This window comes from Panicum virgatum, chromosome 5K (genome assembly GCF_016808335.1).
Source record: "Panicum virgatum strain AP13 chromosome 5K, P.virgatum_v5, whole genome shotgun sequence".
Taxonomy (NCBI): Eukaryota; Viridiplantae; Streptophyta; class Magnoliopsida; order Poales; family Poaceae; genus Panicum; species Panicum virgatum.
Window position 1 is genome coordinate 33,755,431 of NC_053140.1, and position 69,866 is coordinate 33,825,296.

The window sequence follows — 69,866 nt, forward strand, 5'->3', positions numbered from 1 at the left end:
GAAACCTAGCGACCATGGCTCCTGTAGCGCCGAAGACAGCCGCCTACAGGGGTTGAGCCCTCCCCTATTGCTGCCGCAGCAGCACCAGCCGCCTGTGGAGGGCGTGCCATCTCCCGCCGTCGCCACAGCAGCACCAGTCGCCTCCGCCAGCAGCGCCGAAGGCAGCCGCCAGCGGGGGTCCCGTCCTCTCCCGTGGAAGCCGCTGCAGAACTAGCCGCCGGCGGGGGTCGCGCCCTCTCCCGTCGCCGCCGCAGAGCTCCACCTCGTCGCGCGTCGCGAGTTGCGACTCGGCCGCGTCCGTCCTCTCCACTCTCCAGTACTCTGGAAGGAAGCCCACTAAATGAAACACAGCACACACACGGGGGCCTTTCTGCATATTTTGATTGGGTCCAATTTGGTCACAGCGAGTCAACTAGGCCAGCGTGGAATCCAGGCTGGACAAAACAGCTTGACAAATCTGGTTTTGGACCTAAATGAACCATTACACAAGTTCAAGGACCTGCTTAGCTGGTTTTCTAAGTACATGGACCTGGATGAGACCTCAGTACAAGTTCAAGGACCTACAGTGGATTTTAGTCTTGTGATAGTGTGTTTGTTGTTTTTGTCTGGCTGTCTCGGGCAGACCGGTCTGACCGGTTTGTGCGACCGGTCTGACCGGTTTGTGCAACCGGTCTGACCGGTAAGCACCAGACAGAGCCATTTTCTTTTCTTTGTGCTAAATTGATTTATCTTGTCATATGCATCACATGTAGAATTTTGTGTAGGTACACATACACTTTTGCACCCCACAGATGCTGAGATTTAGGGGGAGTTCCATTTTTCTTTGATTTGTGCAATATTGGCATGGGAGGCCAAATGTGTTGAATTTCATTCACTTTCACAAATTAAAGCGGAGCTCAGATTAAATCTGAGAATTCAAAAGCATTATTGAATATCATTTTGTAAGATTTAATCGGTTTGTCATCAATCACAAAAAAAGGGGAGATTGAAAGAGCATCTAGGCCCCTAGTGGGTTTTGGTGTATTGATTGACAACACGATTAAAGGACTAACTTGATTGCATGAGATTATGAGCAGGTATTTAAATTTGTGGATTGATATACATTGAGATAGCTCATGTATTGCAAGCAAATGTGTATGTCTCATTGGCAATCATTATATGTGACAAGCTAGAATGAGAAAGAAAAATGTAAGAGCAAGGTATTCATGTTCGATATGAAAGGCTCTAATATTTTGTTGAAGCTTGTTTATTTATGTGGGACTAAATGTGGCAAGTAAAGTTGTAAAAGAAAATTAAGAGCAAGTGTTCATGATTGACATGAAGGCTCTAATATCCATCAAGGCTTGTTCGACTTATGATGGAATTCATATGACAAGTAAAGGTTATGAGAATGAGACATGATATGTTATTGCATAGTCTCAAATTGGAAAGACTTGTCGTATGAGATGAATATTGTTGTACAAGGGAAGAAAGCAAGAGAAAAGTGAATGAGACATGAGTTGATGTGCATATGTTGTCTCCAAATTGGAAGGCTTGCATATGAAATTAAATGGTGAATCTATATTGATAAAGAAGATTTCATGCATGACACAAATCAATGTAAAGTTCAAAATGGACGGCTAGGATAAAGGTAGAGAGGACCGAGAGGCATGTTTCAAGAGGCTACGCAAGCGTCAGCTTGGGGAGAGCAAGGGAACCAATACGGGTCAAAATGCCCGAGATCCTAGAGTCATGGAGAGCTCAATGTTGAAGAGTGTCATTATTTAGAAAATGAAAGTGACTTGTGAATCAAAGATGGATTTCATTCTTATATGAAGGAAGATTCAAAGTCACTAGCTCAAGCAGGCATGCTCACTGAAATTAAGGATGTTGACAATCTCAAGATACTGATTGAAGAAGTTTGGCTTGATCAAGACATAAAAACTCAAGTGTTGTGTATGTCATTTTATGTGATCTTGAGTATAGGATGCAGTACTATCAAGGGGGATGCAACATCAGTGGTTGACATTACCAAAAGTGCTCATAGCTATCCCATGTGAGAAAAATCAGAGAGTAACACTTGGGAGCAGAAAACCTATTGTGACCGGTCGAACCAGTCCAGCCGACCGGTCTAACCGGTCGGGATCCAACGGCTAGTTTATTTGAACTGACTGGTCTGACCAGTCTGCGGGATCGCTCTGACCGGTCTAACTCTGACAAAGCAACGGCTAGTTATTGATAGAGGGGTATTTATACCCCACACCCTCACCCATTCGTGGGTGCTGATGCCATTACATTCCAGAGCCATCTCTGAGTTGTGAGAGCACTTGAGAAGTCCTCACCAACCTCTCTTTGTGAGATTTGTGTGAATCAAGAATAGATCCTTGAGTTGGGTTGAGTGAAACCTGTGCTAAGAGAGAAATTTGAGCAGTGAGAGCATAAGCCCTAGCTTGAGCACTTGCGGTTGTGTCGCCATCTTGTTGAAGCATTTGTTACTCTTGGAGGTGAAGCCTCCTAGACGGCTAGGCGTCGCCGGCTAGCTCCCAATCTTGTGGTCAGCAGCGGCAAGTTTGTTGCAGCAGTGATTATGTGCCACGAGGGCACATGGTCATATAGTGGAAAGGAGGAGATAGCTTGACCTTGTGGTCGCCATAAGCTTCCTCAACGGAGAGTAGGATTCACACATGGTAAACGTGGTGAATCCGAACTTCAGTAAAAACAAATCTCTGTGTCTCCTTTGCATCATCTTCATTTGGTTAGCCTCACACTTTTGTGCTCTAGCTCTATTTGTGCTTCCGCTTCGATCTACTTGGTTTTGTTGTTTCTGTGTGTGCAGGGTTAAGAAAAATTTTTGAAAGCACTTACAGAAGCACCGCATCAAGTTGCATTTGTGCTTGACTCCCCTTCCTCATCATTCTGTTGCCAACTAAGGAATCAAAATGTGGACACTCTTTATAGCCCCACTGTCAGAGCCAAATCTCATGTCAGATGAGTTTGTGTTAGCCTTTTTGGGCAACCAAATGCTCACTCCAATAGACAGACAGCTCAAGAGACCCTCTGGTTCTCTTACGAGCAATTACGGGGTACTTACAAACATGTCATTTTTGGCACGGTGATGTCAAGGTACGCCTAAATTTCCATGTCTTTGAAGACCTAAACTTTGATTTTCTGATAGGACATCCCATTAAGGCTCTCCCTAAGGATGTACCTAAGACAGGATAGACTCTCTCCATGTTCCAATAGATTGAGCAATAAACTGCTCGGTGGGAGATTCTCCTATTCTCGAGCCAATCGAGGAAGTAATGGCCACTTCCGTTTTTGAGTCTTATGACTCAGACCACGAGGAGGATGTCAAGGGAAACCCGGAAGAAATCATTGAGGGAGACGAAGATTCTAACGAACCTTTGAGCTTCCCGAGACTGAAAAGCCATCGCGACCCCCGATTGAGCTGAAGCCCTTACCTTTTGGGCTCAGATACAATTTTCTAAACAGTGATGTAGAGTCTCCCGTGATCATCAACGATAAGCTCTTAGAAGAGGAGACAACCAAACTCATCGCCGTCTAGGAAAAGCACCGATCAGTCTTAGGCTACAATCTACAGGATCTCAAAGGCATCAGCCCTGCTCTTTGCACCCACTGGATTCCTCTGGATCCCGAAATAGCACCTTCTAGGGAACCCCAACGAAGGTTAAACAATGCCATGAGGGAAGTGGTGAAGAAAGAGGTCCTCAAGCTCCTAGATGCCGGAATCATCTATCATGTTCCACATAGCGAGTGGGTGAGCCCTGTTCAAGTCATACCCAAGAAAGAAGGCATGATGGTAGTTGAAAATAGCAAGAACGAGCTAATTCCACAATGAACCATCACAGGATGGGGGATGTGTATCGATTACAGAAAACTCAACAAGGCCACAAAGAAGGATCACTTCCCACTGCCTTTCATCAATGAGATGCTAGAACGGCAGGCGAAGCACTCATACTTTGTTTCCTAGACGGTTATTCTCGCTATCATCAAATACCCATCCATCCTGAAGACCAGAGAAAGACTGCGTTCACATGCCCCTACTGAACGTATGCCTATCGACAAATTTCGTTTGGGCTATGCAATGCACCTGCATCGTTCCAAAGGTGCATGATGTCCATTTTCTCAGACATGATCGATCGAGGAAATTATGGAAGTCTTCATGGATGACTGCTCGGTCTATGGAACGACTTACGATCATTGTCTAGAAAATTTGGACAAGGTCTTGCAGAGATGCCAAGGAAAGAACCTGGTACTCAACTGGGAGAAATGCCATTTCATGGTCCGAGAAGGCATCGTCTTAGGACACTTGGTGTCCGAGAAAGGCATAGAGGTGGACAAGGCAAAAATTGAAGTTATTGAGTGACTTCCGCCTTCCACCAATGTGAAGGGAGTTCGAAGCTTCTTATGCCATGCAGGATTCTATCGACGGTTTATCGCAAACTTCTCCCATATCGCTAGACCTCTCACAAGCCTACTAGCCAAGGATGTGCCTTTCCAATTCAATGACGAGTGCCACAAAGCCTTTGGAACTCTCAAAAAGGCACTCGTCTCAGCTCCAGTCATACAATCCCCAGATTGAAAGCTCCTGTTCGAGATCATGTGTGATGCTAATGACTACGCGGTGGGGTCCGTACTCGGACAAACTAAGAATAAGAAGCATCACACGATCGCGTACGCTAGCAAGACACTCACAGGAGCCCAGCTCAATTCTGCCAACGGAAAAGGAGCTCCTAGCAGTTGTCTTTGCAATCAACAAGTTCAGATCCTATCTAGTGGGGACAAAGGTCATAGTCTACACAGACTATGCTACACTCAAGTACCTCCTCACTAAGAAGGATGCTAAACCAAGGCTGGTCAGATGGATTCTTTTACTCCAAGAATTTGACTTAGAAATTAAGGATAAGAAAGGAGTAGAGAATTCAGTGGTGGATCATTTATCGTGCATGCCTTTTACCAGCACTTAAGAACCGCCGATAAATGACTTCCTATGGGATGATATGCTCCTCAAGGTAACAATTTCGCACCCCTAATATGCGAATATCGTAAACTTTATGGTTTCAGGATATGTACTCCTAGGAGAGAGCAAAAAGAAGTTGAGCTACGAGAGCAGACGTCACTTATGGGATGCACCATATCTGTACCGAGTATGCGCAGATAGGTTGCTCAGACATTGTGTACCTACGGCAGAAGGACGCAAGATTATAGAAAGATGTCATGCAGCACCATATGGAGGTCACTATGGTGTGTTTCGCACTCAAGCGAAAATCTGGCAAAGCGGATTCTATTGGCCATCCATGTATGAAGATACCAAGGACTTCATCCGAAGGTGCCCAAATTGCCAGAAGCATGGTGGAATCACGGCTCGCAATGCGATGCCCCTAACCTACAACCTCTAAGTCGAATTCTTTATTGAGACCTTGAGTTAGTTACATTGCCGTGTAATGTTTGGACTCTGAATGCACCTATTTGCCAAGTTATTGCACTAAATTAAGCATTCTACAAATTGTTGGACCGATCTGCACCCACCTATTATGTTATTGCACTAAATTGAGCATTTTACAAGTTGCTGGATCAATTTACACCCACCTGATAAGTTGTTGTATGGTGGGTGCAATTTACTCTAAGATAATTAGCACAATGCCTATTGCTAGGCCTATTGGTGCATTTTCGTATGTGTTAGCCTAGAGTGAGGTGAGAAAAAGAATACTCTTTGTAACAACCCAAGATGTATGCGCTGTCTTGGTCACTAATGTTGTTGTAATTCTTTATGCTCCTTTGATTACAGTGCTTGTTGACAGGATTGACAGGAGAAGAGGCCCATGGTGCTTTGGCCGAAACCCTACCAGGTGAACACGTAGGACCATCATGGAGAGGCTGTCATAACTTGTGATGGTGTGAAGTATAAGCTATCCACGAAAATGACCGGACCAAAATCTTGAACTTGTGATGGGATAGGATCCAATAAGAACTTGTGAAAAGCACGAGCTTTCCGAGAACTCATATTATGCCAGAATTTTGCAATCTCTCTACACTGTTTTCATTCTGCGGTTTACCTTTCCTAGAATTGCCGTGTGTAGTTTTTAGTATTAGGTGCAAAACTTTGCGTGATAGAGATTAGCAGAAATGATTTAAAGCATATTTATATGAAAATTGTGAGAAGAAAGTGAGGCAAGGACGTAGTCGTACCAAGTACCAACAGCTTGCAAAGGATCTTTGTAGTGGCAGTTGAGGCCATTGATTTGCATGTTGGTAAAATCACGCGAAGCAGTATCCATCTCCAGCTGCCCTTGCTAATGCCGCGTGAGCGAGTGTCCATATCGAAGGTTTAGATGTTTTGATTTTTGTGAGAGTTTGTAGGCGAGAGGGTCATCTTGTTTCATTATATTAGATTGAATACTTTGTCTTTCAGCAATGGCACAAAAAATATTTTCTTGAGTTTTCAGTTTCTCAATATCACAACGGAAAAGGAAATACAAGACATATCATTCATCCCGTCGCATTGGACTCAAACCACACTCAGCTGTCATCAGCCCGATGAACTATACGATCTTCATCAGTACTTCACCCGATGAACTATACGATCTTCATCAGTACTTCACCCGTTCACCATTATACAACAGATTACACTATATTAATCGACCCTATAAGAATATATATATATATATTTGCAGCTACCAGCGGAACATGTAATTCAATAAGTAATGTACACATCTGAACAGAACTAGTCCTACTGTAATGTAAGCAGCGATGAGAACCAAATTCCTACGGCGACAACCCCTACAGTCACAACTGCTTGACTTAGTTCCAAGAACAAGTTTGGGCTTTCCACGGGCAACGCCTTCCAGTTTGTCCTCCTGCCATTAATTTGTAGGAACTATAAGTAAACTTTGCAATTGATAGTGGATTAGAAGCATGCATACAGAAAACCAAACTATCAATTAAGAGTTTTTCAAATTAGTACCCCAAGTCAGCTATGACTATGCTAATATTGTCTTGTGACCGTTCATCCTGCAATTAAGATAATACGAAAAATTAGAACGGTGTTTTGGATTCTGGAATGAACACCAAACTATACTCAAATTAGCTTTATGTGATATAATAGGAAGGACAGCAGAAAAATTGAATGTGGAAAGCATCACACCAGAGCTTTCTGACCAAGTGCCTCACAGGCCAACTGCACAAACCAAATGAGCAATAAGTAAAATTACAGAATCGCTTGCAAATGGGAACATAGTGACTATTGGGTTTTGAGCATGGATAAACTGAATACCTGGACATCACCATGCTGACGTAGTTGATCTCTGACAAATGCTACAGCTTCAGAGCTACAAAAGACAGTCAGTTTACATGTCAGAACATCAAAATTTGAATAGTAAATTACAATGTTTTGAAACTTTGGAAGACTACATAAAAATAAAAGATACTTGGATAGACCTTTTCATGTAATCCCAAAGACCGTCAGTTGCTAGTATAAGAAATTCCACATCCGGTCCAAGCTCTACCAGAGATACATCAGGTGACGAGATTAATATATCCTCTTTAAATTTTATTCTGCAGAGAAAGAGCTTCAATGACATTAGAAGCGTCAAATAACCTAAAAAGCTCATCTTTTACCAAGCGTACCAACAGTCTCATTGTCTAAAAGTTTTAAGTTGTACAATTAGAGTTTTTTTTTTCCATCCTCTCTTTCGCCTAGAAATCTGACCGGTATCACCGAAAATACCAACACCCAAAAGACACAAATATATGTCGGATAAACAGTTTACTTGATACCAAACAGATACTAAATGAGAAAATATTCTGTGGTTCAGAGCCATATCAGCCCTCTACCCTGAAGAACAGAAGGTATTCATCACCTGATGATGAATTTACGATGAGCATGAAGGAATGACTCTGGTCGCCATAGTTTCGAGAAATGAACAAGAGTTGCAAATAAATTACTTTTCAGATAGCTTCAAGTAACTTGTGTTTCACGAAAAAGAACTTTCTCAAACTAGCAAACTTTTGGGATGCTACAAACATAGAGTTACAGTAATTTTCTAGTGCAAGTGATTATTTTATTGGTCACGTGCAATGGTACACTTGCTAATACACGGTTTTATAAAAGTAACCGTGAACATTGGTTATTCAATAACCTTCAAACACGCATTTGAACTAAGTCATTGCATGCTGGAGATGCATCTGACCCTATGAATTTCTAAATAAAAGATGGGCATTTTACAAATATTTATCGAGTAAAAGCTTCAAGCGCTTTACCGTGAGATGAACTTTTCAGTCCACCTTCCTTCTTTAACTCCTTTCACCAGCATCCTGTATAAAAACATAACAGAATGTCAAAAACTAAAGAGTTATTATTGAGAAATAACATGGTAAAAGGAGTACATATGCATGTATAAAGAGCTAAGAGTACAAGGGACGAACTCATCCTTTCGTGTCTTAAATCTTATGTCCCCAAAAGCACGAGATACAGAAATGTCTCCACATATGCGCCCATCAACAATCTACAGAAGAAAATTTCAACTTTGTAAAAACAAGAGTCAGCATAACAGTGAGCTCGACACAGTAACAGAAATACACCAGCAATTCAGCATACTGTTGACTCTAATGTCTAAAAACTGCTTAATTTTGCATCTACATATTTTTCCAAAACCATGTATGAATCCGGCCTTCAAAGCCGTAGTACAGTTATGGCAATGACCATGACATTCTTTAGTTTGCATGAAGAACACCAACGAATGAGTATTCAGTAGGATTTAACTAATGATTAGACTACAATGTGAGTGTAGAATGTACTGCTATCAATATAGAGTTATATCGCTTTAATAGATTAGCTATGTTGTTGATCACAATAGATGCAACAGAAATTACTTCAAACTTGTGACCTTTCCTGTTTGTTAGCATTGTGGCACAACCGTTATTGATGCAATTTCTTGCCAAAATTTTGCCATGTATCTTGTCAAACACAAAAGGCAAAAGGCGCGGCAACAAACCAAGCAGCCAAATGCTATTGATATGCTATAAATCTCGCATGATTTGTTATCTTCAATGTTAGACAATGGAAGAAAGCCACCTCCGCATCAATTTATTATCATTGTTCCCCCTATACATGGAAAATGAGTCAAAACCTGAGGGGAAACGAAAATGATCTTTTTTTTTGCATATGAGACAAGTAGCAAGGAGTAAAGGATAAGGTTTTGAAACCACACTAATAGTAACAGAGTCATGAAGTTTATGAATCTACCAAAACAGTAGTCTAGGGGCAATCTAGGAGATGCAGAGCAGAACTCTGGCAGAGAGAACACACCCATCCACCTGCTGCCCTTATCCGTTTGACCTCTTCAAGTGACGTTTTGTTGTTCCCATACGGTCGATGAGAGCTCGTCAAAGCTTCAGGTCTTCCACCGCGCGATATGACCTGCTAATCAAGATCCAAAACTTTGGCATAAGCAACAATTTCAGTCCTATTTTACTAGGCATAAACAACGAGGGGACACTAGACAGGCAAAGAGAAATGTCAGTACCAAGCAAGAGTCCCCAATGTGCGAAACAACAAGGACATCGTTCCTGAGAAACATGGCAGTAGCCGTGGCGCCAGAGTCGTCGTCCTTGTCCATTTGCTCAAGCCTGGAGGAAGGAAGCGTATAAAATAAGCACCATGCATAGAGTAAAAGGCTGAAGAAGGCAATACAAATTGGGAGGTCAAATCCTACAAACTACTGAGGCTGACCAGGTGGAGAGCTTCGCGTCGACTGCGGCGAAGGCGCGCTGGATGGAGGCCGTGATGGCCTCGAGATTCTTGGTGCTGAGCACCGTGCCGCCGTCCAGCGCGGCCGCGCACTCCTTGTACAGCTCGTCCCTGAACCGGCACGAACGTGAGCAAAGCAGCAGCCGGGAGTGAACTGCGTGTCCATTTTTTTATAGATATAAAAAAGAAAATTAATAACGCAGTGGGTTGGGAGCGTGCCTGAGGAACTGGACAGCGGAGAAGCCGGCGTGGCCGTCCAAGACGGCGGCGAAGGAGAAGCCGTCGAGGAGGGAGCCCGTGCGGAGCACGACCTCGTCCTCCATCTCGTCGCGGGCGCCCTGCAGCTTGGCGCTGCCCCACCGGATGGCCTCCAGCTCCGAGGACGGGGGCTGCCCCGCGGCCGCCACGCCGCCCGCCGCCGCCGCCTGGCACCGCGCGCCGCGGCCGCAGCACCGGGTCCCGCCGGCGGTGAAGGCGGAGGGCGGCAGCCGCGGCACGCGCGGGCTCAGCAGCGCCATTTTTTCGATTTGATCGTGCGCGGAGGCTCCGGGGAGGGATAAGAGGCGAGCGGCGCCGCACACGAAATCGTGCGTCTGAGGCGGAGGCTGCCCCCGTGGATCTGCCACGTCACGTCGCTCGCTGCTAGTCACTCGCTCTCTGCTTCGGCCAAAACACTCGTAGTCAGTCCACAAACCACAACCAGCGTCGGAACTGGAGACGAGTACACGGGCACCCGCTACGTTCCTTCAGTTCAGGCATCGCCGCATCGGCATCTCATTCTCATCTAGCAGTTTGCGAGAAATTAAAGGTTGTGATAGATCGAACCAGTACTCATGTACGTCGTATCATATGGTTTACCTTAGCAGTTTAGCTTTTTCATTGGGAAATATTTAATTTAATTGCGCAGGGGTCTAATCCAGCTGGTTATTCATGCAAGTAGGCTGTTTTACCGTCTAGGTTATTGGAGTCTACGATCGAGTAAGAGCTAGCATCTCCAGCTCTTGTATAAGGCGTGGGCTAGCTTAAAAAATGGAGACAAAAAGAGAAAAAACGTCATCCAACGGCTACTGCAACTGACTCGCCATCTATCATTGCTCTGTATTCTTCCGCCTCAGCTAGTCACCTTTGCCCAGCGTGCGGCGCTAGCCATCCCACTTCAGCACTCCCAGCCCCACCCACTTGCGCTCCTAGGCAAGGATGTCCCCTCCGCCGCCGGGCCTCCCATGCCGGCGCCCCGTCCATCCGCCGCCGGGACTCCCCCGCCAGTGCCGCATCTAACTTATGTTATGTTAGGTTGGTCATGTGAACATTAAATGAGTAATATCATGTATACTATAAGTATGATAGCATTCTATAAATTATGTGCTAAAATGATAGAGAGCCTTGATTGTAGGCTATAGAATCAACTCAAAGCATCCAAAAAAGGCCCCTTAGTGCATGAAAGGATCGGGTGCTCTAACCTAAGAGGGGGTGAATTAGGTACTAATAAAAAATTTGACCTATGCCTCCAACTAGTTTGCACAAAACTTAAACTAATTCAAGCTATCTAGATGTGCAACTAGGTTGTTCTAGTGTGAAACCCCTATCCCAAAATAGTTATGCACCATATAGGCTTTCCTAACAAGAAATTATTCTATGAAAGTAAATGCACAAATGTTGCAAGTATTAAATGCAGAAGTTTAAAGAGCGGGATAGGAGATAGCAAACTCTTGACGCGGGTGTTTATCCCGTGGTTCGGTTAGCCACAAAAGCACACCTACATCCACGTTGTTATAGCACTCAATAAGAGTATTGCTACTCGGCCACCAAGTCTTTTCCGTGAACACAATCACGGTCACCTTGGCCCCGGGTTCCACTAAGGAGCTTCTCGACAAAGGATGGGGGTCTCCACGTCCCCCGCACAAAGATGTCGTCGCCCCTCCACACCAAGTCGGAGGGTCGATGACGTTGCTGGCGAGCTTCGCAGCTCCAAGGAGGCCGGCGCACCAAGCTCTTGTTTGGTTCACTAGAGAACCACAGCACAAAGGCTCAAGGCCTTGCAATTTCACTCACTAAGAGCTATTCTAGCACTCACACTTTACAAGCTAGTGCTAAAAGCTAAGAATATGATCTTGATGCTCTTGTATGGCTTGGAGATGTTCTTTGGTGTGTGTGTGGGATGTTCAGCAACTCCAGCCAGCTTCAAATGGCCGGGGTGAGGCGTATATATAGGCCACCAAGTCTTATAGCCGTTGCTCCAACGGTCAGCAGAAAATATGTGTATCATCGGATGAACCGATGCCTCTAGCTGGGGTAGGATCGGTTCATCCGGTCACTCATAACCCGAAGTAGTCGTTGAACTCCTAACTGCTGACATCATTACACCGATGGCATGCACCGATGCTTCACCGGTTCAACCGGTGCTGAAGACTTGGCTCTTGCGCGACTTGCATCGTCTCTGGAATACAGTACGCCCAATGCACCGATGCCCCTTTTTGAACCATTGGTTCAACCGGTGCCTATAAGCTAACTTGGCTTTGATTTCCTTCTGCACCAAAATACCATGGCGTCGGTTCTTCCGACAACCATCGGATGCACCGATGCTCATGCGTCGATTCTTCCGGTGCTACCTTCCGAAGAGCTTTCAGGGCGCTGCCCTGAGACTCGCGAGAACCCCCGTCCACTAACCGGGTAGCGGAACCCCCGTAGGGGCGGCCCTTCGGGCCTAACTTTGCCTATCTTCTCTTTGTCATCACTTGAACCTAAAAGCCTGAGAATGATCATCTTAACAATCATATTAGTCCAAGTGTTGTGTGTGTCATCAATCGCCAAAACAATATATTGGAATATGGCATGAGAGGCCATTTTCGCTACAGTGCACATCAGTTGTATACGAGGAGAGTATCTCTATAGACCTCTCAACCTATATCAAAAGGTTAGCAACCCCTATGCTCCTCCATAAGCTCCTATTTGCTATGAAGCAGGGTTGCAGTTTGCGCAATCAATTGAGATGGAGATGAGGCCCTAAGAGGAAAATATTTAGTGCTCTGCATTCTGGGAGGATGATAGGGGGCACCTCTCCTTCGTTTTGCCATCAATTCTTCCTCGTGTGCGTTCCGGAGGGCAAAATTGGAGTCGAATTTTCTTCTCGAGAAGCTTGAGAGAACTTCTATGAAGTTGAAGTTCACGCCGATTTAGGTTCGTTCGAGATACGTGGGTCAGCGGAAGGATGAGGTGGGGGTTCCAGGATCAAATTCTTCACCTGAAGTTGATGACGTGGGGTGGAAGGATCATGTGCCTCTAATGGTGGATCCCTACTATCGGTCAGGGTTTGGGAGAAATCTGATTACCGCGAGGATCAGGATACCTCATCCTTGCCTAATTCGGAAGAGTGTTTTGGGCATTGATCCATATTCCACAACACACAACAACATCGTGGATGGGGGTAAGTTTGGGGAGGGGCTGTGTCGGAATACGACCCGATGTTGACATCCATCCGAATCAGATGGGTGAAGGCAATCCCAATTCAACCGATTCCCCTTCCAATTTCAAGTACATTTCCAAGTTCGTAGGATACTTCCTCAAATCCTTTCACAACCCTAACCCTAACTCACCTCCAAATCATATGCCCAAGTTGTGAGGGAGATGGTGAATCCTACCTCAGAGCGGGGAGGAGGGGAATGTCGAGAAGGATTCGAAGCTGGGTGTAGGGGGGTGGCGCGGGCTGCACAAATGCCAGAAACAATATCTAGCAGCATGTTCAGGGCCGGCGAAGAGATGATGGATGACAGGATAAGGATGAAGAGAAATTCTACAATCAAAGAGGCCATCAAGCTGACTAAACAGGTGGTTGAGGTAATTAAGGGGGTTGAGATAATCCCCAGATGTGAGGATACTGGTGATGACCAGGATGGTGGTGCCTCGTCTACTTGGGATCGAGCTGCTCAACGTGAAGCCATGAAGGTCAATGCAAGTCACAAAAAAACGCCATGAAGGTCAATCAGCAGAGACAGTCCCAAGACAATGAACTCTATTGAAGAAGGTGGGGAACTTAGAAACCCTGAGAAGAAATATATGAAAGTAAACAAGGAAGCTGCCCACCATCAGTACCATGAGGTAAATCCCAACAAAAACTCTTCGCGGAAACCTGGGTGTAATTTTTGTGGGCTTAAGAATCATTCAACAAAGGAGTGTAAGAGGAAGGAATTATGTGAGCTGTGTGGTTTTGCTAATCATAGTACTTCAGACTGCAAGAGGGAGAGCCTTTTTGGAATATGGATCTGAATTATGTGTAGCTCAAGTGCTTGACCATAGTTTCTTTTCATATTGGTGAAACATATTGACACAAAGCCTCTCATGATAAGTCTAGTACTGCTAGCATTTTAGTAGTGAATGGTGAACTTTATTCGAAAACAGATTGAAGTTGAGTTAAAAAAATATCACTAGTAGTGAATTATGAAAATGATGGTCTGCAAAAGATATTTCATACAATAAGTTCTCTATGAGATCTCCTAATACCAAAATGGTTCAATACTACAACAATTTCAAACTCGGCAAGAAGGATGGTGATGCTCAGATGGTCATTGAATCCTAGAATTCTTCCATGGGCGAAAAAGGTCAGTTGCAGTAGGCCTAGTTCAAAGTAAGTGGAATACATGTTGATTATAGAGGCATTAGAACTATTGCTAAGGTTGGTGGTTTAGTGGGAAAAAATATATGCTATCGATGAAAAAACCAAATTCAGGCAAGAGTATGTCAGAGTCAAAATTGCTTGTAGGGATAGTAAATAGGTTTCTCGATTTGCTGAACGGAATCTAGGGATGTTCATATATGATTTATTTTTTTGAGACTTAGACATGAGAATAGCCATCCCAACCCAATATGAAACCCACCACCGAGGTGGGGAACCCTGAGGGGCAGCCTAGCCCTAAGAAAATAAGAACTAAATCCTAAAAAAAGACTCATAATGATGCTAACAAACAGTCTTCTGATAAAGGTTAAATCTTTCAGGGATGGTGTCAAAGGTTTTTATTAGGCTAAGGCTTGGCCTCCACTAAGACTTAGTGGACCTACTCTAGGAAAATTTAACTCTGCTAAAGAATCATTTTTTTACTAGACTACAATTGAACAAGAACTCTTTGAATCCCAATGATGGATCTGGTGAAAGGAAAGAGGTTCCTTTGGATGAAGAAGCTATTTGCACTGCTACTTATGAACCTAATAATGATCTTGATAAGGACTTTGGGTAGGAGAGTGGGAGTAGTGATGATTACATTGAACAGGTAAAAAAAGCTTGGTGATGAAAGTGGATCTAAAAACAAAGAATCTCAATGGATACCTGAGTGCTACTCAGCAGCGAGTTTAATGTTATAAATAGTAACTTGTTTGAGAATGCCAAGATAAGGTCCTCCATAACTAAGATATCTGAAATTTTGGATGGACGATGCTCAATTCGTATAAATTAAGCCTCACTGGATTTGATACCCAATTCACATGCCTTACAAAATTTGACAATAGAAACAAGAATTCTTTTGATTTAGTTGTTTCTCTCACTTATTCTCTTTTCCTCATAATTCCCTTTCAAGCCTATCTGAGAGGACAAATTTACCCCTAGCTACATTAACCCTTCGTCCTCCCAACTAGGTGCGTTGTCGCCCCCATCTCTCTTTTGCCACCACTTTCATAGCCGCTATCCACCGCCACACCCCCTCTTGGCCACCTTCTCTAATGCTCTTCTTCTCCATGGAAGCCACATCTATTTTTCATTGTCTCTCTACTGCCTTGCTTGGCCTAACAGCTCGAACCCTAGCTCCAGTCGTCGTTGGTGATGGTTGCGGTGGCATTGTAGCTTGGGACGAGGTGAGACACGTCTTCTCGGACCTTGAGGACACGAGCTCCACCACTGGGGCAGCATTTGGCTGGAAGATGAGGCAGTGGCGGATGCACTGTCTGACGGTTGAGGAGCTTGAGCCGCTTCTCACTGCCGTTGCTCTCTACAGATCAGCGTCGATGACCTCACCACTATCATTGTCGACCTCGTCTTCTTCCATGAGGTTGCAAGGGTGGTGGTGATGGAACTCTCAGCAGTGTTGGCTGCATTGCCTTCGTTTGCAGGTTTTAGGCAAGCAGACACAATAGTGGATGGTGGCGGAGCAACAATGTCCAGCCGAGCGAGATGGAAGAGATGGATGGATGGTTACATTGAGATAGATTAGAGAGACGGGCAAAACTAGCCAGTACTTGGGCTGGAAGAAAACAAAGGAAAAGGAAAATAAGGAAATTGAAGAAAAGATGAGGGAAACACCTAAATTGAAAAAAAATACATTCTGATGTCAAATTTAGAAAGACATGTGATTAAGTGTGAGATTTAGTGAGATATGTGAACTGAATGTCAAATATTGAATTCTCTCCATCCAAGAGATTATAACAATAAAAATGCAATCCTTATTGGTATTGAAGAGTTATTGATTTCAACGGCGGTAAATATGGAATTATTGCTTTACCGGTGGCATATAAGGTAATTTAGTTAGTTAATTAAAAAAATTTAAGAAAGGATCATTGAGGATAAACTATATCAGTTAATATAGAAAATTCTGGAAAGTAAAATAAAAAAAATACCCTTTTAAGCAAAACAAAATTCTTGCAAGGTCCAAGTTTCAACAAAAGAGCTTGAGAGAAGGAGTACATACCAAATGAGAACGTGTTCTGTATTATGATATTATTGTATTATTACATCTAAAAGTGTCTGAACATTTTTAACCAAAATATATATGAATAAAGGAATAAATCATCTATGTGCTTGCAATAATTGAGCTTAAACAAAAACTTTGGGCGGTGAGAAACATAAAAGAGAAACCAACAGTGTAAATAGTTGCAGGTGTAACTAACCCGCAACTATTCGGGTATGTGTGATTTCTCGTTCCAAAATTTTTATTCAAATTTAAATTTTATATGACCTTACATTGATAATTTTATTTGAGTTTGTTTTATATTATATATTTTTTAATAAAGATGTTATTGATAACACTATAAGCCCTACCGTGATAATAAAAAAAATCTTTTTTGCCTCTCTGAACTTTGGGCCGAGTTCGCTTTTCCTTCCTGAACTTTGAAACCGGACGACTAGCCACCCCGGGCTCTTGAAACTGGTTGCACGGCCTCCTTGAGCGGGTTTGAAGGTGGTTTTATTATTTTTCTTTTATGTTTATTCTAACTGAATCTTGGAAAAATCATAGTAAATCATAAAAAATCATAAAATAGAAAATTCAATTTTATTGGATTCTACATGAGTAGATATACACAATGAATATATTATATGGTATACTTTAGTATAAAGTTTTTGCTATATCTTTAGATATATACTTTTCTGTAATTAATTTATAGCTACAATTTTTGTCGTCCAATTATGGTAAAATTTTTATGGCGGAGGTAGTCCACCATAAAATTTTTTATGGAGCACTTGAGAGGTAGGGCTTGAGTGTGTAGATGCAATGATTGTAGATGATTGTATGAATCTTAAATACTACAAGATGGGGAAGAAAGATATAGGATTGCCCTACCGTGATAATAAAGCCCGCCAGCCCGGAGATGTTCTCTGGATCAAATACCCAACAGCAGCACAGAAAGCCCCCGTCGTGGCCCAACAATCCCCTTCTTGCCCACGTCCGCGCACACAGTTGTCGCCGGTTGGCTGAGATCGGCCGCGGCAAGGCAACCGGCGGTGAGGGGATCCGCAGCTCCAAGCTACCACTCCCATCGCCGCCGTAGCGGTGCATGCTGCAGGCGGCGCGACGATGGGGGAGCGAGACACGCTTCCGCCGTTGCCCCTCGCCCTCGGCCCGCCGCATCTGATCCCGCCGGCGCCCACCCACGACCCCCGCACCATCGCCTTCCTCCCCGACCTAGGTGGCCTCCCCTGGGTCGCCTACGCCGCGGGATCCTTCCTCGTAGTATCCCACCTCCCTTCCCCTTCACGGGACGACACCAGCGACGGCGCCGGGGATGACGGCTGCTCCCCGTTCTTCCGCCAGGTCATAGACCTCCACGCCCCAGTGTCCGCCGTTGCCTGGTGCGGTTGCGGGAGCGCAGAGGTCGCCGCCGCCGCAGGCAATTCCGTCTCCATCTTCCAGCCGGCGCCCGCTGCCTCTTCCCAAGGTCTGTGCTCTCTAGCTAGCCAGCTCTCAAATTTTCATCTCGTCGTTAGCTAGCTTACGCGGTTGCTCTGTGGCGCGGCTCTCAGTGTTTGGAGATTGGAACCTGCAGGTTCGTTTGGTTGGCTCCTGAGATGGTCTATCACCGAGACATTTGCTATCGCTGCTGTGGCATGGACGGGCGCGGGCGATGGCATTGTGGCAGTTGGTGCAGGTGTGTCCATGTGGGCCAGAGTGCAGTCCTCCTGGCAGCTCGCCTGGAGGTCTATTCAGAAGGTGCCACAATCCCTTGTCTCCTCTACCCAGTTCGTGCAGGGCCCTGTCGCGACTGTCGCAGCTGTTGCTCCGGCTGAGTGCAGTATGCCTGTTCTTGTGTTTCTGAATGATGCCAAAAGGGGACTGGAGCAAGCTGAGCTTGTGCATCCGCAGCCTGTTTGCATGATCCAGTGGCGACCCTGGTCGTTACATGTCAGTGATCGGTCCGAGATCAGGAGAGAGATCCTCATGACTTGCTGCTTAGATGGCACTGTCCGGCTTTGGAGTGAGGATGAGTTGGTCAAGTCGAAGAAGCGACATGGTTTGCAAATATCATTCAGCGTCATTGCAGTAATCGAGGTGAACAACACTCTGAATGGAGTCCTTGGAGTTGATATTACTATCAGATGGTCTGTGGAATCTGGCAGTGTTGTGTCGAGAGATGAAGAAGATAAATTTGAGTTGTTTTCAGGTGATTCGAGGGAGAGCCAAGTTGGCAACTGTGAGTGGCTTGTTAGTGTCGGCCCAGGGCCTTGTGTTAACTTTTGGGCTGTCCATTGTCTAGATGATGTATTTCCAGCACCAAGGTACCCACGGATTAGTTTATGGAAAAAGAACAAACTGCAGGGCTGGTGGGAGTCCTATGTTAAATTGGCTCCTCCAAAATCTCTGGAGCAGTCAATATTTGTTGATGCTATCATATCAAGAAGGCTATGTTCTGAACCACCTACAAAATGCTCTTTGCTGCATTTGCTGCCTGATGATTCGTTCGTGTGGTCAGCCTTATCCAACAGTTTGTTACTGGATTTTGGGACACATGTTTCAATTGAATCAACTAATAGTATATCATGTTGTTTGACAAAACCTGTCAAACAAGATGGGCATACGGGTAGCATCAGACAGGTCTCTGTCCATCCATATAGCTGTGAAATACAGATAGCTGTTTCAATGGATTCAAACAGAATGTTATTTTTCTGGTCACTGTCAACCTTTTCAACTCTCATACCAACATTGCATGCACCTACATATCCATTATGGAAGCTTTTGTGCAAATTTGATTTGCGTAACAGTTCTGAAGATGTGGAGTACTCATGCTTGTGTTGGGCACCTTCTGTTAGTCGTGATTATAGATTTTTTGTCCTTGGAGGCGAAAATGGAGCTGACTGTTTCATAGTCAGTATTAAGAAAGAGGTTCTTTCATGCCAGAGGATTTTCACAATCCCTTTCCTTGGAGAGAGAAATGCAGAAGGACCACCTGACAGCATTCATACCATACCATTGGCTTCTAAATGCAGCGGGTGTTTTGTTAACAACAGCTTCCTAGTAGTATGCATATGGAGGAATAGCTTCGAAGCTTTCTCATGGAAAGTAGTCTTGCATTCGGAAAGTCAACTTGACAGTGGAAAATGTTTGTGTGGTTTTGATGAGAGCTCTCTTTCTACCACAAACCAAGTGAGGCATGTAACTTGCTTTGACAGTGAAACTTTTTCAGCAGTTATTTATAAAGGTCCTTCAGTCTTTCCTTCTAGCCTGGAGGGAGAACATCCCACATGCATTTCTGTAGTGCCGCTCAACAATACAGTCTTGCCTTTACAACATGAACCTTACAGAACTGTTCCTAGTTATCATATTGCTACTGGGTGCTCTGATGGCACTGTGAAACTTTGGAAGATGTCTTGTGCAGATAACTCTTTGCAGACTGAGAAAGAGGGACACATCTGGGAACTAGTAGGCATGTATGGTGCTCACTGTGGACCAGTTAGTATGGTTGTACTATCAAATTGTGGTAGAGTTGTAACTGTTTGCAGAAATTTGAAGAAGAATAGCACCTCTATTCATATCTGGGAAGCAGTTAAACTCGTTGGGGATGGTAGTTTTCTGCTAGAAGATGCAATGATCTTGCAAGACTATATTGTTGGTATAGAGGGGCTATCCTTAGGTGATGGACGATTTCTACTTGCAGTTTATCTACCTAACGAGCTGCGTATATATTCTCATAAGCACCCTTCCTTCCCAAATGTGCTGCACAATGATAATTCAAAAGAAGAGCATCTTTGGAGCTGTGTTGCATTATCCCACTCTCATCATGACATTGCTGGCTTTCTTTGGGGGCCAAAGGCCACTATGACCCTTGTTCATGAGAATCATCTTTCACTCTTCAGTTCATGGCTAGTAACAGGAGCTGATGAGTACACTACCCAGATACGTGCTTGCCCAATAGATGTGTTACCATGCGCAAACAATTTCAATGAAACTGCTTTTGGTAAAAAGTTACCAGAAAATTATGGTAGCAGGACTATTGGTAGCAATGGTGTATTGCAAACAGACCAAGATGATAGTCCCTGTTCTCATAGTTTATGGAACTTGTTGGATATAGCTGATAAACTAAGCGGACCTGTGGCATCGTATAACCCAAGAGCACTTATACAGTATCTTTATTCAGGTGTGGGTTTTCTGTATTTACCTCGAATATTTTTTTCTCTCAATTCCACATTGATCGCAAGCTTTGTTAATTTGATAGGAATGGACTTTTATTTTTTAAAACTCTATTCCAATAAAAAAGAAGTGACATTTGGGATTCTTGCACAAACTTTTTTCTTTTTATTTTAGTAATAGATATCTCTTTGAATACTTAGATTGCATTACACATATGAAAATGATAATCCAGATTACATGGGAATGTACTATCCTATTTTTATAATTTTACTAGGCTGTAGAAATATGACAAATCAGAAACTAGTAGCCATAATTGTGGTTTTTGAGGCTGTTGTTGCCCAAGAGGTCATTTATGTGTGACAAGGGATCATCAAGCAAGATGATAAAATGTTTTTAGTGCTACTTTAACTTACAGTTCCAAGATATTAGCACTAACACGCGGTTGAATTTCGAGATCTAGGTCTTGTTTGGGTGCTATGCCGTGATGCTATGTCAAATCTAGAAAAATCCCTTAATTATGTGGCTCTTAAAAATAGTATTGTTTAATGTACCTAAAAAGAGAGCAATAAAATAAAACTCCAGATCGAAAAGTCACTGCCGTGCCAAACTAAGCCTGATTATGTTAGCTCGAAAAGCTGGCCTTCGCCAGACACTGACCTCAATGGAACTGCTGTGTCCTGGAATGTCCCACTAAGTAAGCTTGATCGATCATAAATCAGAATAAACAGGTTTGAGTTGTTTATGTGATCTTTTGAACCGTCTGATCTACAGATATTGTTCGTGTGGTCTATTGAACCCTCTGATCTACAAATGTACTTGCTGTTATTGTATCATGATAAGATGGTGCCATTAAACAACTCTATTATGGTTTATTATGACAAGTCTTCCATAAGATATATACAATAATAAAGGCCTGAAGATTCTCTGGTCCTTAATTGGATTAAATTGCTGAGCTAAGTTGTTTGGTTGTGATTGAGTTGCCGAATGCTACTGGTTTAGTCGACAGCTAACTGCTAATTTTGGAATTCTTTTCTTATGATATACCCTAGTCTTTGATTATTTCATTCCACAAGATTTGCAGTCCTTGCACAATTTATTTACAAATCCCATTGCATCCTGTGCAATTTTGTGGAAATTATGTAAGATAGCTGAGTCATTGATTCTTTTGTTGCCTTTGTGTAGGTGAATGGAAACGTGCGAATGCTGCTCTGCAGCATCTTATTCAATCCATGAAAGCAAGTGAAGCATCAAAGATCACGTCAAAGTGCAGTTCATGCCGAAAATCATGCCATAGTATTCCAGAACTTCCTTTATCTGAATACTTTGTAGGAACCATGTTAAACAACATTTCTAACAAAGGTTTTCTGTGGGGTGAAGACAGAAGTAACACAACCTTTAATTTGCTGTCACCTTCAAATTCATTTCTTTATGGGGATGGTAATTTAGGTATCAGCACTGCCACTAGTGTGTCTAAAAAATCAGAGATAGTTGAGCTCCTTGATAAGAACTACAGTTCGTATGGCATAAGTGACACTGAGAGAACTGAGATACTTGCAATTTCTGATCTTATGTTAGAAATCACTGATCAGAGCCGTTCCTCTCCCTACAAAAGCCTTGATGAAGCAGGAAGAAGGTAAGGCAACTCTAAAATATGAACTTATGGAAATTCGTTGGTATTGTATTACTAAAATCTAGAGGTTAAGGCAACTCTAAAATATGAACTTATGGAAATTCGTTGGTATTGTATTACTAAAATCTAGAGGAGTAAGTGTTGGACAGGGCTCATGCTTCCTTATTTTGTTAAAGTTATGTTAATTGATAATTTTGTTTCTCTCAAGGTTCTGGGTTGCTGTGCAGTTCCGACAGCTTCATGCTCTAAGGAGATCTGGATATTCATCTAGTAGTGAAGGGTTCCTTGATTCCTCTTCGATAGCATGGGCCTTCCAATCTGATTGTCAGGATGATCTACTTAATTCTGTGCTTCCTTTAGAGCCAACTTGGTCAGAGATGCAAAAGCTTGGTATAGGATTATGGTATACCAATGTGTCCCAGCTAAGGACAAGGGTACGTGGTTGCCAACAATAAGATGCTTCAGAACTATTTATATTTTATTTGTGGGAATAGAACTATCTTCAGAACTATGTTTTTTTTTTTGTGGGAATAGAACTATGTATTTTTTTGTATGGTTTTGCTAAGAAGCAAAATGGATATAAAAGGAGTTCTAAACTACAGCATTGTCTTAGTGAACTATTCTCAGCCCCTGACAATTTGAACTAACACATAGTCATGGATCCTTCTTTGACTGCTGGTATCCTACACCAAGTGAATGTTTGGATGAGGGGAATTTCCCTGCCCCTCAAGATAAAACTGAATCCTATGATTCATATTGAATTCCTCTTCCTCATATCCAAACAGGAACTATGGATTTTCCTGCTTGCCTTGGTTAGAGTTAAATGCTATGTTGCATCTGTACCTTTTCATTTGAACCCACATGCTTTTCCCCCACAACAAAGCCATTAATTTTGACTTGTCTATGATGTGATATCTGACCTTCTCAACCGATTGGCCGCTTTTTTGTCATTGTTGTAATGTTTCCAGATTTTAAAATTAAGTAGCGATGACTGCGTTGATCTTTTGTTTTTCCTATATCTGAACACCTATTGAATTAATGTTACACTTGCAGTTGTCTGGATAATCACCTGTGCTGATTGGTATGTCTGAAAATTGTAGATGGAAAAGTTGGCAAGGTTACAATATCTTAAAAGCAAGGACCCCAAGGACTGCGCTCTGCTCTACATAGCATTGAACAGAATAAAAGTGTTGGTGGGTCTCTTCAAGATTAGCAGAGATGAAAAGGATAAACGTCTATATGAGTTTCTCTCCAGGAACTTCCAGGTACCTCAATTTGTTACTTTGTAATTTGATTATCGTTCATTTTTGTTGGAGTATATTGAGCCCATGTGTATAGAGGTCCATCTAGAGGCCCATGTATAGGTGTTATATATACCCATCCTTCTAGGGTTGGAGGAATACAGGCATTATTCTCTCCTACATGGTATCAATAGCCTAGGTTTCCTCCCTCTCCTCTCTCCACTCCAGCCCGCCGCCGCCGCTGCCGGCCACCATGGCCGGCCGCCGGCCCCTCCTCCTCCTCCCCTTTCCTCCTTCCCCTCCCTCTCTTCCCTTCCTTCCCCTCTCTCTGCGCCGGCGCCATGGCCTCCCAGGCCCGCCGCCTCCCAGGCCCTGCTCGATCCCGAGCAAGGCAGGGCCGCCGCCGCCGGCAGGGGCCTGGGGGCTGACGGATCCGCCGCCCCCGAGGCCGCCGCCGCCGGATCTGCCCTTCCCAGGCCTGGAGCCGCGCCTCCTCTGCTCGGGGCCGGATCCTCCTCTGCTCCACTGCCGTCGCCTGGAGCCGCCGCCTGGAGCAGCGGCACCGCCGCCTGGGGCCGCCCTGCCGCTGCGCTGGATGCCCAGGCTGGCCCTGGCGCGGGCGCAGGCGCAGGCGCGGGCGGGGCCCAGGCCGGGGCTGCAGCCGCCGCCGCCACCGCCCAGGTCGTGCCCAACCCTGGTGCGGGCGCGGGTGGGCCTGCAGCCGCCGCCCAGACCGGGCCCGCTGGCGCCCAGCTTGGGCCTGCCGCCGCCGCCGCCGCCGCCCAGGCCGTCCCTGGCACGGGCGCGGGTGGGCCCGCCGACGTCGCCGCTGCCGCTCAGGACGTCCCTGGTGCGGGCGCGGACCCTCTGGTGCCTGCGGGCGATGCCGCCGCCGCTGCTGCCGCCGCCGCCGCTCACCGCGCCGCGGTCGCTGCCGGCAAGAAGCCCGCCGTTGCCACCGTCGCCGATCCCACGTGGCCCGAGCTCGGGATGCCTCCCATGGACGCGCCGCTCTTTGCCGCCGCCTTTCGAGGGCAGTAGGCCGACGCCGCTCTCGCCACGGCCCTCCTCGCCGCCAAGTCGGAGGCTTCGGCGGCCCAGGAGCGGATCCGTGTGGCAGCCCTCACCTGGGAGCGCGAGCGCGCCACGGCCGACGCCCTCGCTCTCCGGGTCGCCGAGGCGTAGCGCTACCTCCGCATCTCCTCCGGCCAGCCAGTCGACCCCGAGCACGGCGCCTCCTCCTCCCACCAGGCCCCGCCAGCTGGATCTGGAGCCCGGTACGACCCGACCGACCTCATGGTCGCCCAGCTCCACCTCCAGGCAGCCGGCGTCCAGAACATCAGGGCCCTGGTCTCCGTCCTCCTCGACCCTGCGTCCTCCTACGGCCGCTGGGGGGACCAGGTTCTCCTCACCCTCCACCGCTACGCCCTCGACGACCACGTCCTCGTCGATTTGCCGATCGAGGCGCGGGACGTGGCGTGGCTGCGCATCGACAGCGTCGCCATGTCCTGTATCTTCGGGACCATCTCCCTAGATCTTCAGGACCCACGGCGGCACTGCGCGGCAGGCTTGGGTGGCGCTCGAGGGGCAGTTCCTCGGCAACGCCGAATACCGCGCCCTCCAGCTCGACGCCACTTTCCGCACCTTCGTGCAGGGGGACCTCTCCATCGGTGAGTACTGCCGGCGGATGAAGAGCATGGCCGATGCTCTGCACGACCTCGGGGATCCGGTGTCCGATCGGGTCTTGGTGCTCAATGTCCTACGGGGACTGAGCAGCACCTACGACCACCTGAAGGGCTGGATCGCCCGCCAGAGGCCCTTCCCCACCTTCCTGCAGGTCCGGGACGACCTCGCCCTTGAGGAGATCATCAGGGGTTTCGCGCCCGGATCGTCCTCGCCCAACCCCGCCGCGCTCGTTGCTACTCCACCGGCCTCCTCCGCTGCTCCTGCCACCTCCCTCCTTGGTGCTGCTCCCGCCGGGCAGACTGGAGGAGGGGGGGGGGGGGGCGTGGACGTCGCCGGCGACGGGGTGGTGGTGGTGGCACTGGTGGCCCTGCTTTTGGGGGTACCGGTACCAGTGGGGGCCGTCGGGGCGCGCCGACCCCGGCTCCCGCTCCTGCCCCTGCCCCTGGAGGTACTCCCTGGCCATCCTTCAGCAACCCATGGTCAGGGCGCATCTCGATGTGGCCGTTCCAGGGTCCGGCAGGGGGGCCTCGTCCTCAGCTCCAGCCAGCGGCCATGTTCACTGGTGCTGCTCCACTCTTCGCGCCGTCCTGGACCCCGCTAGCTCAGCCCAGCCAGCAGCCGACCTGGCCGGGGGGGGGGTGGGACCAGGCTGCTCTGGCGCAGTCCTTCAGCACCATGGGACTGACGCCGCCGGCCAGCACCGAGTGGATCGCCGACTCGGGTGCCTTGTTCCACACCACTCCTGATGCTGGTATCCTCTCTTCTGTCCGACCCCCAAACTCCTCTTGTCCTTCTTCTATCATGGTTGGTGATGGGTCTTGCCTTCCTGTCACCGCCGTGGGTTCTGCTCCTTGTCTTCCTAATGTTCTTGTTGCTTCTCGAATGGTTCACAACCTTATTTCTATTCGCCAGTTTACTGCTGACAACTCCTGTTCCATCGAATTTGACTCCTCTGGTCTTACTGTGAAGGATTCGGCTTCCCGGCGTCCTCTTCTCCGATGTGACAGCCCGGAGCCCCTTTACACCCTTCGGCTTCCTGCTTCCGCTGCATCGCCTTCGGCTTCTTCGTCTGCTGCTTTTGCCGTGACGCCTTCTTCCACCACCTGGCACCGCCGGCTTGGTCACCCCGGCCGCGACGTTTTGGTTTAGCTCAGCCGTAGTACCGATGCTCCATGTACTAAGGCTCCTGCTGAGCACCTCTGTCATGCGTGCCAGTTAGGTCGTCATGTTAGACTTCCGTTTTCTTCTTCTTCGCATGCTGCGCATACTTTTGATCTGATTCACTGTGACCTGTGGACATCTCCTATACTCAGCATGTCTGGTTATAAACATTATCTGGTCATTGTTGATGATTTTTCTCATTACTCTTGGACTTTTCCTTTGCGGGCCAAGTCTGAGACCCTCCTCACCCTCCTCCACTTCTTTGCCTGGGTGTCCACTCAGTTCGGCCTCACAGTTAAGGCCGTCCAGTGTGACAATGGGCGGGAGTTCGATAACTCCACCTCCCGGTCCTTCTTCCTGTCTCGGGGTGTTCAGCTGCGTATGTCTTGTCCGTATACCTCTTCTCAGAACGGCAAGGCTGAGCGGATGATTCGCACGACGAACGACGTCGTGTGCACCCTTCTGATCCAGGCTTCTCTGCCCCCACGCTTCTGGGCTGAGAGCCTCCACATCGCCACATACCTGCTCAACCGCCTTCCGTCCACTGGTTCTCCTGCTCCCACTCCACACCACGCTCTCTTCGGTACCCCTCCTCGCTACCACCTTCGGGTCTTCGGGTGTGCGTGTTACCCTAACACCTCCGCCACCGCTTCTCACAAGCTGGCGTCCCGTTCGACTCGTTGTGTTCCTTGGGTACTCCCCTGACCACAAGGGGTACCGATGTTTTGAACTCACCTCTCGCCGCATTCTGATCTCCCGACACGTCGTCTTTGACGAGTCGGATTTCCCCTACTCTACCTCCTCCACACCTTCTTCTGACCCCGAGCTGGAGTCTCTGTTTCAGACTGACCTGGTGGTTCAGCCACTGTTACATGTCTGTCCTTTTCCTGCAGGTTTTCCCAGCACGCCAGCAGCGTTTCCGGTGATCCCTGCTGCGCCGAGCGCGGCCCTGGTGCCCGCGGTCGCGCCACGCGCGGTACCCGGACCTTCGGTCGTGCCGCGCGCGGACCCGGTGTCTCCCGCTGCGCGACGCGTGGCCCCGGTGCCTTCACCTGCACCTGCGCGGTACGCTCAGCCGGTGCAGGTGTACCGGCGTCGCTCGGCGCCGACCCCGACACCACAGCGGTACGCTCCGCCGGTGCAGGTGTACCGGTGTCGTTCGGCGCCGACACTGGCGCCGCCTCCTGCTCCGGAGGCTCCTGCGACGCCGGAGCCGTCGCCGCTGCCGCCTCCTCCGGCTCCCTCTCGAGCCGAGCCGGAGGTCTACCACCCGCCAGTCATCCATCGGGATCCTCAGCATATCCATCCCATGGTGACTCGGCGGATGGCGTCTCAGGCCGCGACTCTCTCCGCCACCGAGGGAGAGCCGCGGGTCTCTCCGGTACCCTCCTCTGTCCGCGACGCCTTGGCGGATTCTCACTGGCGTCGCGCGATGGAAGAGGAGTACGCTGCTCTTCTTGCCAACTAGACGTGGGACCTCGTGCCGCGTCCGTCTGGTTGCAATGTAGTGACTGGCAAGTGGATCTGGACGCATAAGCGTCGGGCTGATGGCACACTGGAGCGCTACAAGGCTCGCTGGGTTCTCCGGGGGTTCACTCAGCGGCCTGGTGTGGACTATGATGAGACCTTCAGCCCAGTCGTGAAGCCCGCTACGGTGCGCACGGTCCTCTCGCTTGCGCTCTCGCGCTCTTGGCCTGTGCACCAACTGGACGTGAAGAATGTGTTTATTCACGGCACTCTGTCAGAGACTGTCTACCGCTCTCAGCCAGCGGGATTTGTGGATTCGAGTCGTCCGGATATGGTCTGCCGGCTCAACAAGCCTCTCTATGGACTGAAGCAGGCTCCTCGGGCTTGGTACTCTCGGTTCGCCACGTTCTTGCTGATTTTGGGGTTCACCGAGGCCAAGTCTGACACGTCTCTCTTCGTCTACCGCCGTGGGGATGAGACTTCCTATCTGCTGCTTTACGTTGATGACATTGTGCTCACAACCTCTAGTCAGCGGTTGCTTCAGAGTGTCATCACCTCTCTGCAGCAGGAGTTTGCTATGAAGGATCTTGGTCAGCTCCACCACTTCTTGGGCGTCACTGTTGAGCCTCACCCGTCTGGTCTTCTCCTGCACCAGCGGCAGTACGCACTCGATATCCTGGAGCGGGGATGACTGATTGCAAGCCCTGCTCCACTCCTGTCGACACTCAGGCGAAGCTGTCCGCTGATCTGGGTGATCCGGTGGCTGATCCTACTGCCTACCAGAGTTTGGCTGGTGTTTTGCAGTACCCCACCTTCACCAGGCCGAACCTCACCTACGCTGTCCAGCAGGTCTGTCTCCATATGCATGATCCCCGGGAGTCACACCTTGCTGCGCTGAAGCGTCTCCTCCACTACGTCCGTGGCACTGTGGACCTCGGCCTGGTGATTCACCGTTCGTCCACTGCTGAGTTGGTGGTCTACACCGACGCTGACTGGGCTGGCTGCCCAGACACTCGTCGCTCCACTTCCGGCTACGCCGTCTTCCTGGGCGGCAACCTGGTGTCCTGGTCGTCCAAGTGGCAGCCGGTTGTCTCTCGCTCCAGTGCCGAGGCGGAGTACCGGGTTGTCGCTAACGGCGTAGCGGAGGCGTCTTGGCTACGACAGCTTTTGGCGGAGCTCCACAGCCGCTCGCCAAGAGCACGGTCGTCTACTGCGACAACGTCAGCGCCGTGTATCTCTCTACCAACCCCGTCCAGCATCAGCGGACGAAGCACGTGGAGATCGACCTACACTTCGTGTGCGACAGAGTCGCAATCGGCGATGTTCGGGTACTCCATGTCCCAACTACCTCCCCGTTTGCTGACATCTTCACCAAGGGGCTGCCCTCCTCGACCTTCTCGGAGTTTTGATCCAGCCTCAACGTAGCCGGTGGCTAGTTGTGGCTGCGGGGGTATTTGCCCTTTGTACTCTATTTGTACTCTCTTCTTGTTCAGTCTTGAACACCGCTGCGTCGGTAGTTCAAACTGCGGGGGGGGGGGGGGGGTGTCAGCTTTCTTGTTGTCCAGTCCTGAACACCGCTGCGCCGGTAGTTCAGACTTGGGGGGGGGTTGGAGTATATTGAGCCCATGTGTATAGAGGCCCATGTATAGGTGTTATATATACCCACCCTTCTAGGGTTGGAGGAATACAGGCATTATTCTCTCCTACAATTTTCAGTTATGTGGTTGTGCCTAACTATTTCATATACTTGATCCTATTATCATCTTGCAATGTTCATGCTTATTATCTTTAGGAAAACGACTATGCTAGTTATTGGCACCTGATATGAGCTATCTCTAGGATTTTATGCCAGTTTTGTTATTGACATTTCATAAATATATATCATAATGATCTGAAAAAGAATATCATTATGCTGGTGGTGCAGTCTCTCTTGAGCCAAATACATACGATAGAAAGGACTTTCGATTGTTTTTACAAATAACATGCTTTATATATTTTTTAAAATATTTACCCTGTTCTTTAATTTTGTTGAAATAGCACAATGTAGACAATTTGTTAAGTGACAGGAAAGCTGTCACTTTGTTGCTGTTTAGCGAGAGGAGTCTGTCACTGCATGGTAGTGGAACAAGGTGCAATCACTAAGGGCCAAAAAAAAAACACTGCATGAACACCTCTATGAAAACCGAGTGTACAAATCTGCTCTAATCTTTTGATAAACATTTCAATCATATCTCCAACTGATAATATTATTTAGATATCGGATGCCTGTGTGAGATCTTTGAACTTATATAGTTTCTCCTGGTGCACCGTCTGGTACATTTGATCTGCTACATGACGTGTTTGTTGCATATTTCTTTTATATCTACTTTCATCGTTTCATGAACATAAGGAAACCATATGCCCTCAAATATTGGAGCTATGGTGGATAAATTTGCATAGGATTAGAGGAAGTAGTACAGTTAACTTCACTTGTGTGCTTCTAGAGCCTACTTGCCAAATGATTAGGTGATTCGGCATATCGACCCCCCCCCCCTCCCCCCCTCCAATCAGCAACATGCTCCTTCTGCGGTGTAGGTTGAGATAAGGTTGTTCTATTGCCAACACAGATTGATGAGAGGCTACATTTTTGAAATATAAATGCTATATTATATATATATATATTTTTGAATGAATATCCTAATGTATTATTGATTTAAAACATAGGAGCCCTTTTCGCAAAAAAGGAACTTCATACATATTAAATGAATGTTCTGTGTTGTAAGCTATTTATTTACTTCACAATTATTGGGATGAATCTATTCAGGAAGAAAGACACAAAGCTGCTGCTCTAAAAAATGCTTACGTACTAATGGGAAGGCATCAATGGGAGCTTGCTATAGCATTTTTCCTGCTTGGTGATGATTTTTCATCAGCAGTCAATGTTTGTGCAAAGAACCTTCAAGATGAACAACTTGCTATTGTAATTTGTCGGCTTGTTGAAGGATCCGGAGGGCCCCTGGAGTGTAATCTCATTTCTAATGTCCTTCTTCCTCGTTCAGTTGAGAAAGGAGACAACTGGCTTTCAAGCCTGCTTGAGGTGTGTCATGAATACATGTCGCCCTTTTATTTAGATTTTACTATATCAAGAATCAAAGTAACAATCCTTCAGCTTAACTACATTTCATCTGAATTTCCAGTGGATGTTAGGGAACTATTATCAGTCTATCAATAGATTATTTGGTTGCCATACCAAGTTGGAGATTGACGAGTCCAAAATCCTTGGTGCTCCAAATGTGTTTTCAGACCCAGAAGTGGGTCAGTATTGTGCAATTCTCTCGACAAAAAATGGTTTTAGAAACTGTGTTGGTGAAGCTGTATCTGCAAAGCTATCTAAGCTTTCATTTGCAATGGCTGCATGTGCCTTGAACAAGTGTGGACTACCTGTAAGTTTACCTCATGCAAGCTGACCACCTTTTTCTTTTGGACCCTGTGGGTCTCTGCATATTTTTTTGGGAACTTTTACAATTGTTCTAAATGTTCAACCTTTTCCCACTTATTAGCTTGAAGCACTTGAATGCCTATGTTCTAATTTGGGCATAGATGGCAAGGAAAGCATAAATGTACCTTCTGGTGGAGATCACAAGATTTTTGATGGAATGCTGAACCCTTTCTCTGTGTCTAAAAATTGGCTATCTTCATCTGTCATTAGTGACTTTGAGTCCGATCTTAAAATAACTATGGCTTCAAAATATCTATCCCACCTTCTGAGAAATCACTTGTTCTGTTCACAATGCAATGCATCATTATCTGAAGACAAGGTCCTTAATGACTACGACAGTCATCAAATTGAAGAACTTACACGTGATGTTACAGCAGTAATGTTGATATTCGATAGAAGGTTCTCATTAAAATTTGCTGACATAGCTGAGAAGGTAATGTTAGGAGATAACATTATCTTTTATTTTTTCCATTTTTATGAACTTTTCATAATAATTAAACATAAATTTTCCTGTTTTATGTTTGCAGATTCTAATCTTTTGTTGTCATGATGGTTTATTGTTTCTTGCGTATGCCTTGTTATGGGAGTGTAAATCACCAGATGCTGCCATTGACCATCACGGTCTTGAATGCTGCTCTCTCCGTCCGATTAATTATCTGTTATTGGTTTCATTCAAAGAGAGCTGCAAATTTCTTAGTCGTCATGTTGTCTATTCCTCCTTCATGCGTTTCGTTCTGAATATGGAACTCACAAATACTACTGCATGCACACCTAAAGAGAATCATGAGTACATTATATCAGGGTTGTCAAACTACCTGAATGCCAGCAGCTTGCTTCTAAGGCTTGACAATGGTGGAAACAATATTCTAGATAACAGTTCATCTATGCTTACAGTTATGGACCTGCTTAAGTACATTATACAGTTTTCCTTTTCTTGGCTGTATTGTGACATAAAGGAATTGCTCATCATGATCAATCCAGTCCTAGCTGCTTCTGTTAAAGGGGAGTCCTTTCAAGTACTATTAGATCTGTTGAAGCATCCTATGCTCCACAGAAGTCATGATGTACCATTGAATGCAGAAGGGGGAATGCCCAGCGCTTCAATTCATAAGATACAGCTAGAAAAGAGCGAAATTTCAAATCATTTAATTGATGAGAAGTGGCATTTGTTAGGTGCTTCTTTGTGGATTCGGTTGACATCTGTAATGCAACATTATTTGAGGGAGTTTGTTGAAAAAGAGAAACGTGAACATGAAACTGGTGGTAGTGATTCAGAGTTCAAGGGTTCTTTCTCTTCAATTGCTGCAAAGTTTACTACGAGTTCCATACATTTTGTGTCATCTTCGTTAGTTAAACTGCACGCATCATTCTTGAGGAAGAATTTACCAATAAATTCACATTCTAGCGTGCTCTTCTGGTTAGAATGTAATTCGTCCCAGCAATGGTCGGGCAGCAATAGTTATGATCAGCTTTCAAGAATTTTGCAGCTTGCAGACAGTGAGAATATGGATGTGTTGTTTAATAATTTGTGGGAAATTTCTGTTAATTCTGTGGATATTTGTAATGCTTTTGTGAATGACGGGGTTAATTGCTTTTCATTGAGCAGCATAAATGTTACTAGATCTTGGAAGGATATAAGAGGTACTGCAGTTGAGTGCAAAAAAAATAGTACTCAAAGAATTGGAAAAGAACATAACCATGGACTTCGCTCGAAGAACAATGATCAAAGACAGGGATTTGCTGATGAAGCCTCTTCTAATGGAGAAGTCTTTCCTGAAACTAAAAGGAAGGAGTTGATAGTACAAAAAGATTTTCAAAGCCCATTGGAACTTCTAAGGAGAAGTGGGGAACTTCTTGAGGTATTTAATGTCAGCCTATTGACCCTTTAGAGACTCTGTCTAGGTTGCACATTGCTTCCCTTTCTGCTACTGCATTTTAACCTTTTCAGTCCCACAGGCGATATGTCTTAACTCAATCAATGAGAAACAAGCTGCTATCGCTACTAACCGAAAGGTATCTTTTTAATTGCCGAGACTTCTGAGTTTCGTATCATCATAACCTGAATGAGCAACTTTATACATGGATTGGATGAAATATATGATTTTTCTAACATGTTAAACATTGTTTTATTAAATGTTTAGCGCTTTTGCTGTCCAGATCATTTTAAAACCTGTGTGGCTAGTGCTACTGCTCTCTCCATTATTTCCGTAGAGTATGGGTTTGTTTGTCTTTTTTTTCCTCGAACGCGCAGGAGAGTTGCGTATCTTTATATTAAGAAGAAAAAGGGGTAAAAGAGCCCCAACAGAAACAAAACCAATCTGCACAAAGTCACAAACAAACTCATACACGCTTGGGGCTGCTTGTCTCTTAAGTCATACAATTATGCTGCTATGCTGTTACAATTGTACCACTATCAACTAAGTCAGCCACTTTTCAGGGCCTTGTTTTCTTCAACTGGAGTGACAAGAAACATTACAAGAAATTTACAGAATATGTCTGGTCTGGATCTGATTGGCCATTAGATGGCTGGGCTGGTTGTGAATCTACACCAACTCCAACTTTCATTTCATCTGGTGTTGGTCTTGGCAGAAAAAAAGGATCACAACTTAGTTCAGGTGGAGCAACTATTGGTTTAGGTTCATTGGCGAAACCTGGAAGAGATCTAACTGGTGGCGGAGCATTTGGAATTCCAGGTTATGCTGGTATTGGGGCCTCTGGGTTTGGGTGGGGTGAACCTGAAGGATTTGAGGATTTCGTCGATCCTCCAGCAACACTTGAGAACATCCATTCAAGAGCATTATCCCGACATCCTTCGTTACCATTATTTCTTGTTGGTTCAAGCAATACCCATGTGTATCTATGGGAGGTAAACATTTTCTACCCAGAGCTCTGTTTGGCATTGCAGTGGCTTTTCTAAAGCACTTGTTTGTCCTCTAGATTTGGAAGGAGTTTGTAAGCATCTCTTTAGGTCTTTAGGATCTATATCAACATTTTACTGGAATGAGTAAGATTCCTGTAACATTATATTTCGTGAATGATTTCTACCTTGGGACCGTAACAAACTTGGCACCGAGTTCATTTAGCGTTGAAGTATTTAGGAACAATATGAATATTCTGTGTTTAAACATCCCTTGATGCCTTTTATTCTTTTTAACTTTTCAGTTTGGTAAAGATAGTGCCATGGCTACATATGTTGTTCTGCCTGCTGCTAACATTCCACCACCTTATGCACTAGCTTCCATATCAGCTGTTCAATTTGATTATTACGGACAGCGGTTTGCCACTGCTGCATTAGATGGTACCGTTTGTACATGGCAAGTTGAGGTGGGTGGAAGAAGTAACGTTCATTCTACAGATTCATCCCTATGCTTTGATAGCCATGCCTCGTATGTATACCAAACTCTATCCATGCAATAGTTACTGCTTGGTCAGATCTCAATATCTTACAGATTAATTCTTATTGTATACAGGGATGTCTCTTATGTGTCTGCAAGTGGATCAGTTGTCGCTTCTGCTGGATCTAATTCAAATGGTGCAAATGTTGTTATCTGGGATACCCTATCTCCGCCTGGCACATGTCAAACTTCTATCATGTGTCATGATGGTAATTCGCTGAGTGTGAGCAGTGCTTTATTATTTACTGTTTGAATATTGGGAATAGTAATCGTTAATCTTAAATAGCAGTGCAAAAGTAATATGATTACTATACGGTATAAATCGTAAATCTATCATAGACTATGCTGAATTGGACTGTATTAACATACATACCCAAGGATCTGGTTGCATATAGTAGGAAAAGGATTATGGCTGATTGCTTGTTATCTCCAGTTTTACACAATCTTTTATGGATCACAAAAAGGATGTTGACATGGCCAAAAGAAAGTTGTCGAGTGTAGTTCAAGAAATCAAAAGAATAAAAAAAACATATTGCAGTATATACAAAGTTAAATAAACCTGTAAAAATTTAGTCTCAAATTCATCTTTGATGTTAAGATCAAATTTTCAGCACTTGATGAACAGTGCGAGATTGACTTATCTATTTTGTTTCTTGACACCTCGGACTGTTGGACTGAGGATAAAAGCCCCCACCCCTCCCACTATAACACCTGGGTTTTATGGTCGGGTTGGCTAGGTGGGGCGTTCTAACTCGGACGATTTTGAAACTGAATTGTTACAGCTATACACAACTTTATGCGTACTACATGCAAAAATTGATTAACTTTTGAGATACTGCAACATGGTAGATTGACTAATGGTAATTTTCGGTCCCCTGGTTTTGAGATCTGCATTAAATCCAGTTACCAATCACCAGTCTAGAAACACCAGCTTAATTAGGGTGTAAGTCAAAGTCCAGTCGTTTTAAGCTGTTTCGATTTTAATGGTTCATTGCTACTTGCTAACTAATATGAAACAGGAGAATCAGAGTGGATCTTGATGCATTTTCGAAGGTTGTTGCAGCATAGGCCCATCACATTTGTAATCCGTTACAGTTGTAAATGTCAGTGTCATAATTGTGATTTTGACAATTTGCTATCTGAAAGGAACTTAAAAGTTTTGGATTATTGAAAATTGAACACTCACACATTACTGTGCATGCAAAGCAATTCACATCACATGGGGCCAACACTCTTGTAGTGTTATGGTAAGCTCCCTAGTTGAGGGAGAAACCAACCAGGGTTCAAATCCTGGTGGCATCAAAAAAATCCCCTTGCTGGCCACCCACCACCCAAAAAATAGTGGCAGGGTGCCGGTCTGTGGCACCTATGGTTGCTTTGGACCACCTACCAGGGGGTAGTTGCAGTGGTCGCCAACCCAGTGGGTCGTGGTCGGCCCAGGTTATGGTGCGGCCATATAGGGTGAAGCCGGGGTTTGGGGGTTTTCCCAGCCAGTTTGGCTGAGGTTTCTTCTCAGTTGTAATGCCACGGGGATGTTTTTCCCCCGCCAGTCGAGTTTTTTTAAAGAAACATTATAAATTGGTTTTCTTTTCATAGTTGACTATATCTATTCATTGATAGATTAGCTCGTTATACTAGAGCAAAGTCATTTATTGTTCAATTTATTTGCATATGTAAGCCAATCTCATCTCATGGTGCACAAGTACATCTTGTTCTTTCTTCTTCGTCCCTAAGAGTACAATGAAAGATAATGTACCCAAAAAAGTTCTGGACATGACCACACTGAAACATAGGAAAAACTATTTGTCCAGTTAAAAAAGTACATTTTGGGTTGGATGCAGCCATGCTTCAAATTTGTGCATTGATATTATTTTTATTATTGAATTGAACATTTGATAGCACGAAGTAGATTTGTCCTGAAAATTATTTTCTTAATATTGCAACTTCTCTGTTTATAAATATGTTATAGTGGAGGTTATTGGTCAAACTGTATATATATGACCTCTTAGTCTGTTCTTGAGTGCACATGCACCTTTCTTGAACCTAAGGCCTATCACATCTTTATCCTCTTTATCATACAAATATAGGCACTCCAACTGTGAGGCTCATCTGTTGGAAAAATTGCCGGATTATCTTACATCATAGAACTCTCACTACAGTACTATATGCTGCGAATGTATGCATTTTGAAAATTTATTATCAGGAGCACAATAATTTCTTAATGATTGAGCTCCTTTACGAATTCCAAATAGACAAAAGAAAGTTGAAGAATGTATACTGAATCGGGTTTATGGCAGTCACATTTAAGATTCAACCTAGTGGTGTGAGTTGTACTGAGTACAGGAGTTGTGTAACCTCTGTACTTTTTTTTTTGAACTGTACACAGCGAGGGAGGCCCCTGCTGTGAAAAAAAAACTTTATTAAACTAAAAACACATAGAAGAAATGACGTGCAGTCCTCCTGCGCTGTTTGAGAAAAACAGAAAGATAATCAATCTATAGTATGCAATTTCAATTTATTTTTTTTGTGACATTTCAATTTAAAATGTTGTGGGTATCCATATTTACCAAATCTAAACCCTTCGTTGTTTTCTGCATTAGTCCCCAATCAAGTGATCACACCACATTAGTGACCCAACAGGAAGTCAAATCCATACATGATTAAATAAAGTGCTGCATAATATTAATTAGTTATGAATAGACCAAATTGACATGACGAAATTGTCTTGAAGATCGACAGTGGAACAGTAAACCATAAGGGATCCACATGGTTTGTGTACAGAAGCCTGACTATGCTTGTGAGTTGTGAGCTCCAGGTTTTTGGAAGGTGATTTTAATGACGTGAAGCCAACTGAAGGTGGTATTTGTCACATTAGCAACCTGCAGCCATATTGCTAGATTTGCTTATTGGGTAACTTGAGGATGATTAGATTCATATGCTTGAGTCCTTTCCTCTTGATCACACTATTTCTCTCCGTTATCTTTCCTCTTCTCTTCATACTCCCTCTTGTTGGGATCCTCATCTACGGAAACCGATGACATGGCAGAAACGACCAAGTTGGATCCCTAGCGAAACCTCTTTGGAACCCACTGTAGTTTGTACATTGGTCCAGTTTTGTAAGTATTGAGGGTAAAGTACCTGGTTTTTTAGTTTAGGAATTATTAAGCGGACTTTTGCACAGTTCAGGATGTAGAATAGATTTTTTTCCCACAGTTTCTGTAGAAAGAAAGGGAAATATTTTGAGTTCTTAAAGATTTACATTTTAGTTCGTATGACTTATAATGGTATGGTGATTCATGCCTACAGGAAGACTATTTTCTACTTGTCACTATTGATCATATTGCTGTGGTGCACTTTTATATAGAATAATATTGGCTCACCATGGACTTCAACATGCAGGAGGAGCACGGTCTCTTTCAGTGTTTGATAGTGATAGAGGTTGTGGGTCTATCTCACCACTGGTTGTAACTGGTGGGAAAAGTGGAGATGTAGCTTTGCATGATTTCCGATTCCTTTCTACTGGAAAGTCCCAGCATAATAGAATCTCCACTGAGCATGGTGTCAAGGCACCTTCCAGGCACGATACCAAATCTGGTACTTCTGGTGGTACTGCTAATGGGATGGTCTGGCATATACCAAAGGCTCATCTAGGTACCTGAAATTCTGTATGGTACTGTTCAGAATTTCAGTTGATTCCTGTCTGATGTATTACTGCCCATTTGCAGGAAGTGTCACCAAGGTAACAACCATCCCAAATACGAGTTTGTTCTTAACTGGAAGCAAAGATGGAGATGTAAAGCTTTGGGATGCGAAAAATTCTCAGCTGGTCTTTCACTGGCCAAAGTTGCATGAACGGCACACCTTTTTTCAGCCAACTTCCAGGGGTTTTGGCGGTGTTGTTAGGGTACGTAACATTATAGACGGAATATACAATCTGTCACCACATTAGTAAATTTGGGTTGAATTATGACGAGAAGAGTATTATATCACATACTCTCTTTTATTAAATCATACCTAAATGTTTGCAGGCCGCTGTAACAGACCTCCAGGTGCTATCCCATGGTTTCATTTCGTGTGGAGGTGATGGCTCTGTGAAGCTCGTTCAGCTAAAAAATGACCTTCCTGTGGTAGATGAACAATAAAACAAGCATGGCGGAAGGGAGCAAGAGGAATGTTGCACAAGGTTTTCTCGTGGCCAACGCTGTTGATCATTTGATATCATTCAATTTGTTTTTGTCCAGGAGATGTTTTGCTTGTGTCAAGTATGGCATAGCAAGGATGGACTACGTAAGAGCAGGAAAAATATCTAAGCAATTTGAAAGGAGCCTCTTGTACGTCAAGTTTGTACCTTACGTGTAGTGGGTTATACTGGCTTTAGGTGTTTTTCTTGAGGCAATGCCTGTTTACTATTCACATAAGGCAGCGTCGTCCACAAATCTCTGGAAACATGTACAGTCAGTTATGTTGTTTTGCTGGCCAGGTTGTCTATGATGGAGGATGTAAAATTGTAAACTAGAAGTAGGTAGATAGCAAAACTACACTTTTGTAGTTTTTTTTTACTTAATACACAATTGTGGGGTAATGAGGCTGATTCATGCTGTAAAATGGCTGGGCAAGATACATTTAGTACGTGTGTTTGTGTTCGTTATGCAGGGCAGTGGAGCACTGGTGTTAAGCTTTATACCAACTCTGTACATTTATGTATCTATCATATTTCAAGAAATCTTGTAGTTATGCTTTGACGCAATGTGCAAGGGGTACTTGGTTCGTTTATTCTTCAATTGTTGCACTTGATATTGTTTCAGTGTTTTTTTGTAATGGTGCCACGTATTTGTTAGGCTGTCTGCACTGGGATCTGTATCCCGCGCGCTACGCGTTTTACAGATCAACTTTGGAGTAAAACCTGCTGCAGCGGGAGTCTGTAAACACTACTGTAAATTAGTGAGCCAACTTTTTTGTGCCATTCTCAGCATGGTGCAGAAAGTACGCCATCAGCTATGTGGTGCGGGCCCCGGCACTCACTCCAACCACCTCGACCTCGTGCGCATGGAGAGAGAGGGAAGATGGCGACGGCGGCGAGCTCGCTCCCTCCTCGTGGCTCCAGGGCCGCGACGCCATGGCCCTGCACGGATTCGCTGCGCCATGGTTCCGCAGGGGAGGGAGGAGGGGCGCCAGTGGAGCTCGAGGCAGGGGCAGAGCAGGAAGGGAAGCGCCACGCCGCTGTGGAGGGGGAGCGCCGCGGAAGGGAGGTGGCTGGCTGAGGAGGGAGCAGGGGCCGCGGACGCCCCGCTCGGCTCGCCACGCCGCCACGGCCCAGCCCGGCACGCCGTGCGCACCCAGCTCCGGCTCGCCACGCCGCGCGCTCGAGGCCGGCCAGATCTGGCCAAGCTCGAGGAGGCCTGCCATGGCACGTCCCGAGCTCGCGCAGCGGAGCTCCAGCAGGCCCTCCCCGTCGCCGCCCAAGGAGGAGGGGGAGGGCACCACCACGGCGGCGTAGCGGCTGCGCCCCCCGTCCTCGGAGCTGGAGTCCCCTCGCCGCCTCGCCATTGCCGCCGCAGCTCCGGCCTCGCGCGCCCACGCCGCCTCCACCGCCGTGCCGCGCCGCACCAGCCCTCGCGGACGGGGCTCCGCCACCAGGGATCAAAGGGCGGGCAAAGGGAGGGGGCGGCGCGCACCCCACCCGCGGCGTGCCGGCGGAGGGACCGCGCGCTCAGGCCGCCGCTCCCTCCGCGCCGCGAGCAGAGGATGGAGGGGGGAGGGACGTGCCGCCGCTCCCGCCGCGTCGAGCGTCCGCTGGCGGGGAAGGAGGGCCGCCTCCGCGGTGCGTGTGCGCCGCTGGGCTGCGGCCATGGCCTCCACAGCCACGTCGCATCCGCCCCGCCGCAGCGCCGCGTCCGCCCCGCGCGGGCCCCTTCCCCCGCCACCACGGCCGGCCTCGCCGCGGGCTGCCGAGGGAGGAGGACGGCTCGCCGTGCGCTGCCGCGGCCCGCCTCACCGCGCGCCACGAGCTCTAGGGGTGCCGGCCGCGGAGGCTGCGAGCTTCAGGGGGCGCCGGCCGCGGCGGCTGCAAGCTCCAGGGGGCGGGGGCGGCAATCTCCAGTAGGCAGAGGCGGCGGGGGCAAACTCTAGAGGGAGACGGCGGCAAGCTCCTGGGCGGCCGCGGGGAAGAGCAGAGGGCTGCGGTGGAGAGAGAATGGGAGGGAGGGGTGTGGTAAAAAAGAGATAAAAAAACTGACGCGTGGACCCTGCAGCTGGTAGTTGGTATGGAGAGTGATATAGAGGATGGATGGGTGCGGAGAAACTGAATATAGAGAAGAGAATATCGATGACTAGGACGGAATATTTTATTTAGAGAATGAATTTGAAGTATGAAGAGTGCGGATAGCCTTACGGCTCTATAACCTTTCTGTATAATTTCATGATATATTTCTTAGGTGTTGCTACTTCCTTTATCTTCTGATCATTTTCTTGTTGAGAGTTCCAGAATTTATATTATGGCGAAATGATGACGTCATTACAAATTGAACCATTGTTGATCATGAATTTCGGCTAAATTCTCCGAACGAACATGAGCCTATGCTGCTTTTACAGAAACCAGGCAAGTTGGTGAGGTGTCTTTTTGAAATTTCCCATGTTCACCTTACATTATATACCAACCTTTATACTACTGCTATACAATGACAATATTTATATAGAGCAAGCTTCCTAGTTTGCTCTATGCTCGGCAACGATGACCCATGGCGGCGCATCGTGTTTGTGCTCAACCGCGTTGTGTGGGTTGGTTGGCCCCTCAGACGCCTCTTTTTGGCATCTCGTTGGGTTAACATTTCTTGTACAAAAAATTTCTTTCAGCGGCAGAGCTCCTGCCTTTATGTTCAAAAAAAAAATATTGAGGACAGATACCACTTTGTCTGAAAACACTGCTGGTGGAGTATAGAGATAGACTCAGATAGTGGTGCCACCTAATCTTGTAGTAAAGGCTCAGTAGTCATCGAAATAACTGGGCAGGGGCTCATCTTTTCTGGATTTGCGCCTGCTGAGGATGGACTTGAGGAACTTCCTGCCCTTCTTTGGGGTATGCTCACCATCCGTAGTGTCTTTGCTCCTGCCAGCTTGTGACCTCAGTGGTGCCAATTTCTTGGGCTGCGAGGTGGTCTGCATTTTCAGTAACAAGAGATGAAAATGCATGTGTTGTGTACATCATTTCTTGGTTGGAAGACTCCGTTTTAAACCGGTGTAATTACCTGAACTCTGACACTTGATGTCTTGAGCAAGGATGCCTTCTTTGAGACTGAGCCAGACCTTGTCAATGGAGTTGCTGAAGGTATTGGCGAATCTGATCGCCTGTCTGCTTTCCGTAAACGTATTGAGAACCAAAAACGAGTCAATTGATCATCATATAAAACTGTATGAGCAGACCAGGATTCTTTTTGTGATCATCTCCTGGAACTGGCTGCTCATTGCTCAAAAAGAGAAAAAAAAACTGGGTTGCTGGAATTAGCTGCTCAATTATTGATTGCTGTACCTCTATTGGTGGGTATAGCAGTCTCAGATGGTGGCACGGAATGTGAACGCTGTGCTGGTGATGCTGAACGTGCACGTTGTGAAGGTGCACGGGCAATTGATCGCAACTTGCTGCAAACATTAGAAATTTCAGTTTGTCAATCTAGCTGCGAACAGAGAAGCAAGGCGAAAGATTTCCAAGCTTTTGTTTGTACATTGAGGACTTACCTGAATGAAGGCTGCTTCTCCTTGGCTTTTGGTTGGGCTGCTGATGCAACACATTTCAGGTCAGTACGAAGTTAACACATGTGGCCTTTGTACACTGGTTAATTGAAAGCGATGGAGAATTGCAAGATATGAAGAGTCCATTCTTACCACTGAATACTTGGTGCATCTGCGCAGTCCTGTTTGTGACCTTGTTCATCTCCCTGAAGTTGGGCACGGCACTGGGCATTGACTGGTTTCCAGCTGAAATTTGCGAAATGGAATTGAAATACCTCACCAAAATAAATTATAAACCATCTCTTGCTTTCAGAGTGTGCTGAAAAGTGAGGATACCTATATTTTGTTTACCTGGCAAGATGTATCTCTTGTGATAGTTAGGGGCAGTGATCACCAAGGATTGCTGTGAAAAGCCTTCTCTGTCCATGCAGGCTTGGCTAACTTGAGTTCTCTGAAACCAGCCACTTCATTAAAAACCAATTCAACGAGAGAGATGATGGAACTTAAATACAGGTTCCAGGATGAGTTGCTTCTAAGACCTGCTGGATGCAAGAGACCCGGAGATTGGTGTCGGCGACCTCACCGAACCTTTGGTCGATGAGGCTGGAGACCTTGAATGATATGGAGCCCAGGTGGTCAACGGTGTTGACAAGGGCCTTCATGGCGTATTCCTTGAGGTTGCTCATCACCCTGTGTATCCAGATTATCAGTAAATTCATAGCAGTATAAGCCTCAACGAGTGAAAAAGGTTAAGTGCAAGTGCATTCTGCTTGCAATTTTGCTTGGTGATGTCATGTAGGAAATGGGAGGGATGGAGCATGGGTGTAGCACATACGCCTGCTTCCCCTCTTCCTGCATGTAGGCAAGTTCGAAGTACTCGGCGGCGGAGTAGAGCTGTGACCTCAGAGTCTTGAGATCCTACAATTAGAGACAGCAACGAGTGGTATTAATAATGATCAGTTTGATCAAGCAAAATGCGAGCAAGATATATAGTTGTTGGATTGGCTGGAAGGAACACAAGAAGAAGGGGTTGAAGAAAGAATGCAAGACCACGAATCTGGATGAAGGATGAGCTGACCTTGATGGTGTCGGAGAAGACGAGGGTCTCTTGCATCTGCACCTCCTCCAGCGTGCTGCTGCTCATCCCCGCAATGCCGACGCCTCTGCTCCCAAAGGATCCCACGGCCTCCACCATTCTTGCCAACTTAAACGAACTCCTCTGTTGTGTTTTTTCTGTATTCCAGGTTCCCTCTTTGATCCCAGAGCCAAAGGGGAGGTAAGAGGTGCTGAACAAGAACACGAAGAATGCTTCGATGATTGTGGCGAAGAAGGGAAGAGGCAATGATGGGGGTGGAACTCAACGTCGCGCTGGGAAGAAGACCATGCGGTGTTGGGGGGAAGAAGAAGAAGAAGAAGGCAAGCATGTCATGAGCACGACGGATATTTAACAAGCAAGTAGTTGTGGACTTGTGGTGATGCCCCGGCAGCAGCCGGAACAGCCTTATATAATAATGCAATTCAAGGCAAAGCCAATGTGACGAGCGACGACTGCTTCTGCTACTATTTTTTTACCAGATGGTCACCGGTGAGTGAACGATCGACAAACATGGTAAATCGGATGGTCCTGACTCCTTGAGTACTTGGCTAACTACACTGTTAGTCACTCCCCACTTTATGGTGGCAATCACTTCCAGTGTACTATCATCTCCTCATGAGGTCCTTATCAAGGTGACCCCTACATCAACAGCCATGAACAGTCTGCAGCAGGGTGAAGTGAATTTGGTAGGGACGACGTCCAGGGACCGGTTTACCTCGGTGCTCTTCGGCTGGGCAGGCAGTCAAGATGGATGGGCCTAGCTCGCTCACACCGACTGTGGTGCAGGTGATGAAAAAGCTCCAAAGGATGGGATTTCGTTGGGATGCTGAACTGAACTCTTCTTTCTCAACTTTCTTCTCTTTCTATCCCTGTGCTGCTGTGCATGGCCATCATTTCTGCCCCATGCATATGGGGCCCTACTCATGAGGTTTCTCTATTTTTTTGGGGAAAAAATCCCCCAAATTTTTTTTTGGGAACATGCAATCTCGCTTCCATCATAAGCATGCAATCAGTATGTTTTTCTAAAAGAAATAGTATTTCTTTTGCTCGTATCAGCTAATGACGCTGTTATCTTTGTACACCCGTTTTTTTCCTTTGAAACGTACAAAAAAAATTCTTGGCTACAATTATATATATATATATATATATATATATATATATATATATATATATATATATATATATATATATATATATATATATACCAACAAGATCCAACGAAAGTGCTCGTCCGTACAATTTAGGAAAGAGTTGTAGAAAAAACAAACCTTGGGAACAATGCATCATCACGCATGGGATTACCAAATGTCTCTGATGTTTGGGACATGATTAGCTTTAAGCAAAGTGAAAAGCGCTGTCTCGTCCTCTCACTCCCATCCCGTCCCATCCCACCACATGCCACAAGGTTTACCATCGATTTTCCCTTGCTTTTTCCTGATCGTTTTTTTTTGTCCTTTTTCTTTCCTCTGTTTCAGATGATGGATGCCTGCTGCACCTGCAATCTGGATCATGTGTGTCCGTGAACCGTGATGGACGTGTGCGGATCTGCCAATAAATTCAACGGAGAACTGCGCACTTCGCGCCGGATCAGGGTGCTGGATGGACGGATAGATTGAGAGCTCCGTGTGGTGACAGTCCGGCGCTTCCTTTTGTTGGGTTCGTCAGGTGCCAAAGTCCTAGCCTCCTAGCTAATGGCTGTGTCGCTGCCACTTTTGATGTGTATCGCTAGCTATTAGTCGCCCCCACGACGCCTCTATCTTCTGTCATGCCTGTACACAATCTTCGCCACGTTTACTTTATTGTTTTTTTTATTTTTGTAATGTATAGAACTACTCGGGCCCGTTTGTTTTAGAGAATTGCAATTTCTTCTGTGAACGTTCTTGGACACGTTTTTTTTCTAAGGGGGGGGGGGGGGGGAGATTTACAATTTAATTCCATATAAAATTTAGAATAGACCATTCTTAATGATTCCATTGCGAACGGTCGGCCGGCCGGTTGGCTAGCCCAGACTCAGTAGCGTCGCTCCCTACGAGGTCGTGAGTTTGAATCTTAGCTGGCACCAATTTCTACCCGTGGGTAAAAAAGTTCTCTCGCCGTGCTCGCCGCAAGGCTTAGCTCTTTCGGGCATGGATCAGGGTTCGAGGGTTTTTCAGGGTCCGAAAGAAGTCGAGTCACTTCCTCTTAATGAAAAACAGTGCCCCGGCGTTTTTTAATGATTCCGTTCAGGTAGAAATCAATCGAATGTGTTTATTGTCTTATATGCATCAACTGCCATTGCATTTGAGGGACCGAAAGGGCGACCAGGGGGTTGAATGGGAGCCGATTGAAAATTCTCGCAATCGAAAGCTCGGCCTAAGATCTCAAGTTCGCACCCAACCCTCAAGTCCTAGGTGAAGTGTAGAGTAGCTATAGAGGAGCTTCACTAAGACAAAATAGCCCTAGGAACAAGCGAGAAGTAACGCTGAAGTAAACAGCGAGAAGAAGCTACTGAAAAACACACACGGTATACACACCGGTTGAACCGACGTGCACAGGGGCACCTCGTTGGTTTAACCGACGCACAGAGCCGACAGCACGAGAAAGCAAGCACTGGTTGATCCGACGCAATGGTTTGAACTGCGTCAGTTCAACTGGTGTTACTACACCGGATGATCCGGCAAAATTAAATTTAAACGCCGGTGCAGTTGTCCAGAGAGATTGCAAAATGAACTCACAGAGCACCGGTTGAACCGACGTCAACGTATTTCTATACGCCGGTTGAACGGACAAAACAACAGCAGAAAAGCACTCACCGGTTGAACCGATGCCTGTGAATAGCTAGAGCACCGGTGCAATTGGCGAACAGCAGAAAACCCTAACGCACGAAAACCTACTCACCGGTTGAACCGACGATCTCGGGCCTGAGCGTCGGTTTAACAGGTGTTAGGTAGAAATACAGCCCGAGCCCAGAAACTCTGTTTTTACTCTCGGTTCGATCCAAAACTCGATGATTGGAGGATCAAATCGAGTCCAAACCTCACCAAAATTTGCAGGCACAATCACAAAGGACTTGTGAACATGTCCACGGAAGGAATCGACGAATCACTCTATGGTTTGGGAGGAATCGAGGAATTCCCGAGCATGAACGTGGTTTTCTTTAGAACTCAAAAACGTCAATTCGAAGGAGCTCGTGAATCCGAGGGTTTTAGCACTAGGCTAGAAGGATTAGGAACACCCCAAGGAGTCACGAAAATAACAAGAACCAACTCCTCACCTCGTGCACAAGAATCGACAACGAAAATCGAAATTCAACCAAACAAGGCACGAAACAAAAAGGATTGAGACGAGATCAAAACCCCGGAGGGCACAAGGAGGATATGGCCTCCTTTCCCAATCAAATTCACTCCAAGGTCTCAACAATCCATCCCTAAAGTCCTAATCCTAGAGAGGAGAGGGAGGAAAAGAGAGGAGAAGGAGCAGGGGGGTGCCAGGAGAGAGGGCGATGGGTCTGGGCGGCTGGTCTGGTTGGTGCCTGGCGCAGGGGAGAGAGCAGAGGGGGTATTTAAGGTGCCCACGCAGGGTCCAAAATACCCCTAGACTCAAACTAGAGACTAAAACGCCTATAGGGGCTAAAACAGAAATATTTACATGATCTCATCCGACGGCCGAGGTTCTTTCTTCGAAACAAAGTCTTCTCCACGATGCCGCCATGTCGATGAAGACCCGGTTCGCAGTTTTGGAAGGTCCGCGAAACCCGGGTAGGTGGCCGGTTTTGAGAAAACCGCCAAAATTTCACGCGCGGGAAGATTCCCGCCTCCACTCCGTGGCCCTAGACGCCGTTCCCGCCTCGGCCTTCTGACGGCCCTAGACGCTGCCCGTCACCTCCTCAACTGCAGCGAGGCCCTAGACGCCGTCGATGCCCGTTCCTCCGCCAGTCCCGAAACCGACGCCCGTGCCTCCACGACTTGGCGTCTTCAACCGCCGTCCGCCTCCTTGGTTTTGTGGCACAAACTAAGAAACCCGCCTTCCGTCGCCGCTCGCGCCCTCGATCCAGGAGTCCCGGCTGCCCTTCACCGCCGTCCACCGTACGGTCCATCGGCCACAGCACCTCCACGGCAGCTCTCCGTCGACACTTGACGCCCGTGTACCTACAACCAAAGACCAAGCGCACGATCACACCGCACGGTTGACAAGTCACTCATCACAAGCAGGACAGAGTACCCCACATTCCTCAGCATTTGCATTTTATTTCGAGCATCACACCAAAATCTTATTGATCATGAATGGAGTACGAGTTCCAAATTCCCATAAATGAATTAAAGAAAACAAACAAGACGACTTCATACAAAAGTGATCTAGCCAAACTATGGGCATAGATTTGATTCACGGTGTTCATAAATAAATCGGGTAGGATGAAAATCCATCGCCGTCGCCTTGATCTATCTCGTGAAGGCCATACGACCCCATTGCCTCTCCCTCGATGCTTCTGACGAAGTTGGAACAATCGCTTGCTAGCATGCATACTGTGCTTCTAGAAGAGTTTACATTTTTAACAAGTTCCGAGCATTTCGCAGATCGGGCCGGATGGGGGGTAGACGAAAGGGGCAAATTTATTTCGGGCCTAAAACCAGTGACAAAGCCGGTCCGATGACTACAACTGGCGAGGCAAAATCAAGAAGGAAAAAATTCTTTTTGCCTCCATGAACTTTGAACCGAGTCCGCTTTTCCTCCTTGAACTTTGAAACCTGCCGACCAGCCTCCTCGGACTCCTGAAACCTGAAACCGGTCATAGGACCTCCTTGAGCGGGTTTGAGGGCGGTTTTACTATTTTTCTTTTATGTTTATTTTAACTGAATATTTGAAAAATCATAGTAAAGCACAAGAAATCATAAAATAGAAAATCTAATTTTGTTGGACTCCACATGAGTAGATATACGCAGTAAACATATTATATGGTATACTTTAGTATTAATTTTTTGTTATATCTTTAGATATATAGTTTTCTGTAATTAATTTATAGCTACAGTTTTTGTCGTCCAATTATGGTGAAATTTTTGTGGTGAACTAATTATTATATGATTGATCTATAGTAAAAAAATTATAATTATTGGATATTATTTGACTTATCTATAGATTTATCTATATAAACTAGATAAATTTATAGAAAAATCTAGATGAATCTATAGATAAACATAGATAAATCTATAACTCAGTCATACATGATCAAATAATCATAAAAATTTTACTACAGCTCAATCGTATAACGATTAGCCCACCAAGAAAATTTAATAATAATTAGATGATGGAAACTATAGCTATAAATTAATTACAGAAAAGTATATATCTAAAGATATTGCAAAAAACTTGTACTAAAGTACACCATATAATATATTCACTGCGTATATCTACTCATGTGGAGTCCAATAAAATTATATTTTCTATTTTATAATTTTTTTACAATTTATTATGATTTTTCAAAAATTCAGATAAAATAAACATAAAAAATAGTAAAACCGCCATCAAACCCGCTCAAGGAGGTTGTTCGACCGGTTTCGGCAGTCCGAGGAGGCTGGTCGGTTGGTTTTAAAGTTCAGGGAGGAAAAGCGGACTCGGCCCAAAGTTCAGTGAGACAAAAATGACTTTTTTCAATCAAGAACGAGTTGGTCGGGCTTGGCTCGGCCACCCACCATTTTTCAGTGCCAAAATAAATTTTTAATTGTATTGCCCGTTTCAAATGTGAACAATAAACCAATCAATATCCGCAAAAGTCGGAGATCTTTTTTTTCTTTTGAACTTATGATCTTTTTTATTGGATATATTAAACCGATGAACAGTTTAACCCCAGTTTTACAAACAGGACCCTAAAAGAAATGGAAAATTACAAAGGAGTCCAACAAACTCCTGTTCATCTTCCTGAGCTCAGTCATCCTGTTCGATCGCCTAGGCCTCGATCTGCCGGAGCCAAATCCTAAATCGAAGCCACCACTTCCAAATCCTCCACGGGCAGCCTCCACAACATGGAAAAGCCGCAAGATCCAGCACCCCAGACCTCCGGTCGAGGTGGATTTGGGACACCGAAAGACCATCAGCGAGCACACCGACGGGGGAAGAGGAAGGACGAATCCGCAGCCGGCGACAAAGTCCCCGACCAGGAAGGAGAAGCCCACAAGGGAGCAAAGATGATCCATCCCCAACACGAAGAGGAGGACCAAAGCAAACCTCATATCGATGTTCATGGAGCCGACGCCGCAAGCAACACCTACGCCAGGAAATTGAAGAGGAGATCTTATTCTCCATGGGCCACCGCCAGCTTCATGTACACCGGCACCAGCACTAGCCCAAAGGAACAAAAGAGGCCGCCATGAAGTTACCCGCGTCGCCGTCGCTGACGAGCCGAACTGACCACAGAGCTCTTCACCAGCAAACCCTAGCCTACTAGCAGCCTACCTATACTAGAAGCTACTCTACGCCGGACGCCGATTGTCGGTGTCCGAACCTCACGGTCTAGCACCAACTAGTGAATATACTGTGTGTCCCTGCCTCCAGATGGTTGATGCAAGAAGAAATACAATGGCACCGGGTTTATCCTAGTTTCGGCCGACGGCGCCGTACGTCCAGTAGAGGGGTATGCAATGTATTACTTGCACCTAAGTGCTCGTAGTAGGGGGTACAAGCTGTGGCGAGAGAGGGAGGAAAGCTCCCAAGTCCCTTGGTGCGTAGGGGTTTGATTGAGGCAAGTGCCAATATCGGACGGGGTGTGAGTGTGTAGGGATGAGCGTGAGCTCTCGTCGTCCTCCTTCGATCCGTTTCCCCGTCCTCCTTTTATAGACTCAAGGAAGTAGGGTTACATGCATGGGTATCAGTGAGGGCATCTACTTCTCCCCCCGTGGTCAGGGGGAGAATAGTTGGTCTTCCCTGTCGCCGAGCGCTGTGGGGCATGGCGCAAGTCATGATCATCATCCTTGCGAATCCTTCTGCCCATGCCCGGAGCGCGTCCTTGTCCTGTGGCGCCAGTCAATGGCGTGGTGATAGCTGTAGAAGTGCGCAGAACCCCACGTCAGATGAGGTGAGGCATCGAGGGTGTCGACGCCCAAATCTTGCCCCGGTCAAGAGCCGTACTGCATTCGAGGGTCACCACCCATGCCCTCTGAAAGTTCTGCGGAGAGGAAAAGTACAAGGGGTAGGCGACACAGTAGCGGGGGTGTCAAGCAAGTCCGCACAGGGCTCCACAGTCCTGCCCCGCGCTAGGAATAGCGGCACAGTGGCGGGTGCAGGCTAATGAGACGCCGGTCACGTCCGCTGTGTGGCATGATGGCCAACGCCAGCTGATGCCGCCTGACACCATCCACCACCCGCCCCCCGCCGCGGAGTGGTTGGCGAGTAAATGCGTCCTGTCCGGCGGGGTGGTTGAGCCGTAGATTCCGTCTGCCGAGGGTAGTCTCGAACAAGGCGGAGATTTCCCCCACACTGAGGCCCTGTGGAGGGCTCAGCCGAGGGAGCCTCGAGCGAGGCGGAGTTCATCCTCGCACCGAGGGGTCCCGACGGGCGACCCTCGAGCGAGGCGGAAATCATCCTCGCATCGAGGGGCCCCGACGAGCGACCCTCGAGTGAGGCGGAGATTTCGTCTTCGGTCAGCAAGGCCTTGGAGGGGCCGAATCGTGGTGCTGGGCCGTGGGCTAAGCGCGTCTTGGGCTTTCCGTGCCTAAAGAAGCTTCGGGCGTCCGAGTTCGGGAAGGATCCAGCCCGGGTGCCGAATTATGTTTTGCGTGTGTGTTTAGCCCAGGGTTAGGGTGCCCCATAGCTATGGTACCCGACAGTAGCCCCCGAGCCTTTGGTCGAGTCGGGAGACTCGGCCAGAGGGTATTTTGGCGTTTTTACTTCTTGACGTGATCGATCGACGCAGTGCTCTTGCTGGATGCGACAGCTCAGGCGCCGGGGTAGTGCACCTGCAGAAAAAACACTCCGAGGCGCGCGCCCGTTCTTGTTTGTTTCGGTGACGAGACGCATCAGAGCGTTTAGCGGGCCAGGGTCATGATAACGCCTGCTGCTCCGCTGCCATTGCTGACGCCGTGCTGTCCCGCGCGCAGGGTCTCAGCTCTGCCTTCCCTGGCTGCTTCGCGACGTGCCGTTCGAGGGCAGTCGGCCAGTGCTGGTGTTGCGTTGCCTAGCGTCCAGGGGCTTCGGCGTTGCCTTGTTTGGTCACGCCTCGGCACGGTCACCGAGGGCACTTTGTGCTTGTGAGGCGTTATGCCTTCACAGGTGCCACAGACCTTGCTCACGCTGCTGGGCTAAGGCTTAGAGTTCGATGGGGCTATAAATATGGGTCCACGGACTTCCTTGCCGCTCCAGCTTCCCTGCTCTTGCTCCTAACCTCCCTTTAACTTGCAATGTTTCCTTTCATTTCCCATGGCCGACCCCCGGACTGGGTGGTCCAAAGTACTTAGGTTTGAGGCTAGAAGAATGCTTGCGAGCGGCGGGCGAATGCTGGAGAGGGCGTGCTCTCCATCCCTCAGCTTTAGTGGAATTAGCAGAAGAACATTGGGCCCATGGGGTCCTGCTTCTACGATGTCCCTTAGCCTGAAGGGGTGTTGAGATGCCTGACCATGGCGTCGGTGCCAGGTTTGGTGTCCGTTCTTCGCACCGTCCCTCTTGGGGAGGTGGCGTAGAGGGTGCTGTCCGCCAGCTTGACCCCCCACAAGGTCTTCGATGGAGGAGAAGCTAGAAGAAAGCTTGCGAGAAGGGCATCCCTTCGAACCCGTGCGGTCTAGGGTCTACTCCTCGCAATCCCGAGCAGCTTGGTCATAATGTCGGCCAAGGACTCGGTGCTCTTCATCGGCGTTCGCTCCTCCTCAAGACAGGGAAAATTGCCACGCAGGTGGCAATGCGTTTGTACTTTTCGACGGCTTCGAGCCGATGACCCTTTGTAATCTTGGTTTGCAAAAAAGCAATGAAGTCTTCATTTCTTTGGCGTGGCGTGCCTTTTGCTTGTTTATTTGGTGTTTCGTCCCTCGAGTTTGTGAAGCTCTTTCCGTGGGGGCGTGTCAGCTCACCCGCGGGTGTAGCTTCCGAGGCCTTGGAGGAGTGGGAACACTCGTCCAAGGGCTATGAGCATAATGTTTGATGGTTGGCTGGGCAGCAGGGTCATTCAGCGTTCGTTTCAGCCGGCCTCGGCATTATTTCAGCCGGCATCGGCATTTAGCTAGAAATGCGACCCGTATTCCCTCTAGACCGATTCAAACGACTCTCTGAGTGTGCAAGGGGGCCAGCCCAACATGCAGGACTTCACCACCGGGCGATGACCGGCTTGCTCGAGGGTATTGCTCTTGCCGGGATGTGCGAGGAGCCCTCGAGCCCTAGCCCATGTGAGGGTGATCAATGGGGACCCTCGTCATGTTGGTACGACCCTCGGTCATCCTCTCCGCGAGGAGGAGGGGTGAAACAAGCCATGCTACCCTTGCCTGGGCCGCGAGACATGGATGCTTCAGCGAGCTGTTAGCGGGTAGTTCGAGTGAACGTCCGTGCCCCGTTCGATGAGGGTCGACTCGTGGTCCGGAGACACATTCCATAAAGCGCTCGTAGAAGTTCGCTAGGCAGGGCTCGGACCCGTTCGATTGGGTCCGAGGGCTCGATGCTCTCCCTCGATGGGATCCCTCAAACTAGCCGCCTCTGTCCGACCTCGAACACAACGTCGGGCATCTCGAACTCTGTGTTCGAGGCTTAGGCTTTGTATGAGCATGACCGAGTTGCCCTTGACTCTGTTGATCTGGGGTGGCTGTCGAACTCTCGACGGGCCAGCCTTCGAACCCCTGATTCAGTAGGGCTCGGAATAGCTGTTCCTTCGTTGATAAGGAACCCCCCTCGGAAGGGGATATTCCGTCACAGTTTTCGGCGTAGCGCGCGGAATCGGGGAGTAATGCGCATCATGGTTCGATGCGCGCAGTGCGGGTGCGCCTTTTGAGGCGTTGCTCTCAGGCAGACGGAATGGTTCGGGCGGCCGCAGATTGATGGGACACCATCAACAGTGCACCTGCGCCGCTTCGGGAGCTATCCCGCTGCAGTTACTGCGCGCGCACGCATGCTTTCGTGATCGTGGGGCCCAGCTGTCGGTGTTAGCGGTATCTACCGCATTGGATGCGGTAGATTGGGAACCGTCGCGGGGAATCTGCCTCGCAGCTGTAGTTAAATAGGGAGGCACGGGCGGGGTGCTTCGGCTTACCTTGCCGTCGCCTTCTTCCTCCTCTCGCCGCCCTTCGCTTGAGCAAACAGACAAAAGAGAAAGAGAGGCAGAGAGAGAGGGCGCACCTGCCCCTTCTTCGAGCCGTTTTTTTCTCCCCCTGTCCTCCATCGTCACGATGGTGAGGGTGCAACTCGTCGACCCGGTGCCATAGGGCCGGTCCACCACCGATCAGCAACATCTGGAGTCGCTGGTCGCCAGCGGGCTGCTTGCGCCAAACACTGATCCGGCGCGCCCAAGGTTGATCGCGCCGAGGTCGGAGATGACGCCGAACCCTCCAAGCGGTTACGTCATCAGTTTGGCGCGGCTGCACGAGCGGGGCTTCGGCGTCCCCGCCGGGAGGTTCATCCGTGCGCTTTGCCACCACTACGGGGTGGAGCTACACAATCTCACCCCCAACGCCATCTCGCAGGCGGCGGTCTTTGTTGCCGTCTGCGAGGGCTACTTGGGGATCCCGGTCCACTGGGACTTGTGGAGGCATCTCTTCCGGGGCGAGCTCTACACTGAGTTCATTTCGGCAGGGGTGAGGAGGCCTGTCTGCGCTGGGGGCCTAACGCTCCAGCTGCGGGGATCGAGGAAGGACCTCTACATCCCCTACAAGATGACAACCAACAACAGCGAGTGGGACCGAGGATGGTTCTACCTTCGCAACGACGACGGGCGGCTCCCGGCGTACACTGGCAAGGTGCTGCTGGAGAAGCCGGATGCTTGGTCGTATGGGGTGTCGCCCCTCGAGCGCTAGGCGGGGCTGACTGCGGCCATCGCCATCGCCAACTTCCACCGGCGGAGGGTGCTTCCCCTCATGGAGAGGAAGCTTCCTCTTTTCCAGATGACGGGGGACGCCCCATACGAAGGCACCCGGATGGTGGAGGAGTTCCTGTTCGAGCGTGTCCGCGCAGCGAGCGGGGCGGGCGGTGTCCCAGCCCCCGAGCGACCTCGCGGACTCTTGGAGGGTCTCGATGCGCCCCGAGGTGGGGTACATTCAAGTGATAAGTTTCGTTTCCAGGCTTCGTCATTGACATTGCCCCCCTTTTCTTGACCCCGGACTCGCTCGCAGGGGGTGAGCCGCAAAGGGTACCCCTCGGTTCCTCCGTTCCCCGAGATCCGAACCGTGAACCGCGAGTTTGCGGAAAGGAAGAAGGAGCGGAAGGATGCCGAGAAATAGCGGCGCGACCGAAAGAGTAAGGAGAAGGAGGCGAGGGACAAGGCGAACTGGGCACTGGAGAAGGAGGGCAAGCCACCCATCCCGACGCCCGACTCTACACCGGAGCCGGAGTCTCCATCCTTTGCGGTGGCGGGCCAAGTCGACTACTCGATGTGGCCCGAGTCCGATACAGAGGTGGTCGGGGGCCGGTCACCGGGCCAACGTCGGGCCGGCACCAAGCCCTCGGTGCAGGCTGAGGGTGAGGATACGGGCGCGTAGTCACCGGCCGAGGGGTCACCTCCGCAGCCGGGCGCGGGGACCCTCGAATGAGCGTCGCTGCCGAGGGGTCAAACCGGCCCGGGCGCGACATCCGGTGGTCGCTCGGCAGGAGCCAGCGGGTCGTCGCGGGCCCCGAAGAGTGGCTCGAAGAAGCGCAAGCTCGGCGCCACATCAGGGTATGTTTCCCTTCGCTTGTTTTTTGCTTTCTTGCACTCTACTCCTTTCTGGTTCTGATGCTTTTCTCCCTCAGCTCAGCATGAGAGTCCCTGCCGCCCAGACCGCTCAAGACAGGGAGGTCTACGACACCAAGCACGGCGCCGCAGCCCCTGAGCGGGAGGCCTCGGACGGCGGAGGAGATCGCCGATGAGCTCCGGGCGGCGATGGCCCGGGGGGCTACGTCGGCCCGCGCACAATTGGGCGCGAATGTCGCCGGTCGGCATGGCGCGAAGGACGTCATCCGGCCGAGCGCCGAGGAGGAGTCCGGCCGGGGTGCCGAGGCAGAGACCGGCTATGGCGGCGAGGAAGGCATTGCCCGGCCGGACACCGGGGGAGAGGAGAGGGCCGATGGGGCTATGCCGGAGTAGCCTGTCGGTCAGGTGGAGAGAACAGGCCCCATCCCGAAGCCCACGGAGGCCTGGGACGAAGGAGCCACGGTGGTGGAGTCGGTGGTGCAGCCGGTGCTGCAGCCGGCTCCAGAGGTGGTGCCGGTGGTGGAGATGCCGCCGAAAGACGAGCCGGAGGTGAGGGTGTTGGGGCAGTCCGAGGACCCGGAGTGGGTCACCCCAAACATCGCCCCCGGCGCTACCGGCGTCGCTGCTGCTTTCGAGGGTGGCCTTGATGCTGGACAAGGGCCCCCAACGGGAGCCGAGTGGGTGATGGTCCAGCACTGGGTTGTCCCGGGTTTTAATCACAGCGAACAGGAGGAGGAGGAGGTCTGGAAGGCGCAGTGCGAAGTCGGCTCCCAAATCAAAGCCACCCTCGAACGCGCCTTTTAGCTCCACAAGACGACGGACTTCGAAATTAGCCGTGTAAGTGCCCTTCCCCGGGACTCGTCTATTTCTGATCTCATTTGTTCATCTTCCGCTTACACTCTCCACCCGTAGCATCTGAGGCAAATCTCGCGCGACAACAGCGCGGAGCTGGCCCAGCAGCACTCCGAGGTGCAGTGGCTCGAGCAGCAGAACGCCACTCTAAACAAGCAACTTAGCGAGGCCAACACCTTGGTGTCTGACCTTGGGGTGCAAGATCGTGCGCGGAAGGAGGAGCTGGCCTGAGCCATCGAGGAGCGCGACACCCAGAGGGCCGCGGCAGAGAGGAAGGCCCAAGAGGTCGAGCTGCTCAACGCTACGCTACGGCAGAAGGACGAGGCTCTCGAGGCAAGGGCGGCCCAGTGCGCGTGGCTAAAGGAGGCTCGAGATGCGCAGGCCGTCTCCCTCACGGAGAAGGAGGCCCTCATCGAGAGGCATGAAAGCACCATCCTCACCGCCGAGATTACCCTCTCCGCTGCGAAGGCGGAGATAGAAGAGGGCAGGAAATGCATTGCGGGTAAGTACCATGGTTAAATTTAGTGTACTGGATTTTGCCGAGGCTTATCTTTTGTTTGTGTCCAGAGCTGCGGAAGAAAGTGTCAGAGGAGACCGCGGCGAAGGTGGAAGCTGCCATAGCCGCGTGCCAGGGTGCCGAGGGAGAGGGCAGCCAATCGGGCAGCTCGCTGGTCAGTCGCCTGTGATCATTGGGTGACCGGGTGACTGAGCCGCTCAAGGGCGCCCTCCACCTCAGCATCCAAAAGGCCCTCGGCGTCATCTCGACACACTACGTCATTGACTTCGAGCACCTGGCCACGGGCTACATCGTTCCCGATGGTGATGATGATGCCAAGATCGAGGCTATGGAGCAGGCTGACGTAGGTGCAGAAGGTGCTGCCACCACCTTGGCCAGGATCTTCGAAGGTGACCTCTTCCCCAACGCTGCGGACGACGATGACGAGGGGCGCGACGAAGGGGGAGGCAGCAACCTGTAGATAGCCTGGGCTTCGAGGCCCATGTAGATAAGTTAGGATTTTTGATTACTTTGTAAAGATAATATCTTAATGGAGTGGCCGTTCGAGGCCTTTGCGTGTATATTCGTGTGTTGTTGTTTTTTCCTACTTATTTCTTCGCTCTCTCGCGCGCTTGCGTATAACTCAGACAAACTTCTGCAAGGACTATCGCGTTCGTAAACTACTTAAGCATAGGGAGGTGAGTGAGGATGCTGTATCCCTAAGGCATAGGCGATCCCGCGGCTCGGCCGATCCCGCGCTCGAGTCATTTACGCCTTGCGTTTGTTTTTCTAAGCGCTCGAGAGACTTGGAAGCAAGAAATTTTCGGAAAAACGTAGTGTTTTGGGGACGTTTTGGGGGTTCCCCCCATTGTAGCCCCCCAAGGGAGGCTCGGCTTTGTCGAGGGCAAAGCCGAGGCTCACTCAGTGTCATGCACGCATCCGAGCCCCTGAGGGTTCGGGCGACTCCCCAAGAAATTTTGAAAGTAAAGCATACTTCTTTATTGTCCCGGGAAACTTAAGATACGAGTACAAAATATGTACAAACGACTTGGAGTTTCAAGGATAGAAGTGACGTAGCTGCTGAATGTTCCAAGCATTGGTGTAGACTTCGCCCTTTTAGTTGGCTAGCTTGTAGGTGCCGGGCTTTAAGACTTCCGCGATGATGTATGGGCCTTCCCATGGTGGCGTGAGCTTGTGGCGCCCTTGGCTGTCTTGCCGCAGCCTCAACACGAGATCACCCTTGTTGAGGTCACGACGTCGAACCCTCTGCACCTGGTATCGTCACAGAGACTGTTGGTAGCGCGACGAGTGTAGAAGCGCCACCTCTCGAGCCTCGTCCACCTGGTCCAGTGAGTCCTCACGGGCTTGTCGGCTTTGGTGCTCCTGGTAGGCTTTGAGTCTCGGGGACCCGTATTCCAGGTTAGTGGGAAAGATGGCCTCGGCGCCATAGACCAGGAAGAACGGGCTAAACCCCGTGGCTCGACTCGGGGTTGTTCTCAGGCTCCAGATGACCGAGGGTAGCTCCGTGAGCCATCTTCGGCCGAACTTGTTCAGCTTGTTGAAGATTCTTGGCTTGAGGCCTTGTAGGATCATACCGTTGGCACGTTCTACTTGACCGTTCGTCTGTGAGTGCGCCACAGCTGACCAATCCACGCGTATGTGGAAGTCGTCGCAGAACCTTAAGAATTTCTTGCCTGTGAATTGGGTGTCGTTGTCCATAATGATTAAGTTTGGAACCCCGAACCTGTAGACTATGTCGGTGAAAAATTGCACGGCTTGCTCAGATTTGATCTCGGTGATGGATCGTGCCTCGATCCACTTGGAGAATTTGTCTACTGCCACTAGGAAGTGGGTGTAGCCCCCGGGCGCTCTCTGCAGCGGTCCGACGAGATCTAGTCCCCACATGGCAAAGGGCCATATGACTGGAATGGTCTGTAGAGCGTGAGATGGGAGGTGCGTCTGACGGGCGTAGAACTGGCAACCTTCACATGTTCGCATGATCTCTGTGGCATCGGCGACCGCTGTTGTCCAGTAGAAACCCTATCGGAAAGCGTTGCCCACGAGGGTGCATGGCGCCGCATGATGACCACAGACTCCGGCGTGGATGTTTCGAAGCAGCTCCCTGCCCTCGGGGATAGGGATGCATCGCTGCAGGACCCCCGAGGGGCTGCGCTTGTAGATCCGAGGGTAGGACCCCTCTGTCGATCACGACGAAAGACTTGGCTCGCCTGGCGACGCATCGCGCCTCAGCGTGATCCGAGGGTAGTACCCCTTGGTTGATCCAGTCGAGGTACTGGTCGCGCCAGTCTTGCGAAAGTGGAGCCTCATCGATCTGCATGGCCTCACCCTCGTCTGCCGAGGAGATCTCGGTTTCTGTCTCCATAGGCTCGGCCTCGTCCGCCGAGAGGTTCCCGTCGGAGGGCTCGGCAGTTGAGGGGCCCGGTTCCTCTGGATCCTTGAAGTTGACAGAGGGTTTGGCGATGTCGCGAGCAAAGATGTTTGGGGGAACGGTGGTCCGTCCTGACGCGATCTTAACTAGTTCATCCACATCCTCGTTATGCTTGCGCGGGACATGGTTAAGTTCTAGGCCGTCGAACCTGTCTTCAAGGCGGCGCATTGCGTTGTAGTATGCCTCCATCTTCGGATCGTGACCACTGGACTCCTTCATCACTTGGTCGATGACAAGCTGTGAGTCACCACGCACGTCGAGGCGTTTGATGCCGAGTTCGATGGTGACGCGGAGGCCGCTGAGGAGCGCCTCGTACTCCGCCATGTTGTTGGACGCTGGGAAGTGTAGGCGAATCACATATCGCATGTGCTCTCCGAGGGGGGAGATGAGAGGAGGCCGGCGCTGGCGCTGGTCTTCATCACAGACCCATCGAAGTACATGGTCCAACATTCTGCTTGAATCTGTGGTGGGGGCAGCTGGGTGTCGGTCCATTCAGCAATGAAGTCAGCTAGGATTTGGGATTTGTCCGCTTTGCGGGGCGCGTACATGAGGGTTTCTCCCATGAGTTCCACCGACCACTTAGCAATCCTACCCTCGGCTTCCCTATTGCGGACTACCTCTCCGAGGGGGAAAGACAAGACCACGGTGACTGAATGGGCCTCGAAGTAGTGACGCAGCTTGCGCCGAGCCAAAACTATCGTGTACAGCAGCTTCTGGATCTGCGGATATCGCGACTTGGTCTCGGACAGCACTTCGCTGATGTAGTACACCGACCGTTGGACAGGTAGAGCATGACCCTCCTCTTGTCTTTCCACTACGATCACCGCGCTGCCCACTTGGGTCGTCGCAGCTACGTATATGTAGAGGGGCTTGCCGTCCATTGGTGGCGTTAAAATGGGGGCGTGAGTGAGTGATGCCTTCAGCCTGTCGAGGGCTTCTTGAGCTCGGGGGTCCATGTGAAGCGTTCGGTTTTCCTCAGGAGTCGGTACAGAGGCAATCCCTTCTCACCGAGGCGTGAGATGAACCGACTGAGGGATGCAAGGCAACCCTTGACCCTCTGCACGCCCTTCAGGTCTCGGATTGGTCCCATCCGTCTGATGGCCTCGCCCTTTTTAGGGTTGGGCTCGATGCCTCGCTGGGAGACAATGAAACCCAAGAGCATGCCTCGAGGCACCCCGAACACGCACTTCTCCGGGTTGAGTTTTACCCCTTTGGCCCTTAGGCAATCAAACGCGATTTTGAGATCGGTTACCAGGTCGCCCGTTTTCCTGGATTTTACCACGATGTTGTCGACATATGCCTCTACATTCCGCCCCATATGGTCTCCGAATATGTGGAGCATACAACGCTGGTATGTAGCTCCGGCGTTTCTAAGGCCAAAGGGCATCGTGACATAGCAGTACATGCTGAAAGGTGTGATAAAAGAAGTCACGAGCTGGTCGGACTCTTTCATCTTGATTTGATGGTAACCAGAGTAAGCATCAAGAAAGGACAAAAGTTCACATCCCGCAGTTGAATCGACGAATTGATCGATACGTGGCAAAGGAAAGGGAACCTTCGGACATGCTTTATTTAAACTAGTGTAATCTACACACATCCTCCAGCTTTCGTTCTTTTTCTTAACTAATATAGGATTAGCTAGTCACTCAGGATGAAAGACCTCCTTGATGAATCCGGCCGCCAGAAGTTTTTGCAGCTCCTCGCCGATAGAAAGGCGCTTGAGCTCATCAAAGCATCGCAGGCGCTGCTTCACCGGCTTGGAGTTGGGTCGGATGTCAAGGGAGTGCTCGGCGACCTGCCTCGGTATGCCCGGCATGTCCGAGGGGCTCCACGCGAAGATGTCGGCGTTGGCGCAGAGAAAGTCGACGAGCACCATTTCCTATTTGCTGCTGAGGGTGTCGCTGACCCTCAACGCCTTGCCGTCGGGGTGGCTTGGGTCGATGGCACCTTCTTGATACCCTCAGCTGGCTCGAAGCTGCCTGTGTGCCGGTGCGTGGAGTCCAAGGCCTCACTTGCCATCTTGTCGACGGTGGCCACGAGGGCCTCGTTGTCCGCCTGAGCTTCGGCACGTTCGACGCACTCGACGTCGCATTCATAGGCGTGCTTGAACGACGGGCCGACGGTGATGACACCCTTCGGACCCAGCATCTTCATCTTGAGGTAGGTGTAGTTGGGGACCGCCATGAACTTAGCATAGCATGGTCGTCCGAGTATGGCGTTTTACGCCCCACGGAACCCAACCACCTCGAAGGTGAGTACTTCCTTGCGGAAATTCGAAGGTGCGCCGAAGCAGACAGTCAAGTCGATCTGCCCGAGTGGTTGAACTCGCTTTCCCGGCGGGACGCCATGAAACGGCGACACGCTGGGACGCAGCTTGTCCAAACCGATCCCCATGAACTCGAGGGTGTGGGCATACAGGATATTGAGGCTGCTGCCCCCGTCTATGAGCACCTTGGAGAATCGGATGTTGCCAATGATGGGGTCGACAACGAGTGGGTATAGACCCGTGTTCGGGATGTGGTCTAGGTGGTCGTCGCAGCTGAAGGAGATGGTGTCCTCCGACCAGTCGAGGTAGGATGGCATAGCCTTAGTGACGGAGAAGACTTCTCGGCGCTCCCTCTTGCGCTGTCGAGCAGTCATGTTCGTCGTAGGCCCGTCGAAGATAAAGAACACATTCTCCACCGAGGGGTAGCCGTCGCCACCCTTGTCGTCCTCGTCCTTTTCCTTCTTGGCCTCGTCCTTGCGGCCGAGACGGTTGAAGTACTTGCGGAGCATGTCACACTCTTCAAGGGTGTGATTGACCCTGCCCTTGTGATAAGGGCATGGCTTCTTGAGCATATCGTCGAACAGGCCACCGCCTCGAGGGGGGCCTCGAGGACCTTTGCCATCGGGGGTGACAATGAGAGCCTCGTCAGAGTCCTCCTCTCGCCCCTGACCGCGCTGGTTAGGCAGACCCTTCTTCTTGCCTTTCTTGCCCTGTTTGGGCTTCTTCGGGGTTTCCTTGGCTTTGCTGCCCTTCGTGGGCGCGTCCACCTTGCGTTTGCCCCTTTCATAGTCAAAGATAGCACCAACTGCCTCTTCGCCAGAGGCGAAGTTGGTCGCTATGTCAAACAGCTCGTTCGCGCTAGAGGGAGGGTTCCGCCCCAGCTCGCGTATGAGATCCCTGCACGTGGTGCCTAGATGAAAGGCACTAATGACTTCAAATTCCTTGACGCTAGGTTGCTCAATGCACTACATGGAGAAGCGTTGGATGTAGTCCCGCAGGGGCTCATCAGGTTGCTGACGATACCCTCGAAGATCCCAGGAGTTCCCCGGGCGTATGTATGTGCCCTGGAAGTTTCCCACGAAAGTTTTGACCAGGTCGGACCAGTCGTAGATCCGGTTGGCCGGAAGATGCTCGAGCCATGTTCGTGCAGAGTCCGCGAGGTGCAAAGGATGGTTGCGGATGATGACCGCGTTGTCAGTCACGCCGCCCAGCTGGCACACCAGGTGGTAGTCGTTGAGCCAGAGCCCGGGATCCGTCTCCCCCGAGTACTTGGTGAGTGTGGTGGGTTGCCGAAAGCGTGGGGGGAAGGGAGCGGCACGGATATTCCGGCTAAACACACGGGTGCCCGGAGGCTCCGGTGATGGGCTCCTATCCTCCTTGCGATCGTAGCGTCCGTCACGTCGAGGGTGGTAACCGTGAGCGACACCATCCTCCTTTTTCTGGTTCAGGACGTTACGGGCGTCACCGTCGTGGGCGTTGCCGCACGTGTCCCGAAGTCGGTCTTTCACAGGAGTCGGCTTGACACAATCGTGCACAGAGGGTGCCTTCGCCTTGTTCGCCGGTGGGGTATACACAGAGGCTTCATGGTCCTGCCGCGTCGCCTCATCAGCTCTCGTGCGAGGCCACTGAGCACAGCCGAGATGCGGAACTCTCGGCCTGCTGTACTGCAGCTTTCTCGAGGAGTACCTGTGCCTCTTTGCGCAGGTTGCGGCCCTCGGGCGTAGATGGCTCGGGCATTGCGCAGATCAGGAGTGCCGCAGCGGTGATCTTCTGGCTGGCCCTGGGTAACGCCAGGGGGCTTCCTTCGTGGCCTTCCGCTAGGATCCGCTCCCGGGCAAAACGTCCCGACTCCCGAGCTCCCGTTCCATGACCGGTGCATCCTTGCTCGAGCGTGTGGCGCAGCTTCTGCGTTTGCCGGCGCTCCTCGTCGAGCTTGGCTTCAAGCTCTCGAAGTTGCGCCAGCTGTGCCTGCTGCTCCACCGCGTTTGCCAGGGTGGATGGCCCAGGCGCCGTAGCTGGACCCGCCGCGGCCATCGCGGCGCAGGCCGCGTCAGCCGCGACGTCGTCGTCATCGCTGGGCTCTCCTATCACAGCGACGAAGCACTCCTGAGTTGGATTGTAGTCTCCCTCGCTGGAGTCGTTGGAACAGGCGAGGCAATAGTCCGCCGCGGCCTGAAATGACAAGAAAGCTTCGAGATCATGGACCCCGGAGTAATCCCACTCCGGGTTCATGCGACCTTGCGCGGCGATAGACTCCTCGTCCGAGGAGCCAGGGTATGAGCTGTCGGGCATAGACGCGATGAGGTTGCGGATCGAGAGCAGATGATGCCCAGGCAAATCCTCGTATGCGCTCATGTTGGTGCTGACAGATGACGCGTAGGTTATGGCAGAGGACCGCATCCCGCAAGGGAGGGGCGGTGGCCTTGACGCGCCTCCTGTCAGCGTCGCTGTCGATGTTGCCGGCGAGGGGGTGGCGTCTCCCCCCGTGGTGCCAATTCGTGGCATGCTCGCCCCAACCCGCGCGGGGGGGGGGGGGGGCCAGGGGGTGCTACCCCACGCCGTTCGGTGCACGCTTGCCGCGCGCGTCGACCCGTTCGACTCTAGTGTCATGGTGGTGGTGCAAGGAAGTCGAAGTTGACTCTGGGTGGGAGGCGCTCCATGAGGTAACTGTTGCTGGTTGCCCGAAACTCGAGGCTCCCAAACCAGATCACGTACCCGGCTGGGAACGGATCCGACACGCCCATCGGAAACGGGTTTGATCTGCCCGCAATCTGGAGATCAACTGGGAAACAGAAAAGAGTTGTCACGCAGCGACGCCTACCTGGCGCGCCAACTGTCGGTGTCCAGACCTCGCGGTCTAGCACCAACTAGTGAATATGCTGTGTGTCCCTGCCTCTAGATGGTTGATGCAAGAAGAAACATAATGACACCGGGTTTATCCTGGTTCCGGCCGATGAGGCCGTATGTGCAGCAGAGGAGTATGCACTGTATTACTTGCACCTAAGTGCTCGTAGTAGGGGGTACAAGCTGTGGCGAGAGAGGGAGGAAAGCTCCCAAGTCCCTTGGTGCGTAGGGGTTTGATTGAGGCAAGTGCAAATATCGGACGGGGTGTGAGTGTGTACGGATGAGCGTGAGCTCTCGTCCTCCTCCTTCGATCCGTTTCCCCTTCCTCCTTTTATAGACTCAAGGAAGTAGGGTTACATGCACGGGGATCAGTGAGGGCGTCTACTTCTCCCCCTGTGGTTCGGGGGAGAACAGTTGGTCTTCCCTGTCGCTGAGCGCTATGGGTCATGGCGCAAGTCATGGTCATCGTCCTTGCGAATCCTTCCGCCCATGCCCGGAGCGCGTCCTTGTCCTGTGGCGCCAGTCAATGGCCTGGTGATAGCTGTAGAAGTGTGCAGAACCCCATGTCGGATGAGGTGAGGCGTCGAGGATTCTGCCGCCCATATCTTGCCCTAGTCAAGAGCCGTACTGCGTTCTAGGGTCGCCGCCCATGCCCTCTGAAAGTCCTGCGGAGAGGAAAAGTACAAGGGGTAGGCGACACAGTAGCGGGGGGCTATCAGGCAAGTCCGCACAGAGCTCCATAGTCCTTCCCCGCATCGGGAATAGCAGCACAGTGGCGGGTGCAGGCTGATGAGACGACGGTCACATCCGCTGTGTGGCATGATGGCTAACGCCAGCTGACGCCATCTGACACCGTCTGCCACCCGCCCCCCGCTACGGAGTGGTTGGCGAGTAAATGCATCCCGTCCGGCGGGGTGGTTGAGCCGTAGCTTCCGTCTTCCGAGGGTAGTCTCAAACAAGGTGGAGATTTCCCCCCACCGAGGCCCCATGGAGGGCTCAGCCGAGGGAGCCTCGAGCGAGGCAGAGTCTGTCCTCGCAACGAGGGGCCCTGACGGGCGACCCTCGAGCGAGGCGGAGTTCATCCTCGCACCGAGGGGCCCCGACGGGCGACCCTCGAGCGAGGCGGAGATTTCGTCTTCGGTCAGCGAGGCCTTGGAGGGGCCGAATTGTGGTGCTGGGCCGTGGGCCAAGCGCGTCTTGGGCTTTCCATGCCTAAAGAGGCTTCGGGCATCCGAGTTCGGGAAGGATCCGGCCCGGGTGCCGAATTATGTTTTGCGCGTGTTTTAGCCCAGGGTTAGGGTGCCCCATAGTTATGGTACCCGACACCGATCCACTCGATTCCCTCCTTGCTCCGCCGCCGGAGAGGTAGCCGAAGGAGGGAATTGGCGGGATCGACGCCGGAAACGGCATCGCCTTTCTTTTCACTGTCTCGTCGAGGCCCGGCCGGCATGGAGGAACACGGAATTTGTCCCAAAAAAGTCGGAGATCTTGTTGGACATGGATGGAGCAGCTAGCCGCACCTTTAGAGTTAGAGATGGGTGGAGCTGTGAAATTTTGCTACAGCAGGTGCAAAATGAAGTCGATTTGCTATGGGACATCGGGAAAAAAGGTGCAATGAGCCGGGTTCTGAGTTAAATTTCCGAAAGACACCTATTAACGCAAAAATCAACACACTGGAATCCGAGGGAAAATATTCGCCAAGCTTCGAAAAGTCAACAAAGCGTGCCAGTTAATTTGACCTGCAATTGACAAGGGATAAACGAACGTTAAATCTAGAGCGTATCGGCTGGAATTTCGAATAACTCTCATGCCGGCGTATCGGCAAGCTCTGCCGATAAGGAAGACGACAAAAGAATATTAAATGCGAGCGCAAGACAGGAGATCGTATCGGCAGGTTCAGCCGACACGAAAATGACAAAATCAGCTCAAAGGAGCCGATTGTACATGTATAACAAGATTAAAGTTACGAATGTGTAACTTAGATAATGTTACTCGATATTGTTTGAAACAGATCTAAATCAGCCTTCACAATAATATGATGATATCACAATGTCTATAGCCGATTCAACGTGTTTCAAAGCAGATAAATATGATAATGGCCAAAAACACAGGAACAACCTACAAATCTAGCCAATATCGATAAATTGTGAATAAATTTAGACGAGAAAACAGCGATGCGCCCGAAATCAAAGCCTAGACAAATTTGGTAACTTTTGAATAGATCTGAACGAAGTCACAGCGATACGCCCGGAAGCTAAAGCTCATATTTACTAGGTAAAATGAAGACTCACCAGCAAATCTAGTCGCTCGAATATGAGACGTTCTTGTTCAACTTAAAAGAACTCACCGAAAAAGAAAATAGCGAAGTCGCCGACCGGAAAGTAAAGTGCAAGAAAATTGTAAAAGGTTTATTGTATTAGATGTGTATCAATTTTTTTCGGTTCGTACAACTGATATATATATATATATATATATATATATATATATATATATATATATATATATATATATATATATATATATATATATATATATATATATATATATATATATATATATATATATATATATATATAGCCTACGCTAACAAGCCCTAGCCGATTACGGCAAACACATTACTTGACTAAAAAGAAAATACTTTCTAAAATAAACTAATTCTAATATTACAAATCAAATCATCAGAATTCTCATAAAATCTGGACTTTCTCCCCTTCTGACTCGTCGGTAACATTTCTATCGGCCGATTACCAAACCGTGCGTATCAGCATCTTCTTGGAATATTCTTCTGGCCCATCGGCTGCAACCCCATTGACTGACTCTGATCCTGTCCATATTTTGGTTTCTTTCAAATCGGCAACTTTTTCCTTCACACCATCATCTTCCTTGACACGTGTCAAAAAAGGTGTCAACAACACCGCCTCTATTAGAACAACTAATCCTTAATTTCTGGTGGAGCAGGGGCTAGGCATCTTCGTTCTCTCCCCATTCTCCTCTCAACCGCTGGGGCTAGGCATCGCTTGCGCTGCAAAAACCTCATCTGTCGTCTGAAGGATCAGCACCCCAATTGGTGGGCTGTATTCCATTAATTTATTCAGCCTAATAGCGGTTACTATGGCTTTTGAGGGTGCCAAGCGCGTGAAAGGTATCAGATATGCATGCATGTAGCAGACTAGATAGCGTGCTTTGTTTTTTTTCCTACAGATCATTTACAAAACAACATGCCATGGTTTTTTACGGCGGTAAGGCGAGCCGACTCACCCCCTTCCAGACGCCTAGGCGAGTATGGCGTGCGGCGAGGAAACACCATACACATTCCTTAACCTAGATGGAGTGATAGAAACATACCTTGTAGCTGCAAGTTTTGGAGCCCATGTAGCAGACATCCACACACTTCCAGTTGCCCTTGTTCCTTGTAACAGCAAGTTAAATATTTTTGTAATATGATTAATTGAATAAATATGGATGTGGATCAACTGAAATACCTTCTTGATGGCCTGAGCCTGACTTCTCTTTTCTTCTTGTCCCAAGCAGCAAGCTACATGATTTCAAAAAACAGAGCACTGAGCAGAGCACATTGCACTAGCACATAGCAAGCAGCCAGCAGCAAGTAGCATGAACGAAAAGCAAAGAAGGGGGGGAGACATACCTCTGGCTGACGTTAAGGAAGGGCGTTGGCAGAGAGGCAGAGCAGAGGAAGGAAGCAGCCACGAATCGATGGAGGCGTCAATCTGCAGGTGGAGGCTTCAATCGGCAGCCCGGCGGAGTGCAGGTCGGGCTCAGGAGCAGCAGCAGAGGATGGTGGCGCGGGAGCCGATCTGCAGCGTCAATCGGTGGAAGGGGCGACGGGCGGAGCAGATCGGGCTCGGGCTTCAATCCGCAGACGGGCGGACGGCCAGAGCAGAGGGGGACGGCCAGAGCAGAGGCGGACGGCCGGAGCAGAATCGGCGGACGGGCAGACGGCGAGCTGGATGCCGGCGGCGCGCCGCCGAATACCAGGTTCGCCCTGTTCTCTCCCCCCTCCCCTCTCTTCTCTCTTTCCTCCGCTCTCTCTCCCTTCCCGCGCTGAAGCGATGCGGCGGCCCGCGCGGGAGTATAGGCACGCGATTTCCCGCGCGCCCGCTCTGCTCCTTTTCCCCAGCGCGCGCAAGGCGCCGGCGCGTTTTTTTTCAACCTTTTTCCCGCTCGCGCGACCGCCTTACCCTCTGTGTGGCGTCCTCCCGACGCCTTAGCGACGCCTTGGCGCGTGAGGCGACGCCATACGAACGACGAGCATGGCGGAGGAGACGCCCCAGTCCGAAGCTCGCCTGGACGCCAAGGCGACGCTTAGGCGACGCCTAAGCGATGCCGTGAAAACCATGCAACATGCCAAGCAATAAATAACCCTGCCACCTTTTTATTCTTATTCTTATTTTTTCCTTCTTTTTCTTGTCGTTTGTTTGACTTTTTCAATTTTCCTATTCTTTTTGTTTTATTTTTTCTAGTTCGATCATTTCATAATAGAAAAACATTTCATCATTTCATTTTGTTCTTTCTATTTCTATTCTTTCCTATTTTGTTCATTGTATTCATATTTTTCCATTTTTATTTATTATTTTCTCTCAAGATTACTATTTTGTACCAACACTTTCTTTCATATTTTTTCTTTAATTCTTTTGTCTTCTCACTTTTAACATGTTTTCCCTTCCGTTTCTTTTTTCTCTTTTCATTTTCATTTACCTTCCTTGTATTTGACAGTGACTTTTATATTCTAATTTGTTCTATGATTTCATACAACTGATCATAAATTTATAAATTATTTTCTTTTTTATCACTTTATTTTCTATTTTGTAACGTGAAAACTTTATATTTTATCAATGCAAGACTTACTGTATTTGTTACTACTTAGTATATTTTTTTACATGCAGATTCATCCGTTCGTGATCCAAATATGATGTGGCATAATATATTTTTTTACTTTTTTTATTCTCGTTTTCTCTTATTTCCTATGATAATAATTTTCACTTTTTTCCCTCCCTTTCTATTTTTTCTTTCATGTTTTGATTAACGAACTTGTTAACTATATTAAAGAATTTATGTAAGTCGTATACATGTCAGTGAGTTGTATACATGTCGTGTATAGTTTTTAAATAATTTGTTTTCTTTTTATACTTATGCAATTCATATAGGTAGGAGTAGGAGTGGTAATGAGTCTGTTGACACAAAAAATCAACACATTGGAATCTGAGGGCGTTCACCAAGCTCCGAAAAGTCAACCAAGCGTGCCAGTCAATTTGACCTGTAATTGACAGGAGATAAATAAAAGTCAAATTCGAGAGCGTATCGGCTGTGATTCCGAATATCTCACATACAAGCGTATCGACAAGCTCTGCCGATAGAGAAAACGACAAAAGATATTAAATGCGGGTGTGTAGTAAGCGAACACGTCGGCAGATTCAGCCGATGTGGAAAACGACAAAATCGGCTTAGAATGGCTACTTGCACGTGTATAACAAGATCTAAGCTACGAATGTGTAACTTAGATGATGTTGCTTGAAACATATCTAAACCGGCTTTTATGATAATAATGTGTTACTATAGATTCTAAAGCCGATCTAATATGCTTATAAGCGGATAAATATGATAACGGCCAAAAATATAGGAAAAACCTACAAATCTAGCCGATATTGATAAATTGTGAATTAATCT

At 48.7% G+C, this 69,866-nt stretch overlaps 3 protein-coding genes across 8 annotated transcripts; 1 reads left to right on the forward strand and 2 right to left on the reverse strand.

The window, feature by feature from the left end:
- Positions 1 to 6,415: 6,415 nt before the first annotated feature.
- LOC120707161 (probable protein phosphatase 2C 5) lies at positions 6,416 to 10,345 on the reverse strand. 3 transcript variants are annotated; one of them, XR_005688842.1, is made up of 12 exons: positions 9,968 to 10,345; positions 9,731 to 9,859; positions 9,525 to 9,627; positions 9,308 to 9,421; positions 8,425 to 8,504; positions 8,260 to 8,313; positions 7,438 to 7,554; positions 7,274 to 7,328; positions 7,145 to 7,177; positions 6,965 to 7,011; positions 6,586 to 6,857; positions 6,416 to 6,551 (listed from the first exon to the last, which is right to left on the reverse strand). XR_005688842.1 is itself a non-coding variant. In XM_039991976.1 (11 exons), exons 1-11 carry the CDS (start codon positions 10,264 to 10,266, stop codon positions 6,731 to 6,733), a joined length of 1,155 nt encoding a protein of 384 aa, XP_039847910.1. In that variant the 5' UTR covers positions 10,267 to 10,345; the 3' UTR covers positions 6,428 to 6,730. The 3 variants fall into 3 exon arrangements, 2 of the variants coding, with proteins under 2 accessions (XP_039847910.1, XP_039847909.1); XM_039991976.1 differs by having other exon boundaries at positions 6,428 to 6,857; positions 9,308 to 9,418; XM_039991975.1 differs by having other exon boundaries at positions 6,428 to 6,857.
- A 6,963-nt stretch (positions 10,346 to 17,308) lies between these two features.
- Positions 17,309 to 39,366, forward strand: LOC120707162. 2 transcript variants are annotated; one of them, XM_039991977.1, is made up of 16 exons: positions 17,309 to 17,881; positions 17,990 to 20,575; positions 21,751 to 22,201; positions 22,407 to 22,632; positions 23,299 to 23,463; positions 30,557 to 30,829; positions 30,930 to 31,175; positions 31,293 to 31,664; positions 31,759 to 33,090; positions 33,188 to 33,244; positions 33,669 to 34,097; positions 34,394 to 34,617; positions 34,702 to 34,835; positions 38,026 to 38,277; positions 38,352 to 38,530; positions 38,655 to 39,366. In XM_039991977.1, exons 1-16 carry the CDS (start codon positions 17,521 to 17,523, stop codon positions 38,766 to 38,768), a joined length of 7,401 nt encoding a protein of 2,466 aa, XP_039847911.1. In that variant the 5' UTR covers positions 17,309 to 17,520; the 3' UTR covers positions 38,769 to 39,366. The 2 variants fall into 2 exon arrangements, 1 of the variants encoding a protein (XP_039847911.1); XR_005688843.1 differs by lacking the exons at positions 38,026 to 38,277; positions 38,352 to 38,530; positions 38,655 to 39,366 and having other exon boundaries at positions 34,467 to 34,617.
- Positions 39,367 to 41,218: 1,852 nt separating this feature from the next.
- On the reverse strand, positions 41,219 to 43,924 carry LOC120707163 (putative protein ABIL2). Of its 3 annotated transcripts, none has more exons than XM_039991981.1 (9): positions 43,430 to 43,924; positions 43,187 to 43,269; positions 42,891 to 43,041; positions 42,703 to 42,802; positions 42,505 to 42,597; positions 42,358 to 42,397; positions 42,152 to 42,261; positions 41,871 to 41,974; positions 41,219 to 41,769 (listed from the first exon to the last, which is right to left on the reverse strand). In XM_039991981.1, exons 1-9 carry the CDS (start codon positions 43,544 to 43,546, stop codon positions 41,608 to 41,610), a joined length of 960 nt encoding a protein of 319 aa, XP_039847915.1. In that variant the 5' UTR covers positions 43,547 to 43,924; the 3' UTR covers positions 41,219 to 41,607. The 3 variants fall into 3 exon arrangements, with proteins under 3 accessions (XP_039847915.1, XP_039847914.1, XP_039847913.1); XM_039991980.1 differs by having other exon boundaries at positions 41,219 to 41,781; positions 42,358 to 42,394; positions 43,430 to 43,915; XM_039991979.1 differs by having other exon boundaries at positions 41,219 to 41,781; positions 43,430 to 43,909.
- Positions 43,925 to 69,866: the final 25,942 nt, after the last annotated feature.

Excerpts from the sequence above, each read along its gene's own strand:
- LOC120707161 (XM_039991975.1), bottom strand. The coding sequence starts at position 10,266 with ATGGCGCTGCTGAGCCCGCGCGTGCCGCGGCTGCCGCCCTCCGCCTTC. Across the intron at positions 7,329-7,437 it reads CTTTGGGATTACATGAAAAG|CTCTGAAGCTGTAGCATTTG; the intron begins GTCTATCCAAGT and ends TGTCTTTTGTAG. Across the intron at positions 6,858-6,964 it reads ATAGTCATAGCTGACTTGGG|GAGGACAAACTGGAAGGCGT; the intron begins GTACTAATTTGA and ends AATTAATGGCAG.
- LOC120707162 (XM_039991977.1), top strand. The coding sequence starts at position 17,521 with ATGGGGGAGCGAGACACGCTTCCGCCGTTGCCCCTCGCCCTCGGCCCG. Across the intron at positions 34,836-38,025 it reads TTCTATCATGTGTCATGATG|GAGGAGCACGGTCTCTTTCA; the intron begins GTAATTCGCTGA and ends TTCAACATGCAG. Across the intron at positions 38,531-38,654 it reads GTTTTGGCGGTGTTGTTAGG|GCCGCTGTAACAGACCTCCA; the intron begins GTACGTAACATT and ends AAATGTTTGCAG.
- LOC120707163 (XM_039991979.1), bottom strand. The coding sequence starts at position 43,546 with ATGGTGGAGGCCGTGGGATCCTTTGGGAGCAGAGGCGTCGGCATTGCG. Across the intron at positions 42,262-42,357 it reads GAGAAGCAGCCTTCATTCAG|CAAGTTGCGATCAATTGCCC; the intron begins GTAAGTCCTCAA and ends TAATGTTTGCAG. Across the intron at positions 41,782-41,870 it reads CATCAAGTGTCAGAGTTCAG|ACCACCTCGCAGCCCAAGAA; the intron begins GTAATTACACCG and ends CTGAAAATGCAG.